We start from the raw sequence: 70,231 nt of genomic DNA on the forward strand, positions 1-70,231 counted from the left end.
AGTTTCCAAACAAGAAAAAGAGAACTTGCTATAATTGTGGCAGCACCGATCATTTTGTTGCCAAGTGTCCTTATGAGAAGAAGGAGAATAACTACAAGAGGGACAACACTAGAGAAGGCAAGCATGAATACAAGAAGAAAAATAAGCAATTGGGAGAAGCACATATTGGACATGAGTGGGATTCAACTAAAGAGTCAAGTGATGAGAATATGAAAGTTGCAACCTTGGCGATTCAAGGATCATCCTCAACACCGAAGCTCTTCTTCAACATGTCCGATGACGATGATCATATCTCCCCTCACATTTGTCTCATGGCAAAGGGTGAGAAGGTAAAAACGAAATCTAAATCCTCTTTAATTCCCAGTGATATATCAAGTAGTGAACTTAGTGAAAGTTCTAGTGATGATGATCTTAGTGACAATGATGAATTCGTTCAAATAACAAGAAAGTTAGATCCTAAGACCAAAGTATTTATCACTAAACTATTGGAGGATTTAGAGAGTGTGCGAGCTGAGCTAGCAACAAGAGATGATGACTTACTTGAGCAAGAAAATATGTACATTGCTTGTAAGGAAGCTCTTGTGTTGGAGAGAAGTGAGGTGGACTCTTTGACCAAGGTCTTGACCGAGGAACAAAGAGAACATGCTCTCACAAAGAAGGCAAATATTGCACTCAACGATAAGTATTGTGTCTTAAAGGAAAAGCACAACAAACTTGAGAAGCAATATTATCTTCTTTTGGAGAGCAACTCACAGCCCTCTAGTACAAAAGACACCTCAAATTCCTCCACTAGCTTAAAATGTGAAACTTGCCATAATGTTGACAAAAATACATATGCTACTAACCTTATGAACATATGTGAAATGAGAAAAGAAATCTCAAGATTAAATGTTGTGATAAGTGAGAAGTACAACAAGGTTAGTAGTGACAAAGAGAGTTCATCAAAGAAAACTCAATACAAGGCTGGAAGACACCCCTATATAAGGGATGGACTTGGTCTAAAGAAAGGGGCCAAGACAAATGGAAGAAAGATAATAAATGGATATGAGTGTGTGAAATTTACTAGCAAAGGAAAAATGGGTACAGAACAGCCTGCACAGAAGGTGACACCATGGCTGCCTCGAGCAGCACTGCCAACCAAGGGCGGCAGTGCCGCTGTGAAGGGCGGCAGTGCCGCCCCCCACTGGAAAGGGAAGGCTACCCATACTTCCTATGCTAGTGACAAGTTCAAAAGGCATGTGTCCCCGCAGGAGAAAAAGAGTCAGAAGCCAAGAGATCCAGTCTGGGGTACATCAAGCAAGTTTAAGTATCAACCCAAGGCACAAGTATTTCAACAAAGCTTGAACTCTAGTTTTGTGGTGAAAAACAACAGCAAAGGGGAAGTGATTGCCAAGTACATTGGCAAGGATAGAAATGTTTATCTTCACACCTCTATTTGGGTTCCTAAGGTTCTTGTGACTAACATGAAAGGCCCCAAGAATGATTGGGGACCTAAACCTAGCAACTAAACTTGTTTTGCAGGCATACTCCTCCGGTGGATCAAGTTGGGTGCTTGATAGTGGCTGTACAAATCATATGACCGGAGAAAGGAGTATGTTCACATCATATTCCCCAACAACAAACTCCAATGACAACATTGTTTTTGGTGATAACTCAAAAGGGGAAGTGATAGGTCTTGGTAAAGTAGCTATATCACTTGATCATTCTATTTCAAATGTTTTACATGTTGATTCGTTGAGTTACAATTTGCTGTCTGTTTCTCAACTATGTGAAATGGGGTACAATTGTCTCTTTACGGATAAGGGTGTGGAAGTCTTCAAGAGGGAGGATGCCTCTATTGTCTTTACAGGTCGGTTGAGAAATAAACTTTACCTTGTTGACTTCAGCAAGAGTGAAACCAAGATTGAGACCTGTTTAGTGGCAAAATCCAGCATGGGTTGGCTGTGGCATCGACGGTTAGCTCATGTTGGGATGAGGAATTTGGCCAAACTCTTGAAAGACAACCACATCCTTGGACTGATAAATGTTAGTTTTGAAAAGGACAGGATTTGCAGCGCTTGCCAGGCCGGAAAACAAGTAGGTGTACCTCACCCACCAAAGAGCATAATGACTACCACTCAACCCCTGGAGTTGATACACATGGATCTCTTTGGACCGGTCGCCTACCTAAGCTTTGGGGGTAACAAATATGGATTGGTAATTGTTGATGATTATTCACGTTTCACTTGGGTGTTCTTTGTCTATGATAAGTGTCAGGTACAAGACAAGGTGAAAACCTTCGTCAGACGAGCGCAAAAGGAATTCGGTCTTCCTATCAAGAAAGTAAGAAGTGACAATGGGACTGAATTCAAAAACACTCAAGTTGAAGAGTTTCTTGATGATGAAGGCATCAAGCATGAATTTTCAACCGCGTACACCCCACAACAAAATGGTGTGGTAGAGAGGAAGAATAGAACACTTATTGACATGGCAAGAACTATGCTTGATGAATACAAGACCTCGGATATATTTTGGTGTGAAGCCATCAACACCGCTTGTCATGCCATCAATCGTCTCTACCTACACAAGAAACTCAAGAAGACTTCCTATGAGCTTCTCACCGGTAACAAACTCAAGGTGTCTTACTTTAGAGTGTTTGGGTGTAAGTGCTTCATACTAAACAAAAGACCTAAAACCTCTAAGTTTGCACCTAAAGTAGATGAAGGTTTTCTTCTTGGTTATGGATCAAATGAGCACGCCTATCGAGTCTTCAACAAAACTCTAGGTAGAGTTGAAGTGTCGATAGATGTGACATTTGATGAATCTAATGGCTCTCAAGTGGAGCAAGTTGATCTAAGTGTTGTAGGAAAGGAAGATCCACCTTGCAAGGCAATCAAGCAAATGTCCATCGGTGACATTAGGCCACTGGAAGGACAAGTCTCAGAAGAGGAGGATCCACCAGCTGTTGCTGCACAAATTTCCGCTGACATACTCGACAAGGATGTGCAACACACACCTGCTGAAAACCAGCAGGGCGGCAGTGCCGCACCTAATGGCGGCAGTGCCGCCCCTTCAACCTCAGCAGCAGACCCTCCTGTTCCTACATCACAAGTTGAAGGGCTCAACCTAGAGCCCATTTTTGAACAAGAAGAAGCTGAAGACTCAGAGGAGCAGACAAAGCTTAATGAGTATCCAAGACTTCGACAAACTATACAACGAGATCATCCCATCGACAACATTCTTGGAAGCATTCGAAAAGGGGTAACAACCAGATCTCATTTGGTTAACTTTTGTCAATTTTACTCGTTTGTCTCCTCTTTGGAACCACTCAAGGTAGAGCAAGCACTTGGAGATTCGGATTGGGTCATGGCAATGCAAGAAGAGCTCAACAACTTTGAGAGAAATCAAGTTTGGACCTTAGTTGAAAGGCCAAATACCAATGTTATTGGAACAAAATGGGTCTTTCGCAACAAGCAAGATGAACATGGTGTAGTGACAAGAAACAAGGCAAGATTGGTAGCTCAAGGTTTTACTCAAGTAGAGGGATTGGATTTTGAAGAAACATATGCACCGGTAGCACGGCTTGAGGCAATTCGAATGCTCTTAGCCTTTGCTGCCCATCATGACTTCAAGTTATATCAAATGGATGTCAAGAGTGCATTCCTCAATGGTCCAATACAAGAATTGGTCTACGTTGAGCAACCACCGGGATTTGAAGACCCCAAGTTTCCAAACCATGTATTCAAACTCCAAAAGGCGCTCTATGGGCTGAAACAAGCACCAAGAGCATGGTATGAATGCCTTAAGGAATTCTTGCTCAAACAAGGCTTTGACATAGGGAAAGCCGACCCTACACTCTTCACTCATAAAGTTCGTAATGATATATTTGTGTGCCAAATATATGTCGATGACATAATATTTGGTAGTACTAATCATTCGTATGTTGTAGAATTTAGTAGGACCATGACAAAGAGGTTTGAGATGTCCATGATGGGTGAACTGAAGTTCTTCCTTGGGTTTCAAATCAAACAAGTGAAGGATGGAACTTTCATAAGTCAAACCAAGTACACTCATGATATGCTCAAGAAGTTTGACATGGTGAATGCAAAGCCTATTAAAACTCCCATGCCAACTAATGGACATCTTGATCTAAATGAAGAAGGGACAGCAGTGGATATTAAGGTATATCGCTCCATGATCGGCTCCCTTCTCTACTTATGTGCTTCTAGGCCGGACATAATGCTTAGTGTGTGCATGTGTGCTAGATTTCAAGCCAACCCGAAAGAGTGTCACTTAGTGGCTGTTAAGAGAATTTTACGATATCTAGTTCACACACCGAATTTTGGCTTGTGGTATCCTAAGGGTTCCAAGTTCAATCTACTTGGCTATTCGGACTCCGATTACGCCGGTTGCAAAGTAGATAGAAAAAGCACTTCGGGGACATGTCAATTCCTTGGACGGTCCTTAGTGTCTTGGAGCTCTAAGAAGCAAAATTGTGTAGCCCTTTCCACTGCGGAGGCTGAGTATGTTGCAGCCGGCGCATGCTGTGCTCAACTACTTTGGATGAAGCAAACCCTTAAAGATTTCGGATGTCACTTCACCAAAATCCCATTATTGTGTGACAATGAAAGCGCCATAAAGCTTGCAAACAATCCCGTAAGCCACTCAAGAACTAAACATATAGACATCCGACATCATTTCTTGAGAGACCACGAAGCTAAAGGAGATATCGAAATTTGCCATGTGAGCACCGAAAAGCAACTAGCCGATATCTTCACTAAACCCCTCGATGAGTCAAGGTTCTGTGAGCTACGTAGTGAACTAAATATCCTTGATTCTCGTAACGTGACTTGAAATCCAGCACACGTGTGTTTGTCAACCTAGCGACATAGGCAAAATCTTGAAAAATTTGATTCACTTGTTTTCAAAAACGTTTTTAAAATATCTCTTAGTATTATGATCATAGTATGTATTGTTGATTGTTTTCTGATCATAATATTTAGAGATTATCATGTCCTTATCTAAAGTAAAGAACAGGAAAAGGTTTTAGCTTTAACCCTGCAAGTTGGGCAGGGCGGCAGTGCCGCCCATTAAGGCCGGCAGTGCCGCCCTTTGAATCCACAGCGGATTCGGGTCCAATTTGACAGAGGCGCGGGGCCTGTCTCTCTCTACCTCTTTTCTCTCTGGCTCCGCCCCTCTTCTTTCCCTTCTCTCTCAGTTGCGCCAGCACCTCCCTTTCTTCCTCTTCTCTCCTCTAGGGTTAGGGCAAGGTGCAAGTGCTCTTGGCCGTGATCTCCACGGCCCTTGGGGAGTTCCCAGCCTCTCCTCTCGTTGCTGGTGACTGCCCCCCCCCCCCCCCCGCTCAAGCCTTGGGCATTGCTCTTCTTTCCTCTTCACTCAACGCATAAGGTAAAAGCCTAACCCTAACTTCTTCGATCCATGGAATATGATGCTCTGACTAGGGATTTGAGTTTCTGGGGTGAGTATGAAGGTTTTGGGAATGGTTTGTGTGAATAAATCGAGTTGATTTGGAAGTTCACGGTTAGGGGGATCTCGGGTAGGGCGGCAGTGCCGCCCCCAGCAGAATGAACCTGCTGACTTGATTTCTCTCTGGCAAAGGACTCTCAAATGGATTGGATTTATTCTTACAAAGTATTTCACAAAATCTCCCATGCTTACCCTACCAAGTCTCTAGTTAGGGTTTCACTTGTTGATTGGATAGAACTATGTTTCTAAAATTGTGATATGTGGTAGAGGTTGTTGAAATAAGGATGTAATTAGAATGAGAAAGATTTGATATGAAGTAGTGAAGCCACTGAGGGCGGCAGTGCCGGCCTCAGAGGGCGGCAGTGCCGCCCCTTCCAAGCTGATTCAAAACAGTTGGCTTCCCACTTCATATCCAATCTTCTTCTTCTAATTAAAACCTGTTGCAGCTATCTTTACAACATACTTAAACAGTTTCTTATCCAGTCCTTTTACCTCTTTGCCTAGATGGATCGAGGAGGAGATGATGCTAGAGGAAAGAGGAAAGTGTTGACAAAGCAATTAGCTCGCAGAGGCAGGGGGAGGACTGTTGGAGGCAGTGGAGCAGCACCACGAACCGCTGATAGAGCAGCACATGATCAATATGTGGCTGAGGAAGAAATGAATCAAAGGATTGGATACATCATCCCAATTATGCATGGTACACCAAATCACCTCACTGAGTTTGATAACAGCTATATGAGGGACAATGGGGATGAGTTTGTTCTCACAGAGCCTCACAACAATGTGAGACATGCAGTAGTTGACTATGGGAGGAGTTGGAAGGCCACTAGTGATGCCAGAGAGATTAATCCCTATGCTGCAGACAAGCTTCTAGGGGTTGATTACAGATTTTGGAATGTCTTCCACTCAAACTTCTATGCCACAGCCATCATGACAAAGCCTAAGGGAAAAATCTGCAAAATGCAATATGTTGATTTCAATGAGTTGCAAGATAGAAGTGAGTTTGCTGCTGCAATAAAAACCTATGATAGATTCCAGTTGACCGATATCATGAGCTTCAGGTATGATTGGAATAGAGAAATCCTTGCACAGTTTCATGCCACATATTTTTGGAACAGGGATGAGGATGAGATTCACTGGATGACAGATGGTAGGCATTATCGCATTGATTTTGTCACCTTTTGTCGTATTCTTGGTTTTGGACAGATTCACAGATCTTTTAGTAGAATCCATGATGTGCGTCGCCTTGAGCCACATGAGGTGAGCTTTATGTGGGAAGATCCTAGCAGGGTTGATGGGAGAAGGACAGGGTTAAAGGCAATTTATTACACCATGAACAACCTGTTTAGAATCACCCTCAATCCTAAGGACAATGCAACTGATCTAAATGGATATATCACTAATGTGTTGTCTAGATTCCCAGATGGTGAGAGATTCAATGTGGGGAGATTTATTTGGGTTGAGTTGGCCTATGCCATGGATGATGGGAGAAGATCGCTGCCATATGCACCCTACCTAATGTTCATGATTGAGAGGGTTTCCGGTCAGAGATTCCCCAAGGACTGCATTCATGGTGTCTACAACATAAAGAAGACACATGGGGGTAAGGATAGCAGCGGGGCAGCAGCTGGTTCACCCATTAGAGGGACTTCCTTTGCTCACAGAGATGTTCCTGAGTCCTCTAGGAGTGGCAAGAAAAAGAAGAGCAAGAAGTTGGGGAAGATGAGTGAATGGATTAAGGCTATTTTTGCTACATGCACCTATGCTGCCAATACTGCTTATGAGGATCGTTTGGAGAACAGAGAGGCAGGTAGGGAAGCTAGGGAGTTGGCTGGTCTTCCTCCTCTTGCACCAGTTAGGCCTCCTCCTCAATTCCCTAACCTACCTAGTCTGTCAGACACATCTTCTGAGGATGAGCAGCCCCATGGAGATACACAGGAGCAGCACTTTGAGCAGCCTGATAGTGATGATAGTGATGATGAGGGAATCCGGGTAGCAGAAGAAGATCCACAGGTTCAGGAGACCTTGCTGCGTGTTTACTCCCGTCGCCCTCGTGTCCCTTCAGAGGCAGCTGGGCCTTCTTCGTCAGCTCCACCCCGCCGCTCAGGACGCTTCACCTCGACCACTCATGTTCAGGGACGGGCTAGAGTTGATTCCAGCAGCGATGACGAGTGATTTCTCTTCTTTTCTCTTCTCTTTTTGGTGCTTGACGCCAAAGGGGGAGAAAATTAGAGGGGTCAATTTTTTTAAAAAAAATCTAGCTGTGTTTCTCGCTTTAGCCTGTGAGAGAGATCAGTTGAAAAACTCTACTTTATGTATTATCGCTACCTTATCTTATTATTTGCTTTGGATATGGACATGTATTTAAAACTCAGCAGTTTCCTTATGGTGTCTTAGTTCATTGTGTTGTTTTTCATCTCTAGTTTCTGCTGTGTTTTTCTGTCTGTGGTCTGACTGTTGGGTGATAGGCCGGCAGTGCCGCCCTGCTAGGCCGGCAGTGCCGCCCTGTGCCTCAACAGTCAAGCAGCTTTGCTGTTTATTTGTCCGTGCTTCACGTCTTGTCTTGTGACACTTTGCACTTCACCCCCACAGCAGGCATGGATGTAGGGGGAGGCCCTTCTATCTGAAGTTGTAAATCCTTGCATCATAAAGCAAGTTCTGAGGATTCAATCCTCATTTACATCTTCAGGGGGAGGCCCCTATTTACCTAGCTCGAAAATCTTAAATTCTTGTTTATATTGTTGGAAGCTCTAATTAGGTTGTCATCAATCACCAAAAAGGGGGAGATTGTAAGTGCAATCAAGCCCTATTGTGGGTTTTGGTGATAATGACAACAAAATTAGAGGACTAACAAGTTTTTATCGAGTTAATGAGCAGGGGATCAAACTATAGAAGTGATGAACAGGTTGCTGGTATTCCGAAAGCATGATTGGAGCTGATCCAAACTCAAGGATGTGTTACTCAGTTTTATATTCTTTATTTGAGTTTAGGAAAAGCCGCACTATAAAGGGGAATTCTAGAATTGTTGATCAAGTGTGCAACCAGATGCTCATCTTTTCAAAACAACTTCCTCTTTCTCAGCCAAAGCAGCTAGGAAAACAATTTATCTCTTAAACTGCTCTGGCCAGGGCGGCAGTGCCGCCCATCATGGGCGGCAGTGCCGCCCTCTTATGACCGTTGGGACCCAAGGGAGGTATATACCCCTGGACGCTCCTCACAACGGTCATCACCAACCTCAGACGACCGACCTCGTGCTCAGACAAAAACAGAGCTCTCTCTCTCTCCTCCATTGTTGCTCCTCCTCCCTCAAGCAATCTTTGATTCCAACCATCAATCCTTGAGAGAAAAGGCAGCAAAACTCGATTGGAGAGTAGATCCTTCGTTCCCCAAAGTCTAAGAGCATTTGGTTCACGTTTGGTCGGCGGTTCTAGGGTTTGTTACTCTTGGAGCTTGCTCCTAGCCGGCTAGGCGTCGCCCATGAGCTTGCCCTCCTGTGTGGCAGCTTTGGGAGGTTTGTAAACTTGATTCTTGCAGCTAAGAAATCACCCCTCACTTCAAGAGTTTACTCTCTTGACTTGAGAACGAGGGTAGGGCAAGCCTTTGTGGCAAGCCTAAGCCTTTGTGGCTTCCTCAACAACGTGGACCTAGGCAAGCCTTTGTGGTGAGCTGAACCACGGGTTAAATCTCTGAGTCTTGTGTGCTCCTTACAGTTCTTTTCTCAAAGCTTTACTTTTCTAGGGTTTGGTAACCCGATCTAGTCTTGTGAGACTTTTCTGTGGCATCCAGTCATCGTACTGGATCTGATCTTTATTTTGCAGGATTGGACTCGTCTTTACCTAAGTTAATTTACTGCAAAATCTTAACACCGTGGGATTTTTATTTGCAGGCCGGCAGTGCCGCCCCAGTAGGCCGGCAGTGCCGCCCTCTGTGCTAACACAGTGTTGAGTTATTTTTAAACAGGCCTATTCATCCCCCCCCTCTAGGCCTCCTTTTCTTCCAGGAGATCCTACACACCAGCCCGACGACGGTCCTCCACGGCCGAGCGTCAATTGTGGTAGATGAATGAGGCGGAAATTGTGGTGTATTGAAAATTTGAATCATGCTTGACGGAGGTGAATTTCCTAAGGAGCGTCAATTGACGGAGGTCTTGGAGGTTGCGGCCTCTTTTAGTATTCACGGAGGTTCTGGAGGTTGCAGCCTTTTTTATTATTCACGGAGGTATTCACGGCTGAGGTTACGGAGGTATTCACGGAGGTTGCTGAGGGTGGGTAAGCGAGTAATTGACGGTGTATTCACGGAGGTTGCTAAGGGTGTGGAGGATGTGTAAGGTTGTGATCATACTTCTAATCTGGGCCGTTAAATCTGTAGGACATGTGTTGTGAGTCGTTGATCTTGCAGGTGGGATTTGCCTGGAGAAGATTTCAATTATAGTAGAGATAAAACTAGATATCGTACACCTGACCTATCAAAACCATTCAATTGGTTTGGAACGATTTTGAAGAGTGGTTTATCACTTTTTAAGTTAAAATATTTGATAAATACTTGATAAGATTTTTGAGAAAAGAATCTAGAGATAAACTAGGATAATATATTTAGAGCTCATAAAAATCTATTTAGATGCTCAAAAATTAGATTTAGCTTCATTAAGATGAAAAAAATAACCAGAAATTCAATAAATTTTCCAAAACATTCGAACTATGTAAATGTGTTTTCAAAATTTTTGGCAACAAGAAACTTAATATGCAACCAGCATCAATGCATAGCATTAATGTATTTGGCATTAATGTATGTTCGCATTCACGATGGTAACATCTCAGATTTTGGTCATGCAAAGTTGTTAAAATAGGTTTATACATTATAATTTTTTGGGAGTTCTCTAGAATCTTCTAGACATTTTCTCCATTTTTTCTAGAGCTAAACCTATTGTTAGTTCGTAAAGATATTTTCATGAGATTTAAATATTTTATTCGATTTACTCATATCCCAATCTATTTATAGAATCTTTTTTGGGATTTTAATCAAAGATCAAACATTTTTTATTAAAAAATCGAATACAAACAGTGCATAAAAAAATAAATCTTTTAGAACAAGCACAAATTTTTTGTTTACACACTGTAAAAGACAACAGGCACCTGGCGTTTTACACATCCTGCTGTTTCAAAAGGCGGTCATCACGTTTTTACCATCCGTTGACTCGGCGGTAATAAAAGAAAAGGTAAACCAACCGATGGCATATGCCTAGATTTGCTTTTTTTTACAGAAAACTTATATATTTTTTGTGGAAAACAAAAAAACACAATGTGAAAATAAAATTTTCCTGCCAGCCAGTTCAGTGTTTACTGACACCCATGACCCTGAAAATGTACATTAGCAAGCTTCTCGATCAGATCAACGACCTTACCAATAGGTTTAATATCGTCGTACCAACCAACGGTAACATCACAACAACATAAAAACTGTGGCACATGGAGCTTGAACAAATGCAATGGTAATTTTTGTGATCATCACATAAAGTTACAGTTTCTCAACGGGCGATGCTGTTGCTATCCTAAAAAAGCTGCATCAGCTCCTTGTAATCTTGAGCCCCAAGTTAAACCCTTGGTACGGGATTCTGCCCACAAGTTGCTTCCAAATTCAGGACTCTGGCAGGTCCTCATCTAGGCTTGCTAACTCTGCAGTTAGGTCGTAGCCTCTCCATTCAGTTCAAAGATATGCTGTCTGTAGATCTGTGACTTAGTTCTCACCTGCTTCAGGCCAACCAAGCAGATCGTTAGGAGATGCAGTTGAATGAATGCAAAGCAAGTAACCTAGAGATAAGACACCTTGAAATCAAGCATTTGTTTTCTAGACAATCCACCAGATGCAATTGAAGGTTTGTCTTAGTTCAGTCTGCTGAGTTTGTGTTATAGATAGCAAAATTTAAATGAAAGCATCCTAATTTGAAACGATCATGACTATTCACAGCAATATCATATATTGAATATGTTAGTTACAAATGGGATAATCAACTTCCACAGTTATGGTCCTTTATGGTTAGGTTGAATATGTTAGTTACAAATGGGATAAAGCAATAGTCTGACTGATTTTTTTTTAGTCCAAATGGTTAGGTTCTTGCATTTCCACCAACCCATCAATTTGATCCAGTTTGCTCTCATGCATCTAACAAAACAATAAACAATAGACTTACTTGCATCAGGATCTACATGGACGAAGAAGCTTGCAGCAACTATGAGGTAGCACAAGATGAGCATAAGGCCTTTAAAATAGTTTGATGTGCCTTCCTGGAAAAAACATATATATAATAAAATGTAAAATATTAGAACTAAAAAAATTGGCAGCAAAACAGCTCGTGGTAGTAACTTCATATACAAAGGGAAATAGGAAGGATGTTGCTTTTTTCTGTACCTGTAGCATGAATGCCACCACTAATACAGTTATAAAGAGAGTCGCTGTCTCAAACAGTTGAAAATTCAAGTCCATTTCTTGCCCCATCATCCAGCCAATTACCACGCAGAATGGAATCTGGAGATCGTGGGAAAAAAATAACAGAGAAAATTATTAAAAAAAGATGATATCTACTGACTGAAAACATGATTTGGCTAATGACAAAAGAATTTATAAAACCAGAGCTGGGTAGTTGTATCTGGTGCAGTAAGTATTATTACCACAAACATGGAGATCTGTGTTGATGACCCTATCGCAACTCCCAATGTAATGTCCTGTCATTATGGGAAAATGAGGATAAAGACGAATTCACATTTTGTCAAAATTGCAAAAGATGAAAAGAAAGGAGTGACAAATACCAATTTGTTTTTCATGGCAAACATAATGGCACTCGCATGTTCAGCAGCATTCCCCACGATAGGAAGCAGAATAACACTGATAAAGGCTACTGGCAAGTTTAATGATTCAGACGCACCCTGTTATGACATGTTGAAGAAGCACAGTTCAAGAAACACAAATTTATATACGGAGTAGAGGTAAAATATAGATATATTTGGTCCTCTCTTCTAGTTATTACTAACAGGGAGACAACAGAGGAATGTAATTGACAGCGAGTTCTTCAGTACCTGAATGGCATCAACCAGGTACCCTGAGAGTATTGAAATCCAAATAGTCAATATAAAAAGCCAGCAGATGGCCTCACATTGTGTTATCTCCTTTTCATCCTCCTCCTCCTCAGCAGCTTCTTCTTCCTGTTGTGGCAAGTAAAAATTCGAATTTGAAGTGTGCATATCACAAAAGTGTAATGAAATATATGAAATGATTATATTTATGTTTGATGTTCTCACTTGCTAGGGTCTAGTTATAAATGTACTAGATAAAGATAACTAAAATGTTTCCGATGATTGCATTTTGTAAATGGATGTGTCCATAGTAAAAGAAAAATCAGGAGAACCAGATATCTTGGTATTCTTTCTTGTTATCTTGTGTCTTGCTTTACAGCTTACCTGCGTCAACCTGACCCAGACTTCTAACAAAAGCATAGCTCCCAACAAATATAATCTTTTTTTTTTACATGAAAGAGAAGTGACCCAGGTTTTTTCGTGCAGTCAATGAACTCATATCCTTATGCATGCATTTTTTGTTTTCCAGTTTCCGATGTTTGCAAAGATTTAGTGTTAAGCTACTTACATCACCGATTGGGCAGTACATACTGCGGTGGCTCTTTAGTTGAAAAAATAGATAGCTAGCATAGGCCACAAGCATGATGCAGCTACTAAACCTTGAAAGAGCCACTTCAGATTTTCCATACTGCGCTTCTGAATGTGTGAAGTGAAGCACTGCTGGGAACATAAGGCCTAAGACAGCCATCAGCAGTAGTCCCGAGTTTACAACAGCTGATGCCTGCAATTTTAAATACAAGTCAATAGAAATTACAGTGAGTCTATCTATAATAGAAAAAGTTGTTTAGGAAAACTTGAATTTGTTAAATAAACTACCTTGTTGAAGACCTGGTCCCTGTTAGAATGTACAAGACCACCAGCAAAGAAAGCACACCCAAGAACCAGCAGCATATTTGACAATATTGAGCCTAGTAATGACTGCTGGACGACTCGAATCATCCCATTTTTCAGTGCATATATTGATATAATCATTTCCGTTGCATTTCCAAATGTAGCATTCAGTAGCCCCCCAACTGCAATTAGATGGAAAGGAAAAGGTTACATGTTTACTAAATAGTAAATACAGTACTAAGTATTCCCTCAAAAAGAAAACTAAATACTAAGTAGATGCTAAAGCTAAGATTTGCGTAGGAAAGATAGCACAGCAACACCATGGGGCCAAAGAACATACCAGTTGGGCCAGTGTAGCAAGCAAGTTGCCTGCACATGAGCAATAAAGTAGCATCCGTTAGCTAGGACATAGAAAACGTATATAGGACGGGAGAATTGTATCTTAATTACTACTTACTAGCATAAGAAGTAAAACTGGGAACTAAAGTTACCATCTTTGTTGACACTTACTCAGTTGCGTATCCCAATCTCTCGGCCAACGGGGTAATGCCGATTAAGCTGAAAAGGAAAACCCATCCTTGCTGCTCCGGTCGCATTTGATGAAGCAAACAGAAAAGGGAAAGGCGTCAGCTTATGAGTACTTTCAACTTAAATGCAGCGGCCAGCGGAAGAAAGATGAACTTGACAGTAAAGATTCGAACGCCGCCGGCCGAAAAGTAGAAAATGTACGTGCACTTCGTGGGCGAAAAGAGGGAAAAAAATATATGCAAGATTTGGAAATTAACAAACGAAGTGCGGGGCCGGGGGCTGCTAGCTCTTACGTGCGTTCCGGAGAGATAGTGGAGCATGATGGCGAGCGGGCCGAAGGGGAGGAGCACGTTGATCTTGGCCTGGAAGATGACGACGCGCACGCTGGTGAGCGCCCTCCGCCACCTGCTCCCGGGCGCGAGCGACTCGGCCACGGCGGCGAGCGAGCCGATGTGCTCGAAGTCCAGCGAGTGCATCTTCCGGGGCGGAAGCGGCGCCGGCGAGCCCGCCGGCGACGCCAGCTCCAGCTCCATCTCGTCCGCCTCCGCGTGCGCCTGCTGCTGGAACCCCAGCGCCGGCTGCTTCTCCGCCACCATCATCTGCGAGCGCCCGCGAATCAAGGACCGCGCCGGCGGATCCGCGCGACAACGCAGAGAGAGAGAGAGAGAGAGAGAGAGAGAGAGAGACGTACGGACGGCCTTCCCTCCGCTGAGCGGAGTACGCGACGAGGAGCACTGGGTGTGGTGAAGAAGAAGGCGAGTTCGATCAGGATCGCCACACACCAAATGCGGAGAGGAGGAGGAGGAGAGGAGAGGCGGCGGATGGGCAGCGCGGTTGGGTTGGGGTTTCGGACGCGCGCGGCGCGGAACTGGTGATCGAATCTTCCGTTCACGGAGAAGAGAAGAAATGCGCTCGGCGAGGCGAGGGAGCGAGGAGAAGAAATGCGCGAGGACGAGGAGACGCCGATGCGCCGGGCGCGGCACGAGCACGAGGAGCACGAAGCTGCCTGGGTGCTTCGGGGGGTGGGCCCGGGCCGTACGCCAGGTGGGCGGGTCCAGATCTTGCTGGGCCCACGTTTCGGTCAGGGCGGAAAGCCGGCCGGCACTGGCCAGCAACAGCAAGCTTCTCGGTTTCCCTTCGTACCCGCGCGGGCCCCCAGTATCTCGATGACGTGGCGAGCGGATCCTGTGGTCGATCGTGTAGTGGGGCTAGCGGGATCAGCCGGTGACAAGAGAAAAATGATGGAGGGGCGCCGCGCCGATGATGAGCGGATCTGACCAGTGACCAGTGATAAAAAATGCTGCTGCTGCTGATGATGATGATGATGATGTATCTCAGTTTCTAAAAAATTTTGCAAAAATTTTCAGATTCCTCGTCACATCGAATATTTATACATATGTATGGAGTATTAAATATAGATGAAAATAAAAACTAATTGCACAGTTTGGTCAGAATTGACGAGACGAATCTTTTGAGACTAGTTGGTCCATAATTGGATAATATTTGTCAAATACAAACGAAAGTGCTACAGTGTGAAGCTGACCAACGAGTAGATTTGTCACCGAGGATACCCACCGTCCACGATGTTGAAAACTTATCAGTTCCACACATATGTTGTATATATATAAAAAAAAAATCGTTAGTGGCCCACACTCAGAGTTATAGATGTCTAAATGATCCATGACTCATGCTGAACAAAGCCATTACTACTTTAGTTATTTAAATTAAGCGAGGATTGATTGATGATGGGCAGGGGTCATCACATGGGGATGTCACACTAGTGCACATGATTGACGATGCTCTCTGCCTTGCCCCCCTGGGGAAAAGTTTGGTGAAATCTACGATCTCTGACGATGGTGACTGACAGACAATGATATAAGTAAAGTACACTAGCAGTACTTGCAACTCGTAACAGTCTATAGTAACAAAGGATAGATCCAATCCAAGCAAGCACATCCCAAGAAAAACAAAAGAGATGGATATATAGATCCAGCCATCCTGGGCCAATGCTCGCGTTCTCTGCATTTGACCGTACCCCCAACAACTCTCAAGTGGTTACTGATCAACTTGTATACTCCCTTCTGTTTTGTCTCAGCAAACTCAGGAGCAAGTTGTACGGCTCCATGCTTCCATCGCGCCGTACCAAGATTCTATTTTTTTCGTCTTCGGCCTTGTTTAGTTCCGAAAAAATTTCGGATTTCGCTACTGTAGCACTTTTGTTTTTATTTGACAAATATTGTCCAATCATGAACTAACTAGCATCAAAAGATTTGTCCCGCGATTTACAGACAAACTGTGTAATTAGTTTTTGTTTTCGTCTATATTTAATGCTTCATGCATGTGCCGTAAGATTCGATGTGACGGAGAATCTTGAAAACTTTTTAGATTTCGGGGTGACTAAACAATTCTTCTTTGTTTTTCCTTTTTTGGCAGATCGAGAAGTACCTGCTAGGGTTCTCTCTCCCTTCCAAAAATAAATGTATTTCTAGCATTCAAAATTTGTCACATAAGCAATCCGATTTTAGGATATAAAGTACTCCTACTACTTTCATCATTTCCAAGGCACGATCAATATAATGTTTTATGTAAATTTTGTTGTGACTCCTATCAATCATAGAAGATTTTCCGTCACATCGAATCTTACGGCACATGCATGAAGCACTAAATATAGATAAAAATATAACTAATTGCATAGTTTATATGTAATTTATAAGATGAATCTTTTGATCCTAGTTAGTCCATAATTAAACAATAATTATTAAGTACAAATAAAAGTGTTACAGTATCCAAATCCAAAAGTTTTTGATCTAAATAAGGCCTTATTTTCAGGAGTGAGTGAGTAATAGTTGAAATCTATAGAACACGGACTCTGATACACTCACTTCATCCTAATAAAAACAAAGTACATTGGTTTCATATAAATTTGATCACCAAAATATGATTAAATACTAACATTTATTATACCTGATAAATATATTATTAGATTAACTATAACATATATTTTTACAACAAAGAGACATAAATATAGTTATTGGATGCCCGAGGCCTTGCACACCTGCATGCATAGGAACATCACCGGTCACTCCTAACGCACCATTCTGATAGCATTAATCTTGTCATGTGAATAAAGAGTTTTGTTCTTCCTCTCGGCTAAACCATTTTGCTACGGTGTGTATTTGGCCAAGAATTCAATGCTTTGCCAATCACAGTATTCATTCAACTCTTCCGTTTCTAAATTTTCGATCCATTATCACTTCTATAACAGTTCCACACATTCATTTCCTCATTTGCCACGCCAGGTTCCCAACAAAAAAACAAGTTCCTAATGAACCGTCTTTTGGTCTCCAGGGACAGAGGAAGTTGTAAATCTCATCGAAATCTACATTTTTTTATATAAAAATCATCTTCATCCAATATCATATGGAAGAATGTCACACTAGCAAAAGTGGCGCGACAAGGTTTTTCCACATCGAAAACACGGTCCAACGTGACATACCTTGCCACAGCTGCATTATTTGGTCACGCCAGTAGAACTGGCGCGACGAAAAGGGTTAGTTTTGTAAAAAGTTTTTAGACACGATTATTATTAGTATACTAAATAAAAAAGGATTAAATATACAAATTCTCCCATGAGTCCGGACCAAAGTTTCTTCAAATAAAAAACAAAACCTTGTGAAAAGTCACTTCGGATATACAGTACTAATAATGTTTTACGGGTAGGTCTTTTAATTACATTACATGGCCAAAAAACAATTTGAATCTTGATGAGATTTGGACTCAAGAAGCGGTGAATACAAATCCTTTGCAAAATAAAATGACACCCAACTTCCTGTAAACCAAACAAATGGCACCACGCTGTGAATCAGATATTATTGCTACCAGCATCTTGATTTCACACCAAAGCATCTTCCCTGGTTATATGACATCTGAACCCTCACATTTAGCATCAGAAATAAACTGTTAATCCCTCCTCCCTTGCCATGACATGGTGATTCAGATCTATCTACAACTACTAACTCCAAAATCACCAGCACAGTTGCTATTTCTTCAGTAAAGCTCCAAAAATTGCAGGTGGATGAGTAAAAGCTACGGCCGCACAATATGGCATGGTCTACTAGGCAACTGATTCAATGTGATTTTCACTGTCCTCCTTGAGACATTCCATAGGTAGCTTGAAGCTTAAACAAAACATAGCCTGCAACAAATGTCAAGCATTAAAGTAAACTCACAAAAAATCAATGCCATCCTACTGAAACTAAAAACAACTCAACTTGCATCAGCCCGTTGGTCATATCCATGTATTTCTCTACTGTCCGCTATGTCAGGACAGGTTAGTTGCAGAAGATTTGCTAGGCCATTTTGCTATTGGCAGCTATTTGGGTAGTACTTCTCCAAAGTAGTATTTGGGCAACAATATAACGGTAATTTTTACAATCTCATACATAAGGATACAAGAAGTTATCAAGGATAACTTGTAGCTCACCTATGCAGCATAAGCCTCCTTTGCTAGGGAACGAAGGAACCTCATAAGTGTTTTCTTTGCTCCAGAAAGCTTCACATTAGAATCTTCCCCATCTTTATTGTGTGTGCTTTCTTGGACCATGTGAGCTCTCTTCACAAGCTTTCGCAGTTCCTATGGACAAAATGTTAGAGCAACCGTAGAACCTCAAACATTGAGCCAGGACAAATGCAGTTAACTACTTAACTTAGTTGTTTTAGTAAGTTTAGGTGTGCAAGAGCATCCCAAATTCCTCAATAGGTATTCATGAGAAAGTTTTGTTTTAGAGTTCAATGCAAACATCAGTCTTACATGTTGGATGCATTAAGCTTCAGCACTAGAAGTGTTCATCTTTGACATACTCAAAGCACAGCCAATAAGAAGGCTCAAGAAGAAAAGAACACAAGCCTATGGTCTCACTTACCACAGCACCAAGAAATATACAACCAGCATTACACGTAGTTTAGTTAATACTACATCGCAACACAGACACTATTATTACTGGATTCATGCAGAACAATGTTAAAGATCACAATGCTACTAACCATGCTTCCCATATGGCCATATGGGATCATAGTAACCATGTTGCATAATCTGAAGGGGTCAGGGGGTGAGCAAAAGGTTTATTTTGTTGCTTTAAGTTCTGAGGACTGAGATGTTACATCAGAATAAGCATCATGTTCTTAAACATCCTGAAAACATAGCAATCATCTACAATATAGTATGACATAACAACATTCATGTTTCCGTAATTTACTTTTTTACAATTAGTATACTTAACCTGAACTAGGATATACACTTGTTCCTTAACTGTTTCTATAGATCTAACATCAGTTTTGCTCAGTGACTGAGGTTGTTAGTCACAATTCATAGTTACACTTGCTACATTGAATCATGCATGACTCTAATACAAATGATAACACACAATGCCAATAATGTCAGTGACATGCACCAACATAATAGAGATGCAACCTTTGGTTAAATTACAAAAGACTTTTATAGATAGCCATACAACAAGGCTCGAAATTTAGATTGCTCATCAAGGTTTGAAATTTGTGGCACGGGTAAGAAATCTAGCATGCATTTACTTATTAGGCTATTTAAGGACAAAACAATCACTCAGGAAATTAAACACGCTTAACATGGATTATTATCGTGGACCCTTATTGGGAAAAACAGTACCAAATGAGGCTTCATGGTTCCAGATTAGCTTTCATGATCGGAGAATATATTACAAGTCTGAGTCCTTTAGGGATTGAGCACTTTATTGTTTAGATCCTTAGTTGAGATCTTTGTGTCGGTTAAGACTTAAGATGAGTCTTCCCTTCAAAGTAACACGCATTATACTTCCATAAAGCAATCAAGAAATAATTAAGTCTCCCACCCCAGTGCAAGTCTACCCCCTCTCTAGAAACATTACTGAAGATCTTTCCATCCATACGAACTGGCAACCTTTTGCGCCAAAATTACCCCAATGTGAACTGGCATTTGAATCACATATTTTCTTTGTTTCAGCAATAGCTTTCTGTTTGGATAAAGGTCAATTTCATTTCAGTTATCAATTTACCGTACATTTTGCGTGAAAGGATGAACAGACCAATATAACTGAGGGCCCGGAGACCTGAACAAAATTCATGAAAGGAATGTAAAACAGGTAAGGACTCCTTAGACTCGTGCTCTTTGAGCCCAAAGAAACTACGTAATTCCTGATTTCCAGAGTGTACTCAATACTTTCTCATTTTTTAACCAGAACCTGCCTGTAATACTATACTTTAGCTCTCTACTTCAACAAGACGACAGTAATTTTACCATTTCATTCAAGGGAAAACGATCAATGGTCTGTTTCTTAAACTGCTTTTGCACAAAAAAAAAGATTGGATTCTGGCTTGTTAAACTAATTTCAGTCAAGTATTTTGGACAAACCATAGTAGACTACCAGCAAACAATGGGTCAATAAGATGCATCGAAAAGTGGCGCTAGGAACAATTAGAGAAACATGTTTGGAAAAATGTTTTATAACTTTAATTTGAGTGGGCCTGCCTATTAGTATTAGGTTATAGCTGTCCTGACCTGGGGCTCAAATAATTTCTTCCAGTAAAGCTTTTCAAAGAAGACAAAATCAAGAAAGGATGACACGAGATCAATTAAGCTGCAGCCCAGAAAAACCTGGTGCTATGAAAAACAAGTCAGCCATTATTATTAATGCATCAATTCGCCCATTATTAATCTCTTCTCTGCCGATTCAATGCATGGATGAACATTGTGATCAAATTTTCAAATCAAATATCAAATGTAAGTGCAGACAATACCTGACGATCAAATTCAACACTATGGACAGAGTAAACTTCATTAGTAACTGAAATGTCTTTGCAAAGGAGGCCATCAAACCATCTATCTGCAATTTTGATATACTCTTGATTGTCCTATTGAAATGCTGAATGGTTAGTTCAGTGTTTGCTAGGTCTTCATTCATCATTCTAGTTATGTTAACCAAAAAAGCTACCTCTTGTTCATCAGGTAGGTCCTCGACTTCCTCCTCTTCCACCAACAATGTACCTTCACTAAGTAAGGCATGTAACTTGCTCTCATCTCCATCCTTGGAAGCCTGTATTAGAGTATCCATCAATTCTGGTTGTGCATTGCGCAGAAGTCTTCCTGGACAAAATGGATATATCATAAAATGAAAAGGTAATATACGACAAATATAGTTACTGGCTCTCTAATTCTGAAAATCTTACTTCTTTACTACTTTTGCATCCATGTATCAACACGTATTAGGTAAATTATGTTATTATATAATTATAAATACCAAAACCATATTGGCATTGAAGAGCTTAAAAACACTTATAAATCAATCTCTAAATGTCAATCAACAAATTTCATTACTGAAACAAGCAACCCCTTGAAGAACACAGTAATTCGGCATAAGAAAATGCTGGTAGTACATGATCGATCAGAGAAACAGACGGACCGATGTAATTGAACTGTCTCCTCTTTCCTTCCCGCACATCCGGCCCAAATTTCTGAGAAGCAACAATTACACGTGAATTGAATGTCCCCAATCCGGTGATCCACCACAATCTCGTCGAGGAAACGAAACGGACGGACGGACGTACGAACCTTGACGAGCATGAGCGCATCGAACACCTCGCGCTCCAGCGACGCGGCGCTGAGGATGCGCTTGATCTGAGGCGGGGAGAAGCTGGCGAGGTCCATCCCCCACTTCACGGCGCGGCGGGCCTCCCGCTTCAGTTCGTTGCGGCTCTTCTTGAAGGACTCGGCGCCGGCACCGGCGTCTGGATCGTCGGTGTCGTCCTCGGCATCGGAGGGCAAGGGGCGGCCTGCGGGTCGGAGGGCGCGCGGGTGGCGGCGGAGGCCAGGTAAGGGCGCCGCGAGTGAGGACAGGAGGCGGGCCTCCTTGAGGAAGAGGAGCGGACGACGTAGCAGCACGGCGGCGGCGGCCGCGTGCGCCATGGCGGAGGGGTTGCTTGGCTCAATTCCAGCGAGACAACGGCGGGGACGGAAGGGTTCGGCGACCAGGGCACCCCAAGGATTTAGGAGCACATGACCGTTCGTTCGCAGCTCCAGCCAGCTGAACGAACTGGATGCTTGGATTGGATAGGGAATCCCGATAATTATAGGGGCGCTCAGTGAATTGGATTCTCTATGGCCGTATGTTTTGTTTGCTGGGAGTTCTGTTTTTTTTTTTTTTTTTTTTTTGCGACATGCTGGGAGTTCTGGTTAATACCTTAAACCCTGAAACTTACGGCAGGTTCCCAACACAGTTAGGCCTTGTTTAGATACGAAAACTTTTTAGATTTCGCTACTATAGCACTTTCATTTGTTTGTGACAAAAATTATCCAATCAAGGACTAACTAGAATTAAAAATTCGTCTCGTGATTTACAGTTAAACTGTATAATTAGTTTTTATTTTTATCTATATTTAATGTTTTCATGCATGTGCCGCAAGATTCGATGTGACAGAAAATCTTAAAAACTTTTTGGTTTTTGAGGTGAAATAAACAAGGCCTTACTTACATTCGAATCATCCTTTTGGCACGCCAAGTTCCCAACAAGTTATGTATAACAGGAAAGGAAATTCCTAATGAACCATCTTTAGTCTCCAGGGACAGGGAATGCTTCACGTGAAGCAAAACCCAGAAATCCTTACCATCATCACACCTCGAAGTTAATTGTACGTTGCAACGATGCCCAGGTTAAATAGAGATACTACACTATAATACTATTTGATTGGTGCCTCAGTAAATTAAAAAGCAACTTTATTTTTTGCATGTGCGGCTATTGTTCATATAGATATCATCAATCAATCTACTGAATTATACTCAAAACCGGCCTAATAGATTCTCACATACATACTTCAACGATCAATCCAATCCTTGAACAGGAGCATCATGTACAGGGGGACATTCAGAGCGGCAATGACAACAATCGACTGAATCACACGGAACAGCCGTTGGAGCACCTTCCTTACTCTCGATTTGCTACCGCGGGCCAACTTCCCTCCATCTTCTGATGTCATCTCAGAACCCACGTCCACAAGAATTGATGATGAATCAGGCTCCAAACGGTGTTTTCCTGCTGTTGCCCTTGCAACAACGCTTCCACTGCAATAAAGACGTTGCAAAAATCATATCATACAATACTACGATGCAAAACCATATCATCCAAGAAGCACATACCGCCCTGTAGGTCTGGAGTCTGAGCTAGCACTTGGGCTCTTTACCGCTGCCTTTTTAACGAGGTGCATGGATCCTTCCGCATCAAAAATCATATCATATTCACCATCTTCCTCGTCATCTTTTTCCTTGGTTCTTGAAAGCAGTTCAGCACCAACCGACCTCATGAAGCTCACCAATGTGTTCATGCAAGGAAGAGAACTGAGACCATTTGTTGGCCAGAAGACTAGAAGAAGGATGGTCACTACAAACTGGCAGATATACCTGTACAAACAGTTCAAGCAACAATGAATCATGTATAGTTCAATTGTAAATCTTGTCACTAAATAAATAAATACAAGTATAGAACAGGCAGAAGGTGTTGTAACCATTACCAGACATAAATATGGGTTTGTTTAGGCAGAAAACAAAGGTTTGTAACAACCTCATGCTCCGGATCAGTTGAATTTTGTGACACCTTGGGTCCAGCAGATAGCAGCATAAAAGATGGATAGAGATTTCCTTGCTGCCAACTTATTGTCCCCAATGTATGCTGTGGCATTAAAAGTTCCATTAGATGCAAAACTTGGAACATGTGGCAACAGAAAGCTGCAATTCTTTTACCTCTGTAACTGGACCAAAAGGAGTGGAGTGGACGACTGTGCATTGGTCATGATCATGGCCTGAGAGCACAAGGACCTACAGAGGGATTAGCTAGATTAAAAGAGATGCAAAATAAGTTAATCTAAATCTCTTCAAAGTTCAAACAGAAGCTTACCGGCTTCAACAAGCTTAGCAAAAGGTCAGAAGTCTCTTTAGTTAGATAATTTTGGTAGCTGCAACAAAACAGTTGCCATGTCAGTCCATATGGCTTTGCTAACAATGGTTTTTGAACTGGTATGACCATTGATCAGAAGTGACTTCACAGAAAATGCATTGGGGAAAACCAGACTGAAAATTTGAGATGCCACTAATCACATAGGCAATTCTTCAAAATAGAACAGGATAGACAAGTTGAGTCCAGACATAGGCAATTCTTCAAAATAGAACAGGATAGACAAGTTGAGTCCAAAATTAAATCACAAGTCAAAGCAACAATCATTATTTTCCAAGTCAAATGATAATTATGTGTAAATAAAAAATTAGTTGAAACATGAATGTAGCAAAGCAGTATAGTGTGAGGAAGAACGTACGTGATTCCTTGGTCTAAGGCAGCATAAGATACCCTCTGGAACAGAACAAAAACAATCAGCAAACTATTCATGTGATTAACTGAATTGTTCATGTCAGTACTTGAAGAATATTATAAACAAATAAAGTGGAGGAATGATTCTACATATCAAAAAAGAATAATTCAGGCCAAAAAAATCATGCTACAGTGTTTGCCCTTATGCCCAAAATGTGCATATGCAAGTTTGACGAATTACTTTTCTTTTCTTTTCGTTTTTTTTTTAGAGTGACGAATTACTTTTCATACACGCTTTTTTGTAACAAGAAAAGAATACCTGATTTATAATAGGTGAAGAACGATGTGGACCACAAGGAGAGTTATCAGGTCGGTATAGTGGAATATGCGTTAGCAGAACCTTTGGGTTCGATGCATTACCTTAAAGAGAAGAAAGAAATTAGTTAAGACTGAGTAAGTGATAGCATCTGTAGATAATGTGTGATCATCTGTATAAGGCCATACCTGGAGATAGAGTTTTAATGAACTCCCAGGAGGAGGATCTTTCTTTGCTTTTTTTAGCTCCTGCTAGAAAGATGGTAGGTTCGTAAGAGTTTTTAGCTGCAGAAAGCAGATGCATCGCAGGAAAATCGTGGACAACTTGAGATCATTAGTCATCAAGAAAAACAATCAAATCTTAGATTCTAAATCTAAAGTATGAATCCAATGTTTGCACTAGGATTGTTTATTTCTTTAAAATGCTGTAATGCACAGGTGGAGGTGAAGAAATATACCATCAAGTGTTTGGGCATCAACAACAACAAAGTCCACCTTCCCAGCAGAAAATTGATAATTTCTTGATCCAAATTCTTTTTCATACCGACTGAGCACCTACATGAAAAATAAATAAATATTATACAATGTAATATGCAAATATTTGTCTTCTGAACACTACATAGTTATAGAAATGCACAAATCATAACTAGAATTTAGATATATGCATTGATTTGGCTAAGGTGTACACTTTATGGTCTGTAAACTTAAATTCGGTAAATTGTTAAACTTCAGATTACAATGAGAAGTTTCTTATATGTCGAAATAGTCTCTTTGTAATATGGCAAAGCCATGAAGGACCAACCAGCTGAGAGAAAAAAACAGCAATAGGGTTCAGCACTCAGCAGGGTGCCACAAACATCTCTTTGCAAAGGTAAAAACACACCAAGAGGGGCCACTTGCAGCAATTAGCAAAGCAATGACCTAGGTTCAAAATACATTGCAAACTCAGTTCTCGCTGTACTTGGTGAAAAAGTACAAATCATGGAAGGGGTGTCACCCAGAGTTTCAGCAACATGGACCAAGTCTAGGTAGTCCTTAGATGAGAAGAAACTACTTAGAATATTAATGTAAAGGAAGAACTTTGTCTAGAAGTGTATGGCTGCTAAAATAAGATACCTTTGAAAATAAATAATCGCATGAGATTACAAAGATAGTAAATGGAAAGCACGCAGGGGAGGGGGGCAACTGTGGTTAATCACCTCAGGATGAACTGAATGAAATGCTGAGTAACCAATATCATGATTTCCTGAAAGGTAGTAGATAGGGATCTGTGGCTTTGTTATTTGTTCATTCAGGCTGAATATATGTTTAAATCGAAACAATGATTCCTGCCACCTGAAAGGTTTGGAACACAGATTAGGGAATGAATACAAAGTTAAATGGCAAACAATTTGATCTTATGTCATGGAATAAGTTTTGAGTAATGTATATCACTGCAAAAACTAATGAACAAAACTAACAAACCAAAAGAAAAATCAAAGAGCAAACACTTAATTGGACCCCTCTCCCCCCCAGAGAGAAAAAAATTGAGCCATTGACAAAGGGCGGGGAGGGGGGTGGGGTGTGACAGGAACAATGGTGGCAAGGAACAGGAAAACTTTCCAGCATTTATTCATGGATGAGAAACAAGGCTGCTAATAGGTAATGTACCATCAGTACTACTACATGACAATAAAACATGTATTATCGTTTTGCTTGAGTAGCTCAAGTGCTCAACCATTGGTGTGCATAGAAAGGTTCATCCCATGATTCATGTGCATTGTATACACATCCTAGTCTGTTGTTGGGTTAAATTATCAAACCACATGACACAGACATCACTAAGCATGCTAATCAGTAATTTAGGTTTTCTAGTGTGTAAAAGGGTTGTTACATAAATACTAGTTATGCCAGTGAATTGTGTGTAGGAAGTTAGGAACACATCTATTTGCTGGTAGGGAAGATATTATGACCTCGAATAGATAGGTGGCTATAAAAATAAAGATAATATAGAACTGTTTTAAGGATAAATTGCATCTGTCAAAAAGGTTGTGTATATGTTTTGCATTCCAATTGATTAAGTACTACACATTCCAGTTCAAATTGTACCATCTTCCTTTCAAGCACACACAATAGTTCCAATCATCACAGGAGAACTTAGTATTACATGGAATGCTGATAAGTGAACTTGGTGTACCAATTAAACGAAGAATTAGAAATCAGTATCCGTGCCTTACTCTTCATCGGACATGTAAGGGCCTCCATCAAAGTGATCACCAAGAAATAAGACCACATCAGGTTTGAATGGCAGTATGGCAGACTGGAAGGACCTTCTCATGTTCAAATCCGTGTAAAACTCAGCAGCTTGGAGACCAACTGAGCTTGATGGAAGACCAAGGGAGGTGCTGTCCATAAGCTGCAAAGGAAAACCCTTTCTCAGGAAGGAGCAACATATTCAAAACAACTTTTGCATGCTATTACTGGTTTAACAGCAAAATTGCCCAAAATAATGTTAGAAGGGGAACTCGCCTGTGGGTCAGCAACAACAGCAACCTTGACATAGTTATTCTGTCCATGACAAAGTTGAAGGGAGAAATACGATTGTGAGATAACAATGACGTCGTGCAAAATCGTTACATGTTAGTCGACTGAAATTCAGTTTTAAGGAAATAGCATGCTCGTGCAAGATAACCAAGTTTTCATGCAGAATTAGTGACTTACTAGTCCACCGAAAACTATCATTCCCAGCCTCTCTTACTACTGACCTACTGTGTCCCAATGAATTGCAGAGGACTAACCATAAAGAGTGCAGCATGATTTGTGACAAAGCCGACAAAACACATGTAAGCAATGCCTTATACTCCGTATCAAATTTAAGGCGCCCACAATTGCTGCACTGCGCAGCCTTAATACATGAGAATTCATTCTAGACGATGTACCAGAGAACCTTTTTTGTCTCAGTGAGATCGAAATGCGTGCCTAAGCAAAGTATGAGCATCTGCTACGCAACCCTAGCTTAATCGACGCAGTGCTAATTTTTGGATCCAGAACAAGGATTTTAGAATCAGCGTAGCCACCGTGCCGAAAACCCCCCGCACGGCCGCACAAATCAGCGGAGCCACGTACTCACCGGCGGCGAGGAGGAGGAGGAGGACGGCGAGGGCCACGAGCATGCGAGGTAGGAGGCCCAGTAGGCGCCCATCTCGCCGTAGAGCAGCGCGGCCGCCCACGCCGCGCACAGCAGCAGCGTCAGCCGCGTGGCGCTCTGCATCCTCGCCCGCTCAACCCCTCCGGCCGGCCGGCACGGCGGGTGGCCGTGTGCAGCGGCTGGATCCCGGCGGTTGTAGTTGGAACGGCGTTGGCGTGTCGCGGGGGAAGTTGAATGCAAGCAAAAAAAGGTTTTGGCGGAGTGGGATCTACTGATCCATTCCAATCTGCCTGCCTGAGACTGACTCGACTGATCGCGCGCGGAGGAGGCGAACCAGGGTCAGGTCGGGCTCGGAGATGGTCAGCGCCGGAGCCGGGCACTTTAAGGGCCGTTTGGGAGTTGCTGAGCTGTTTTTTTAATTCAAACACTTGTTTTTAAAACAATTTTATGGGTGAAACTGCTTTTTTTTTTCCTTCTTACAAAAATATATGAGTGAGATAAAGCTGAAAAAAAGTAGCTTATTGCAGCTCTCTCCCTTATTTCTTTCTCCCATCTATGTAAAAAGTAGTTGGTGAAGCTATTTTATCAAACACTTTTTCCAAAATAGCTTATCTTCATTTAGGAAGTTGTTCATGAAGCTATTTTATATTAAAAAAATAGTTTTACTAGTGAAGTTGAGCTGTGCCAAACAGGGCCTACGTGTGTCTAGGCCGTGTTTAGATCTAAAAACTTTTTGGATTTTTGACACTGTAGCACTTTTGTTTTTATTTGACAAACATTGTCCAAATATAGAGTAACTAGGCTTAAAATATTCGTCTCGTGATTTACAGGTAAATTGTGTAATTAGTTATCTTTTTTATCTATATTTAGTGTTTCATGCATGTGCTACAAGATTCGATGTGATGGAAATTTTATAAAAATTTTGGATTTTTAGATGCATGTAAACAAGGCCTTAGTTCCGCCCATCTAAACAAGGCCTGACCCAACCTATCCCGCTAGGCTCGGCCAAAAGATTTTGTACCTGATTTTTTTTTCTTGGCCTGACCCAAACTCAATGTAGCCTGTGGTTCGTGAGCTTTTTACCTGTATGCCATTACGAAAGATTGACCAAACCATCATGCCACTAAAAAGTTGTTTCGCACCGTTGTGCCCAACTTCATCTTCGCCTATACCTGTGTGCCATTCCGTCCATTTTGAAGCCTAACGGCAGTTAAGTGATCTGGCAAAAGACTTAAATGCCCCTAGGCCACTTGGTCTCCACAACAAAATTTCATTGTCTCCAGTGCCACTGACTGCCAAATATAAATAATAATAATAATAATAAACTTTATACTGCATAAACATAAAAAAATATAGAACATCATAAAGATAATAAGAAAAAATAAAAGAAAGGTAAAATGTATAATAATAATAATAATAATAATAATAATAATAATAATAATAATAATAATAATAATAATAATAATAATAATAATAATAATAATAATAATAATAATAATAATAACCCTTGTCAAACCCACGACCGTTGCCACTGCCACGGTGGTCATCGCTGACTAACCCGGCCGCTGGCACCGGCCAAAGTCCAGGCGTCCACAGCTCATCATTTGATTTCTCGCTGAATTTTTGCACAAAATTTACCAAATCCTTCGCACAGTTGCCAAATCTTCTAAATCTACCTAATTAACGCATAGATTAATCATGTCATCACCAACAACGCCACCAGAAAAAATGGACCCTACTTACACTACCTGCTTATCATCTTAAAATCACTGTCCATGCATGCATAGGAGATTAGCAGTATAGCTTTTTCTTAGTGCCATGCATCTTTTATGCTACCTTTTTTCTTCCCAAAATTTCAATCCATTGTTAAATAAAATGCAAAAAAAAAAGAAAAGAAAAAAATAGTTGGTAATTAATTGACTAATTGGTAAGCTAGCGCGTGATTTGGTGTGGTGGTTGGTGAGCTCTCCGGCCCCATATAACCCCCTACCTCCTCCTCCTTCCTCCTCGCAGCAGCAGCACACGCCAACACTTGCCAAGCTCTCGCGTCGCTCAGCTAGCTCCTAGTATCTTCTTCCACCGGGCACCGGCCGGCCAGCCGTCGTCAGCTAGCTAGCTAGCCATGGGGTCAACGGCGGAGGACGTGGCGGCGGTGGCGGACGAGGAGGCGTGCATGTACGCGATGCAGCTGGCGTCGTCGTCGATCCTCCCCATGACGCTGAAGAACGCGCTGGAGCTGGGCCTGCTGGAGGTGCTGCAGAAGGACGCCGGCAAGGCGCTGGCGGCAGAGGAGGTGGTGGCGCAGCTACCCGTGGCGCCGACCAACCCCGGCGCGGCGGACATGGTGGACCGGATGCTCCGCCTCCTCGCCTCCTACGACGTCGTCAAGTGCCAGATGGAGGACAAGGACGGGAGGCGGAGCGCCAGGTCGGGAGGTTGGGTTCTGTGGATGCGGCGCCCCGGCCGCGGCCACGGCCGCAGGGAACTCGGGGAGTGTGGAGAGGCGGCGGAGGCCGAGCCCAAGCCGGCACAGGACGGCAGCGAACGGAGAGGCGGCGGAGGCCGAGCCCAAGCCGGCACAGGACGGCGGCTGACAGATGCGGGAGCGCTCCAGATGCGGCGTCATGTCGGGGAGGTAGCTGCCGCTCGCCGGCGCTCCCGTGACTATTTAAGGGCAAAAAGGATATTTTTCTACACAGGACCCACGTATCAGACATGTTAAACGTCACAAAACGAACAGAATGGAGACGGAATGGCACACGGGTATAGTCAAAGATGAAGTTGGGCACAGCGGTGCGAAACAACTTTTTAGTGGCATAGTGGTTTGGTCAATCTTTCATAATGGCATACAGATAAAAAGCTCGTGGTTCGATTAGGTCTTGAACTCTAAATAGCAGCAAGCAAAAGAGCAAGGGGGACAAGGTGGGGAGGTACACATTGTGTAGGATAAGCATTGAAAATGCACTGCCACATGATCCGAAGAATGAACAGATAATATTCGATATGGTACCTAGATATATGAATGCCTTGAACTTTAGGTGCCAAAATTATTTTGTTTGCAACTGACAAAGCTGAACACATTTTGACTTTATTATGCAATCCACAAGACAAAATTGGATACCTTTGCCAAAGGCCGACGAGACTCTAAAACTTCACTATTTTTCATTCATTTATATGCTTATGCATACTTAGGGGCTGTTTGGTTTACTGCCACCGTTCGCCATGCCTCACCTGCGGCAGCCACAACACAACACCGAGGCTGCTGTTTGGTTTTCTGGCCATGTGCGCCATGCCATAAAGTGTGGCTGCCATCATCCTGTGGCTGCTGTTTGCTTTTGGTTAATTTTGTGGCTGCCGTAGCTGTTTCCAGTAAAAAACTCGCCACCAGTGTGGCGGCCAAATTCACCGCCACACACGCCACAAGTTTGGCGCTGGTGCTCGTCACCGTAGCATGGCAGCCATGCAAAAGCTGGCAGGGCCATGTGTGGCGTGGCAAGTTTCGGTAGTGAACCAAACAGCCTCTTAGAGACAACTCTACTTTATTCAGTGAAAGGATGATTATTGACATAGCTTAATTAAGATGAAATTATACATTATTTTATAGAAGTATATACTATGCCAGTATATATTTCTGAATAATTTGCTTGTTCTAAATATCAATATTTACGGTGTGTTTGGATGTACGAAACTTTTCAAGGAACACTAGAATATATGCCAAACAGTTTGTTTCCTACATGGAACACTAGAATCTGTACCAAACAGTTTTTGCAGTTCTGTTTCGTGGCCAAAACCGAGAACTGATTCACTAGTTTTGCTTGATTGCTTGCGCAGGTGAAATGCTCAAAACCCAATTTCACGTGATTCTCTTTGTTGCCTTTCCTCTGTACTTAACAATCATATTTTAGTTAACCTTTTTAAAGGTACAACAAGTTATATTTAAGTTCCTTACACACACACACACACACACACACACACAAATGATAATTTTTTGAAACTTATTTTCATTTATATGAATTTCTTTATGCAAAAATATTTTTTATTGAATTGGAATCTAGCCTCCTAGCGAAGTTATTCTGATTTATCATTAAAATGTTTTCATCGAAAATGTTTCTTGAGAGAATCTAGATTACATTTCTATGAGGGTTTAGATCCCTATCAAATGCAAGAGATTATGTACATCATACAAGCATTTGTATGGGAATCGAAACACCCTTCTTTATACAAATCAACGTTAACGATAGATAGATACATATAGTATGTTTTCCATATATTTTCACAGTTTGGCTATTTTGAAGTGTTTTTTTTTTTTGCATTCACCTAGAGATGTCTAACAAGTACCACACTGTCTTCAAATATGTTAGTATAATTATTACAGGGATATGTTCTTAGAGTTAGACCTTGTTTGGATGTCAAATTAGCATCAATCCACATGTCTACCTCAATCCACCCTAACACATGTAGATTAAGGTGAATCCAATAACATCCAAACAAGGCAGAAAATCCGTACAGAAACTTTTCAAGTTGGAACCATGATGCCGTCTCGTTTCTCTCCCCAATTATTACATTTACATGGACGACACATACATACATTTGCACCGCTCACGTACCCGCAGGACCAGATATTTCACAATTACAATCACATCCAAACCAGGAAGCTTTGCTTGTTTATCATAGGGCAAAATTAAACTAACTCCCACGCTTTCGACTGTCTGCCTGTAGCTTTCGTTTCACAGTTTCACTTGCTGAGAATTGAGATAAGCTGAGCTACTTTTGTATGATACCAATGAAGGTTAGGCATTCTCTTGACTCGCCTCTGCCAACAAATTTCTGTTTCATCATGGGCTCAGGGCAAATTGTTAGAATTAGACAACAGTTATTGATCAATTAGCAAATACTGTCTTCACCAAAGGCGAAGGGGCATGTCCTTTGGTGAAAACATCCAAGACCCCTTCATTGTATCCATTGGAGAGGGACATGTCCTAAGTCCTATACTCAAGGTCCCTCCAAAATTGGTCGTGAGTCCTAAGTTCACAAGATGATTTGTATCACCAGTGCCGATGCGCGACTCAACAATCCTGTTCTTCAAAGTATGCTGTTATGGCTTTCAGCTTTCCGTTGAGGAAGTTCTTCTCGACCTGTAGAGAGAGACCATTGTGACATCTATAAGAAAAGTCAGCTTGGCACAAAATCAGCAAAGATGGGCTTACCTCAACCGACCATGGGGGGTCCACAGACAAGGACATGTCAGCCAATTGGTTTAGATCAATGTTGCGAGGAAGAAACATCACTACTCTTGAAGCTATCATAGTACCAAGTTTGAAAAGAGAGTACCTAAAGAGTTCAACAATGAGTAAGTCGATCAACAAAAAAAAAAGTAAGCATCAGTGAGCACAATGCAAACTGAAAGAAATTACTCTATTGAAACTAGAAACAAGGAACTAACCCATCACAAGGCAAAAGCATGCTTTTCATATCATAAACATCAACTTTGGCATAGTCAGGTCCACCCCAAGGAGGCGACATGAAAGCAGTTTCTCCCTACAGAAAATAGTTTGCTTAAGTAAGCATAACCAATTAGCCCCACAAATAAATGACACCAGGAGACCTTCCTCAACCTCCTTCCCATTCATTATGTACACAAAGAAGGTACTACCAAAAGATGGGCATCGTAGAAAAATAGGCAGAACTCCATGGGACCATATAAAATCTCGATGTTCAAATGGAAAAATATGATTAACTTATAACGTAAATTTCTTTTTGTAGGACTTGATGTATCAAGATATTTGTAGTACCAAGCCCCTATCCTAAAATGGGTGAGCAAATTAAACCAAGGTCAACAATAAAAATTCACTCTCTCAAACAGCTACAAAGACATGTAGCTGATAGAAGCGAAATGTTGACAAACTTAAAAGAAATAATTCCAAGAAAAAAGAATTACCTTCAGATGAGGAGCTATATGTATAAAATCACCTACAATGAAATCTATGTGATCATTTACTCCATAAATGGATGCATTATGATGTGCACAATCAATCTTTTGTGGATCAATATCAACTGCAATTACATGCTTGCACCTGGAAAAGGAATTGGCATAGTTAATGTGGAACAACCGAACAATAAAGTTTTAGTACTGTAGAAGAAACATTGATAACATAAAATAAATCCACCTTTAGCTACACTGCAAACAACTAAGGCTAGCTCTACTAACTCAAGTGACGTGATGAGCATGCTCAAATATGTCCATAATAACACCTCCATATTAAGTAATAGTCTATTCCTTCTCCTAAAAGGACACCTCCATATATTAAAAACAGCAAAACTAGGAAGAGCCTTGCCATATTACTCGAAGCAGATGCCTTAGTTAAACTGGACAGTGGACATAGCATACTGCTTAAGGTGATATAGCCACTGCATTCTTGTAACATAAGCAAAATAACAGTTGCTATGCAATAGGAAGCGTTCAAGCAAATGATATACAAGAGAACAGCAACGTACTTTGTGGCAAACTGGATGGCATTTCCACCAACTCCTGTGAAACAATCAATGATTACTCCCGCACCAACACGAGATGCATGATGCTTTGCAATAGGCTCTGGCGTAACTGAAAACCACCCTTCTTCATCCATCTTTATACCTCTATCAAAAAGTGAGAAAAGTGAGTACCGCTGAGTCCAGTACTTGATGATGTCATTGGAGATGTTCCCTGCCATGTCTTGGCATGAATGATCTGTAGAACAATTAAAATAGTTGTTGCCAAATATGTAGAAAGAGCACAAGAACAGAACACAAGAAAATAAATATTAGGCAAGTCTCACTAAGACATAGCTAACAAGGTAGTTTTCTAGAAGACCTCACAAAAAAAAAAGTTACCTAGACATAAGTAGGCAATACGTAGCAGCCATGCAAAGTTGCATTTGCTCAAAGAAACCAAGAAACTATTATGTAAAAGTGCAACCTAAAATTGAAACAGGAACAAACTCCTAGAAAGCAGATGCCATATATTATCGTCTTACACGATTGAGATCTCCTTACTCTCTTTTTCTTTTTGGTGGTAGTAACTTCCTGGTTCATCTCTAACACAATAGTTGTTGAATCGCTGTACTTATTTTCAGTGTGCTGTGCTTTGTCAGAGGTAGTTATCATACTGCATAGATGAACAGAATTAACCAAAAAAAGGAAAAAAAAAAAAACAATAACTTGGTAAACATTGTATAGTTTGATCTTCCCTACCTTTGATATATTGCTTTTTCGACAGGAATGTCAGATAAATCATGAATGCAGTGATCTTGTTCCTGTGCTTCTAAATGATTGTCATCAGTAGCCAGATCTGTGATGATGAGATTAAAGAAATGTGTGACATACTAAACCAACAACAACAAAGCCTTTAGTCCCAAACAAGAAGCTAGCATATGAGTAAATTGGAGACAGAGGTAAATGACAAAAACCCTACAAAATGATCCCAAGAAGTACATTCACGTTCAGGTCTATATATTTGTTTGCACCTACAGGCAGGAAATCAATGGCAATACACAATAAAGGCATTGACAATTATGGTTACTGTGATTCTGAGCACACCAAATTCCCAAAATATATATGGCCTGTTTGGATCACGGCCTTGGAGGCAGCGTGGGTGCCAGGCACCCCAAATTGGATGCACGGGAGCAAGGGCGGCGCCAGGCAAAGCTGTGTGGGGCACAACCAAATAGCCCCATACCGCAGGTATGTAATAAGATATGTCTTTCTCCTTCAGCATTTGTAGTGCAAAACTCAATACAGTGTGTAATGGATTTCACTACCTTATTATTAAATGTTTACAATCCATTGCTACATGCTCAAGTGTTACATATTGTAGAAAGTTATATCACAGTGCATATAGCTATTCGTAAGGTTAACTGCAAAGAACAAGACTCAAAGTGATAATCCAAAAATTCTAAGGTTCTTACTGTTCTCTTGCGGTGCTATGCTTGTACACTGAGATCCCAGTTCAACTAGCTCTTTAGTGGTATCTGGGCTACAATATGATGCAAAATCCTCCAATCCTTCAGGAGGACACCATGTGGACTCTTGTGTCTGGATGTTGTAAAAATAATACCGACTATAGAACGGATCCCAGACAACCCTCCATTCACCATAGTCATAGTAAAAGTTGTTGGCAGAACTTTGTGCATGCTCATCAATAGAAGATGGCTCTGCCAAACTTAGACTAGCTTCTTGGCCAACATCATTATGATCATGGGATACTGACAGAGTTTCTTCAGATGTTTGATCTTCCCTTGTGGACACTCTTTCTTCCTGATAAATGTCGACACATGAATGTGTAGATTCACCATCAACACAGTCATGCCTTGGCATCTCTTCAGAATCTAGCAACACGCTGTCAGAGGCTTGATTTTCTTGAATTGAATAATCTTCTTTTGCTGGGTTGCCCAAGTTATCAGAAAGCTCAAAAGTCCCAAGTTCAGTGAGCAGATTTTTAGCATCACAGCTAGGGGCTTTGTCAGAAGAATAGATGGTGCTACAGCCAGACTCTTCTTGTTCTTCAACACAAGGACTGTCTTCCCTAAGCATCTTGTCAGTGTCATCATGGCAGGGTTCATTGTGACCCAGCGGAGTCCCAGATAAATTGCATGAGTGCATGTGCGCCATAACATCCAATGATTCAACAGCACTTTCTCTATCTTCAGTATTGGCACATATCCTCACAGCATCATTGATTTGAGTCTTTGCTGCTTTGAGCAGTGCTTGTCTTCCTTTTTTCTTTCCCTTGTTGCCTGTGTTCTTGTTCTGCAATGCATAAAGGAATTAAGCAATGGAACCAGTAGGGGAACAGTAACATGGCGTCGCATTATGTGAGCACTGACCACTTTACTTGTGCTGAATGAAACAGGAAGCCCCAAAGAACCCATGAGGTTGGCCAATTCCAAATCTTCAACAAACAAATGGCCTATTGGTAGACAGTTCATATACACAGTAAGAAATCGGTTGAAACATAAGGGAAAAGGAAAAATAACTGCTACTGATTTTACTTTTACAACGTTATGTGTGGGCAATATGACATAAAATGAGGCATGAAGCCATGAACAGATGTTGCAACAATGACTTAAATTGTCAACACCAGCTTTCCCTTCCTACAGTAATCCAGTGGTGATGTGGCCTCCCATTTGATCCACAACATGTCACCAGGAACGTGGAACTGTGCCACGTTCCTTGTCCTGGGGGTGTCATCCCCATTCCAGGAATGCAGAAACAATGTCATTTTGGCCTTTTCGGACCCTTTCACAAGTAGCATACCACGTCCCTAGATCACATTGACAATGGGAGCCTGGTGAATATGATCCACAATCTTAGCCACCACGCCCCATCTCCTATGATCTCACAATCACTAGACAGGGAGGGGTCAGCCCCTGTAATAGTACCAAATGTATATTGTGGTTTTAGTTAAAGATTTTTGGTCCTTCTCTATTAGATGCTGAGTGGTTGCCTGTTCATAAGAGTACATCTACTTCTTTCACTAGAGCCAGTGAACTTATCAACTAAGGCAGACCTGAACTGAAGTCTATCCAGGTCCCACGTCAGGCAACAGAAAACAGGTGACCAATAAAATCTCTTGATTCAATTATAAACAGGACACCCCTTGAAAAGAAGCGTCATTTAATCCAACGAAGTGACAGTGGCCTGAAAACTGGTGGTGTGGAAGCATGCCAAGATTCAGATTCTTAAGATTTTTCAAATGAAATGATTTTTTTTCTCCAATGGGTTGTTTCCACAAGAAAGTAGGGCACAGTGTAACATCCTCTCTATAGAAAATTGACCGAAGAAGGTACTAGAATACAAGGAAAATGCATCTAACCTTTGTCAGTGCCATTGGATGCTTCATTGCATGTTTTATCTGTATGAGAGTCCTGAAAAGTTGAAGGTTGTCAAATTGCTATATACATTATAAACCTCAATACCTCATAGGAATTTGTAGGACACAGCATAGAAGTAACAAACTTGACATAGTCTCTCTAGTCTCTAAACAGCCAAGTTTATTGATTCTTTATTTCTTCACAACAAAATGAATTCCTCAGAAGAGTAAAAATGATTCTGAAATCATTAAATTATTTAAAAAGTGTTTGGTCTATACATGATCTAGTCCACACCTTCATATGTTTTCCTCTCAAAGGAGATCGAAGTGTAAAGCAAACCATCATCAGTTTGATCAACAAATAACTGCCATATCAGAATGAAGAAGAGAACTGCAGCGGATTGATGCTTAGTTCACCCATCATCACTGAAGCCACAATTGTTTAAGACAACTTAATTTTCCAAAAAGATCATCGGAAGTGTTATGTAGCAAGCTTCCATCTCAACAATGTGCTTTCAAGAAAATGATACTCGAAGAACAGTCACTCGAAATGTTTAGTATGGTTCTCTAACCTGACCAGGCTCAAACCTACCTCCCTTCGTTTAAAGTGCATGAGACCATTAACATTTTGTACAGGTTACTGTTTAGGCACAATGCACAAACCACACCACAAAACTAATTCCTTGTGTTAACTAGACTCTTTGGGTAAGCCTGATATTATGCGTGGGGCCTTCTTGCTCAAGCTCAATATGCATACGGTTACAAAGAAACTACAACTAGCCCGACGAAATTAGCCAGACACTAGGGGAAGCACAAGCGCCCTGCAACTGAGAGAGCTACACCAGAGCGGATCAAATACCGTACCACGAGAGCAGCCTCCGCCGAGCGCCAGTTCTTCCGTCCATCGTGAGGTCCAGCGCCATACGAATCGTCCCTGCAGGGAGAGAGCGCAGTTTGAGGAGACGGGACACTCCTCGCGAAATGGCAAACCCTACGCTGAGAAGCGGGTAGGGGAGACAGGAGACTTACCAGAGGTATACTTCGGTCAGCCGGAAGAGCTGCCCCAGCTTCCGTATCGCCGGGGAGTCCTCCGCCGTCGCCGGCATCGCGCGTGCGCCAAACGGCGGCGGCGCCGCCGCCCGAGGAAGCAGGGGTGAGCTGGAACTGGAAGCCTGGAACTGTGAGGGCGGTGGCACGGCCGTTAGGCGTGGGCTTCTTCGTTCCCGGGTAGGCTGTGGAGGAAAGGCTGGGTACTTGGGTAGGCCCACCAGCGTTCATGGGCTGGCATCGCTTAGAAGTGACCCTGGGCCAGGGAAGCAGCGGCCGGCGCAGAAGTCTGGGGTGCAGGACTACTATTCGCTGATATATTATGAGATAAAATATTATTAAATTAATAGGATTGAAGAGCATATGATACTTGAGATTTGAGAGAGACACCGATGAATGGTAAAATTTATTAGAGGTCCCAAAAATAAACAGGATATTGGATGGGGTATTTTCCATAGATATTTTTTGATAAACACGGATGATATAGTAGTTATGAAAACATTTTTAGATAAAAGGATATAAATTCCAGTCTCTATATCCACTTAAGATATATATCGCCAAAAGTTACATAAGTTCTTATAGACTCGAAGGCTCAATGCCGCGAGCGGCGGCGTGCGTGATGGCGGCGCGGATGGCTATGTGAGGACGGTGGTGTGGGCGATGGTGGGCATGGGCGGGCGGATCCAGCGTGCCCAAGCTGGGGACGATGCCGGCACTGTCATCCATGGCAAAGGTGTCAACCAAGGGCGTTGGGCATCTATGCCCTAGCAGTCGGATTTGGTGCCCTAGTACAAGGAGAGGTGCCTGTGGTGGTGGGGCGCCATGGCGGCTGGTAGCAAAGGTCGGTAGTGATTGCGGCGGGTACCCGTCCCACTGAGGGTGGTCAGTGACAACCTCAGCGTGTGCGGTGTTACGTCCACGGCAAAGTGAGGACCGATTTTGTGCAAAGCCTGGTCAGAGGGGGTGGCGACTGACACAGTTGTCCCGCTGCTAGCGTGCAGGCCAGCGATCGATGTGTGTTTGTTACAGCTCACAACAGCTTCATGAGCTGTTGTGAGCTGTTTTTTTTTGCCAAACACTTATTTTCGAAATAGCTTCATGGGTGAAGCTGTTTTTCTCTTCCTCTCACAAAGACATAAGTTGGATGAAGCTGGAAAAAAGTAGCTTATTGCAGCTTCTACCTCATTTCTCTCTCTCAACCATGCATGAAGTAGTTAGTGAAGCTATTTTGCTAAACACTTTTTCCAAAACAGCTCAGCTTCATCTAGAAAGTCACTCATGAAGCTATTTTCTAAAAAAACAGCTTTACTAGTGAAGTTGAGCTGTGTCAAACAAGCCCTAGCAAAGACAACGATGATAGCTGTGGTTGCAGGCATGAGGTTCAATATCTTGGCCTGATGTCACACCCGGATGTAAAAGAGCATTCGGGTGCCAAATCACATGTGCGCCAGGATCTCAAATTCACACACATGGACCGACATCATCAATGGTACAAAACACAGTGTTCAAACGAATTACATAAATGAGAGTAAAAGTACCATTATTACAAGCCAAATGTTTATCAAAGTGCGGAGGGGAAACATAAACTAAACTGTTCCATAAATAAAGGGAAAACTAAACGCCGACGTAGCAGGACCACCTTGCCACAGGAAGGTCGACGGTAGAACCACACGAGCCTAACAACCGGGAGACTCAGGGTAGTCCTCAGGGAAATCACAATTGTACTCCTGATCGTCCGAGCAACCTTTAATGATTATAGCAAGGGTGAGCTCATGTCGAACTCAGCAAGCACAGACGGAAAGTAATGACATGCAAGGCTTAAAACAAGGTAAAGCTGACTTGGTTTGACTGCGGTAGCATTTTAGTTGATCACTTTTAATTATAACAATTACTAGAGCAACCTATTACTAAATATGAGTAGCATAAACCCAACCCTTAATTAGTGTAAGTAGTAATTAGCATCTTTTAAAAGACTATCCTAATTATTATAGTAATCCAGGGATCAACCCCAATTATTACCACAGGATAGCAATCCTGCCATCACGGAATAGCCATTCCGCCAAAACACGAGGTAGCAACCTCGCCCAGGTCCATCTCCAAGTAACCAGTGAATCCAATTTGCTCATCAAGTGAGGGTCTGGGCCGCTCGTGACCGTGAGCACGGCTGATATATCAGTTTTACACTCTGCAGAGGTGTGCACGTTCACTCCAAGTCGTGATTCCCATTTGCCCGGGGTCGCGACTCCCCAAAACACTTCCAAGGTGAGCAGGCAGGGTCTCACTACGAGACCTTTCACAGGGTCCAACTAATAGGATGCCACTCGCAAGTTTTTGCCGGGGCGCTCGGCAGTCGATACCCATAGCCATGGCGTACCGATCAACCGACAACTTAATATTCATTACCCAAGTTACTTCCTCACGCCTACCCGGAAAGTAACACCCTACTAGTGGAGGTCCTGCTAATTAGTCAAGCCAGAGCCATATAGCTTGGAGCTGCACTGTAAGTCCCAGGGGGCCGCTCCCTGACTAAGTCCTTACGGAGAGCAGAGACGGGTACGCCCGGCAATCCGGACCACCAACGGTACCCGCTCCCCCTGTCACCACCATCATCACGATGCTCGCAAGCATCCAACATCGCCATCACCGCAGTGACCAAAGATTCAGCACAGTTTAAGCATCAAGTTAAGTAGAGAGTAATTCTTGTTTAGACATGTGTATAAGATGAGTAGAGCAGCTAAGCAGACCTAGTATAGCCTAGTCTACCCAAATACATAACCCCAGGTGAGCAAGGAATAATAAGTAAAGCTAGTCATGTCCTTAGGGTTTGCATTCATTGGACACATGCATATAAAGTAAATAACATTAATGAGTAGGTTCAAAATGATCAAACGGTGTCTGCACTTGCCTTGATCGACGTCGGGTTGCTCAAACTCCGCGGGATCCTGAACCTCTTCCTTCACGAACGTCTCGTTGGCTAAACGCGACAATCATCAATCATAGGAACAATACATGCAAGCAAACAAACTTAATCAGAAACAGTACACCAAAGCATGCGAAAGCATAAAGCAACTGCACTACTGTATTCTACTCGATGAAACGAAACTATAGCGACCAGAATCACCTAAATCGGAGTTACGATGCAAAAGTTATGGCTAAAACAAGTTGAATGGCATTTCTGTAGATAAACTGAACTATTTTTCGTAATTAAAACTAATTAAAACCGAATTAAAACTCATTTTGGATTAAATACATAAATACCAACGGGTGCAGGGGCTAAACTGTAAAAGCAGGGGCTCAATTTAAATAAATCTATAACTGGGTTGGATCGCGGGTTAATTTTTAAGAAACGCGAGGGCCTTTTCGCAAAAAGGCCAGGGGCGCGCGGGCTGGCCAGCTTGGCTGGCCACGTGGCGGCCGGTGAGTGGCCGGTCTACAGCACTATGCTGTAGACCGGGGCGCGGGGGGGGGAACAGGCCGCGGTCCACGGTGGACCGCGCCTGCGGAGCGGCGGGGCGGCGGCCTCCTGGACCCGGTCCAGTGGACCGGCCGCACGGGGGCGCTGGGCCGCGGTCCACGGTGGACCGCGCGCCGGAGCGGGAGCGGACGCAGGCGGCGGCGCCATGGCCGGCCGCGGCGAGCTTGCAGCGGCGGCGCTGCAGGGCACGGCCAGCCGAGCCGAGGGTACGGGCGGGCGCGGCTCGACGCGACGAACGCGATGGGACTCTCACCTTCGCGAAACGTCGACGGGAAAGAGAAGCTCGACGGCGGCGGCGCGGACTTCGACGAGTTCGGCGGCGGCGCTGCGGAATACGGCGAGCTCGGGCTAGGGTTTCGCGTAGGGGCGCGTGCGGGCGAGGCCGAGCTTAAATAGGGTGGTCCCGGGGTCCTCGTTCCGCGCGCGGCACGGAAGCCGAGAGGCGGCGCTGCGGCTGCCCCGTCCGTTTCGGACGGGAGGTTGGGGGCGGCCCTGACGGGTGGGGCCCACCCGTCAGCGGCAGCGGGCAGCAGGGCAGCAGGGGCGCTGCTGGGCCGCGGCTTGGGCCGCTGCTGGGCCGTGCGGGGAGAAGGGGGGGGGGGCGCGGCTGCTGGGCTGGGGAGAAGCCGGCCCAGAGAGGGCGCTTGCCCCTTTTTTTTTTTTTTTAAACAGATTTCTCCTATTTAATTATTGCTCCAAAATTTAAATAAAGGCACAAACAAACAAATAAAATCAAGCAAAAATTATACTGCAGCATGAATGCAAACTCAAACATGTTTCTACCTTATATTTAATTTTATTTAATTTTGTAAATTATTTAATAATTTCCAAAAATTCAAATTGAGCCAAAATTAAATCAAATTTAAACTAAATTTGAAATTCAAAAATTTGGAGTGTTATAAACCTACCCCCCTTAAAAGAATCTCGTCCTCGAGATTAGGATGAACCAGGGAATAACTGAGGGTATTTGGATATTAGATCATCTTCTCTTTCCCAGGTTGCTTCTTCCTCGGAATGGTGTTTCCATTGTACTTTACACATCCTGATAGTTTTACTCCTGGTAATTCTCTCTGCTGTGTCCAGGACTTTGATAGGGCTCTCTTCATAAGTTAGATCCTCCTGTAAATCCAGTTCCTCTAGTGGCAACTGTTCCTCAGGCACTCTCAAACATTTCTTGAATTGGGAGACATGGAAAACATTGTGCACGTTGGATAAACTAACAGGCAGTTCAAGCTCATAAGCCACTTCTCCTTTCCTTTCCAAAATCTTGAAAGGACCAACATATCTTGGAGCTAGCTTTCCCTTGACATTAAATCTCTTTAGACCTCTCATCGGAGACACTTTCAGGTATACATAATCACCTGCCTGAAATACGAGTTCCCTTCGTCTCACATCAGCATAACTCTTCTGTCTAGACTGAGCTGCCTTCAGAGTCTGTCGGATGAACTGAACTCTTTCTTCGGCTATTCTCAATGAATCAGGGCCGAACACTTGCCTTTCACCAGTCTGGTTCCAGAACAATGGAGTCCTACACTTCCTTCCATACAAGGCTTCAAAAGGAGTCATCTTAAGACTAGTCTGATAACTGTTGTTATAGGAGAACTCAGCGTAGGGCAAGCTAGTATCCCAACTATCTCCATACTGTAAAGCACAAGACCTAAGCATATCTTCTACTATCTGGTTGACTCTCTCTGTCTGACCATCGGACTGAGGGTGATAAGCAGTACTGAATCTGAGCTCGGTTCCCAAAGCATCATGTAACTTCTCCCAAAATTTTGATGTAAACTGTGTACCTCTATCAGACACAATCCTCTTAGGAACTCCATGCAAACACACAATCCGTTCCATATACTTTTCTGCTAACTGATCTCCACGGTAGTTAGTTCTGACCGGTATGAAATGAGCTACCTTGGTCAATCGATCTACTACAACCCATATTGAGTCATAACCTCGTTGAGTTTTCGGCAATCCCACTATGAAGTCCATGCTGATCTCATCCCACTTCCACTCAGGTATCTTCAACGGTTGCAACAACCCTGCTGGCCTCTGATGTTCCGCTTTCACTCTCTGACAGGTGTCACACAATGCCACATATTCACCAATATCTTTCTTCATACCAGGCCACCAATAGTTTTGCTTCAAGTCCTGATACATCTTAGTACCTCCTGGATGAATAGAGTAAGCAGATTCATGGCATTCCTTCAGTATCACATCCTTGATTCTCTGAATATCAGGCACACACAATCGGTCCTTGTGCCAAACAATCCCTTCTTGATCAACTTTGAATCCAGGTGCTCTACCTTCCTCTATCAGCTTAAGTATCTTTTTGATTTCTTCATCCTCTTTCTGACCTTTTCTGATCTCTTGCTCAAGAGTTGGTTCTATGTCCATGGAAGTACCTTGGGTATTAGCAACAAATCCCAAATTGAGATACTCAAATTCTGCCAGTAGTTCTATCGGTAACTCTGTGGCCTCCAACATATTCACTTGACTCTTTCTACTCAGAGCATCAGCAACTACATTAGCCTTGCCAGGGTGGTAATGAATCTCCAGTTCATAGTCCTTGATCAACTCTAACCATCTTCTCTGTCTCAGGTTCAAATCATTCTGAGTGAAGATGTATTTCAGACTCTTGTGATCCGTGTAGATATCACACTTATGACCCAGAATATAGTGTCTCCAGATCTTTAGTGAATGTACCACAGCTGCTAACTCAAGGTCATGAGTTGGATAATTCACCTCATGTTTCTTCAACTGCCTAGATGCATAGGCAATCACCTTTCCCTCTTGCATCAGTACACATCCCAAACCTTGCTTGGAAGCATCACAATAGATAGAAAAGCTTTTAGTCACATCCGGCAAAGTCAAAATTGGTGCAGTAGTCAACCTCTTCTTCAACTCCTCAAAACTAGCCTGACACTGTTCATTCCACTTGAATGGCTTACCCTTCTCTAACAAAGCAGTCATGGGCTTGGCAATACTGGAAAACCCTTCAATGAACCTCCGATAGTAACCAGCCATTCCAAGAAAACTTCTGATCTCTCCAACCGTGTGAGGTGGACTCCACTTAAGAACATCTGCCACATTCTTTGGACTGACAGCAACTCCACCATTTGAAATGACATGACCAAGAAAAGACACTTCCTTCAACCAGAAGTCACACTTACTCAGCTTGGCATAGAGCTGATGTTCCCTCAATTTCTGCAACACAAGTCTCAGGTGTTCCTCATGTTCTTCCTCAGTCTTGGAGTAGATCAAGATATCATCAATAAAGACTACCACAAACTTATCCAAATACTCCATAAAAACTTTATTCATCAGATACATAAAGTAAGCTGGAGCATTAGTCAATCCAAAAGACATAACTGTATATTCATAAAGTCCATATCTGGTGGTGAAAGCAGTCTTTGGAATATCACTAGGTTTAATCCTCAACTGGTGATAACCTGACCTCAGATCTATTTTGGAAAATACACAAGCTCCTTTCAACTGGTCAAACAAGTCCTCTATTCTAGGCAAAGGGTATTTATTCTTAATAGTGACCTCATTCAAAGATCTATAGTCTACACACATTCTCTGTGTCCCATCCTTCTTCTCTACAAAGATAACTGGAGCTCCCCAAGGTGAGGAACTAGGACGGATATACCCCTTAGACTGTAACTCCCTTAGTTGTTTCTTAAGTTCTTCTAACTCATTAACAGCCATTCTATAAGGTCTCTTAGATATGGGTGCAGTACCAGGTAATAAATCAATAACAAATTCAATCTCACGTTCAGGTGGCATACCTGGCAAATCCTCTGGGAACACATCAGGGAACTCTTTCACAACTCGAATATCTTCTACTGACCCACTGCTCAGATGGTAAACTGTTCCTTCACTACTAGGTGACATAGAAACCCTGACCTCAATTCTGTTCCCACTAGGTGAGGTTAGAGCCACTGTCTTCTCAGCACACTGAATAGTACCCTTAAACTTGGACAACCATCTCATTCCCAATATCATATCTAAACCTTCTGAACCCAACACAATAGGATTGACAGGAAAATCTACCCCCCTTATTTTAATGCTCATTCCCGGACACAAAGTATTAGTATGCATCTTTCCCCCAGGTGATTTAACTATCATGGTGTTTTGCATGGTACAGGTGGCTATACTATGTTTCTCAACAAACTGTGCACTTATAAAAGTATGTGATGCTCCAGTATCAAACAAAACAGTAGCTGGGCAAGAGTTGACAAGAAACATACCAACTACCACATCTGGGGCCTCCTCCGCAGTTTCCAACTTCACATGATTCACCCTTCCATTGTTGTTGTTATTCCTCTGCCTCTGGGGGCACGCATTCGCGTAGTGTCCAAGCTGACCACACTTGAAGCAGGTATTTCCAGTGGGGGCGGGGTTGACATTGGGCTTCATTGGGACAGTGTTGGAGTTCTGGCGAGAGCCTGATGGTGCTGGGGCATTCTGGCGAGGCGCCTGGCTAGCGGGGCGCTGCACTTGATTGTTGTTGTAGCGCTGGCTCGTCTGCTGACTCTGATTGCTGTACCTGACATTCTGCTGCTGTCCTTGGTTACCAGACTGATATGCAGGGCGAGACTGAGGGCCCTGCTGATTGTTGTAGCGGGGACGACTGGCACCAGCCTGCTGCTGAGAGGAGTTATACTTCCTCTTCTTGTCCTCCATCTTACGGCGCTTGCTCTCAAGCACCAATGCCCTGTCCACCATCTCCTGGAAACTGGCATACTTGACATTCGACATCATGTAGGACAGACCATCATTCAAACCTTCCAGGAAGTGGTCTTGCTTGTCTTCATCATTCTCCACTTCATTGGGGCAATACCGCGACAACTGAGTGAACTTGTCACGGTACTCACAAACTGTCATGGAGCCCTGCTTCAGAGACAGAAACTCCTTCTTCTTCAACTTCACCAATCCAGCAGGCACATGATGAGTCTTGAAGGCGACCCTGAACTCATCCCAAGTGATAGTATCCGGGTCCTGATGTGCAAAGCAGTATGAATCCCACCAGTCCTGTGCGGCTCCCTGAAGCTGCCCAGAGCCATACAGAACCTTCTCCCTGTCATTGCACTGAGCAATGACCAGCTGCTTCTCCACTGCCTTAAGCCAATCCTCAGCTTGCATAGGATCCGCTGAGTGGGAGAAGAACGGTGGACGTCCCTTCATGAACTCTCCACGCTTGTCCCTAGGTGGGGCAAACGCGTTGTTACCTCCTGGATGTTGATTCTGATTCTGATTTTGGTTCTGCTGCATGTGGTTCATAATATGGGCCATCCCTTGCATCAGTTGAGTCTGCATAGTCATCAACTGCTCTATGGTCATGGGCTGATTCCCAGGAGGAGGAGGGTTGGCATTAGTCCCGCTCTGATCATTGTTGTTGTTGTTGGACTGTCCATTGTTTCCTCCATTGGTGTTGCTCCTGGTGTGGACAGGCATCTGATATATAGAAATAATAAAATCAGATGTAGTTCATATGTGTAAACCTGAGTTGTAATGTAAACTGCAATGTAATAATCTTTCCTCAAAGTATGACCCAGCTGATAGTTACTTTCCTTTCTCAGTTGATAAACACAGTACTCACATCAGATGTAATATATAGATAATGAACTGATCATGATAGTGTAAGACTGACAAGATAAAGCGATATGAAATATGATAAGGCACAAATGAAGGAGACCGATGATAACCCAAACTATCTCAAATAAACTTAATACTTAATCTTATTCTTGATGCGTTGTGGACATAACCCACAACTCATCGCACTCATTACAGAGAACCAAATCACACCATTAACACAATAATAAATCAAGTTCTCACACAGACCAAGCAAAGCACACTAAGCAAACCACTAAACAATAGACTCGCATAACTAAGATCGTGCTAACGTTCTAAGCGTGGCACTATTTATTACTAAGCTGGGAATAGCTCCTATTCTATAGTAGTACGAGCGCTGGCATCCCCATAGGCTGGATCTTCACGAGGCGGAGAGAAAGCAGGCCACTTAGGTGAAGGCGGTGGCACTCCAGTGATCTGAGCCTCCAGCTGTGCTATCCTCTTCCTGGCGTCGTCCAGCTCCTTCCTGACTTGCTTCAGCTCCACTAGTGAACTGTTGAGCTCGGTGTTAGTGACCGCCACCAGCTTGACAGTCCTGTGCACGCGGGGGTCTTGCTCATCAGTGGTGGAAGCAATAGTCATTGCCAACTCTCCACGACGACGGCGAGGGTAGTAGCGACGCTCATCCTGGCTGATCTCCTCGAAGAAGTGATCACGGTATGCGTAGAAAGCCTGGCGAGCAGCATCATTAATGCCCGCCATCTGGGTAGACCTCTCAGCCACAGCCTCATGTATGGACATGATCCTCAGTGCCCTCAACGTCGGGTTAGGCCTGCCGACGTGTGCCCATACCTTCCAGTACGCCGGGTAGTCGGGGTGCCTCCAGTGCTCACTGCGGTACTCCACTGAGAACATGCCATGTCCCAGCTGCTGGTCAAGGAGACGCTTCAGCTCGCTGTGGAAGAAACACTCTCCACCATCCCGGGTGCAGATTGTCACAATCCACCCATCATCAGCAGCAAAAAGTCCATCTTGACCTCCAGGTCCTCCAGGTCCACCGGGTCCTCTGGGTCCTCCAGGTGCATCCTCATCATCATCATCCTCATCATCATCATCCATGTCATCATCACCGAAGGGATCATCTCCTCCAGGTGCCCAGCAAGGCGCCCTTCCATGCACCACCAGAGCTTGAGGTGGTTGCTGTCCTTCATAGGGTTCCGCGTCTTGGAGGTTAGCACCGTCATCAAGATGCTGGTTAGGCTGGAACACGATGTTATCCACGCGACCAGTCAACGAGAACTCCACAGCTTGAACGGGGCGGAAACGGATAACGCTCTTGCGGCAGGTCAGGTGGCGAGTCATCTACTTATGCATAAGATCATAGACATGCAGGAAACGGTTAATAGATCATGACAATGATGGATAAATGAATAACATAAATGAAGGTAAAAGTGTATGTGTAATGAGGATGAACCAAGATTATACAATGGATGGACAATATGAACTTTGGTGGTATTTATGGTAAGATATAAAAGCAAGTAATGAAGGTATAAAGTGAAAACAAGGTAATGAAATTTATTGTCAAGGTAGAAATAAAACATAACTCAAGTAATAAATGAAAAACAAGGAACAAGAAGGTAATATGAGTAGAATGATAATAAATGACAAGGTATAAAAGAAAGGTTCAAATAACAAGTAGTAAAAGTTGAAACAAGAATATAAATGCAATATGAGAAATAGGAAGCAATAAATGATAACAAGGTAATAAATACAAGAAATAAGTGAATAAACCTAGCTGTTAGTAAAAGTAAGTAGATAAGGCCAATAGATAAAGTCTAATGAGACAGGTTAGTAAGGTAGTTAATAGATCCAATGGTGTATTCCACCCAAAAGGGACAATCTAAACGGCTGTTTCTAACTAGGCTGCGTGATCCTACGGTCAACACGGCTTTGATACCACTTCTGTCACACCCGGATGTAAAAGAGCATTCGGGTGCCAAATCACATGTGCGCCAGGATCTCAAATTCACACACATGGACCGACATCATCAATGGTACAAAACACAGTGTTCAAACGAATTACATAAATGAGAGTAAAAGTACCATTATTACAAGCCAAATGTTTATCAAAGTGCGGAGGGGAAACATAAACTAAACTGTTCCATAAATAAAGGGAAAACTAAACGCCGACGTAGCAGGACCACCTTGCCACAGGAAGGTCGATGGTAGAACCACACGAGCCTAACAACCGGGAGACTCAGGGTAGTCCTCAGGGAAATCACAATTGTACTCCTGATCGTCCGAGCAACCTTTAATGATTATAGCAAGGGTGAGCTCATGTCGAACTCAGCAAGCACAGACGGAAAGTAATGACATGCAAGGCTTAAAACAAGGTAAAGCTGACTTGGTTTGACTGCGGTAGCATTTTAGTTGATCACTTTTAATTATAACAATTACTAGAGCAACCTATTACTAAATATGAGTAGCATAAACCCAACCCTTAATTAGTGTAAGTAGTAATTAGCATCTTTTAAAAGACTATCCTAATTATTATAGTAATCCAGGGATCAACCCCAATTATTACCACAGGATAGCAATCCTGCCATCACGGAATAGCCATTCCGCCAAAACACGAGGTAGCAACCTCGCCCAGGTCCATCTCCAAGTAACCAGTGAATCCAATTTGCTCATCAAGTGAGGGTCTGGGCCGCTCGTGACCGTGAGCACGGCTGATATATCAGTTTTACACTCTGCAGAGGTGTGCACGTTCACTCCAAGTCGTGATTCCCATTTGCCCGGGGTCGCGACTCCCCAAAACACTTCCAAGGTGAGCAGGCAGGGTCTCACTACGAGACCTTTCACAGGGTCCAACTAATAGGATGCCACTCGCAAGTTTTTGCCGGGGCGCTCGGCAGTCGATACCCATAGCCATGGCGTACCGATCAACCGACAACTTAATATTCATTACCCAAGTTACTTCCTCACGCCTACCCGGAAAGTAACACCCTACTAGTGGAGGTCCTGCTAATTAGTCAAGCCAGAGCCATATAGCTTGGAGCTGCACTGTAAGTCCCAGGGGGCCGCTCCCTGACTAAGTCCTTACGGAGAGCAGAGACGGGTACGCCCGGCAATCCGGACCACCAACGGTACCCGCTCCCCCTGTCACCACCATCATCACGATGCTCGCAAGCATCCAACATCGCCATCACCGCAGTGACCAAAGATTCAGCACAGTTTAAGCATCAAGTTAAGTAGAGAGTAATTCTTGTTTAGACATGTGTATAAGATGAGTAGAGCAGCTAAGCAGACCTAGTATAGCCTAGTCTACCCAAATACATAACCCCAGGTGAGCAAGGAATAATAAGTAAAGCTAGTCATGTCCTTAGGGTTTGCATTCATTGGACACATGCATATAAAGTAAATAACATTAATGAGTAGGTTCAAAATGATCAAACGGTGTCTGCACTTGCCTTGATCGACGTCGGGTTGCTCAAACTCCGCGGGATCCTGAACCTCTTCCTTCACGAACGTCTCGTTGGCTAAACGCGACAATCATCAATCATAGGAACAATACATGCAAGCAAACAAACTTAATCAGAAACAGTACACCAAAGCATGCGAAAGCATAAAGCAACTGCACTACTGTATTCTACTCGATGAAACGAAACTATAGCGACCAGAATCACCTAAATCGGAGTTACGATGCAAAAGTTATGGCTAAAACAAGTTGAATGGCATTTCTGTAGATAAACTGAACTATTTTTCGTAATTAAAACTAATTAAAACCGAATTAAAACTCATTTTGGATTAAATACATAAATACCAACGGGTGCAGGGGCTAAACTGTAAAAGCAGGGGCTCAATTTAAATAAATCTATAACTGGGTTGGATCGCGGGTTAATTTTTAAGAAACGCGAGGGCCTTTTCGCAAAAAGGCCAGGGGCGCGCGGGCTGGCCAGCTTGGCTGGCCACGTGGCGGCCGGTGAGTGGCCGGTCTACAGCACTATGCTGTAGACCGGGGCGCGGGGGGGGGAACAGGCCGCGGTCCACGGTGGACCGCGCCTGCGGAGCGGCGGGGCGGCGGCCTCCTGGACCCGGTCCAGTGGACCGGCCGCACGGGGGCGCTGGGCCGCGGTCCACGGTGGACCGCGCGCCGGAGCGGGAGCGGACGCAGGCGGCGGCGCCATGGCCGGCCGCGGCGAGCTTGCAGCGGCGGCGCTGCAGGGCACGGCCAGCCGAGCCGAGGGTACGGGCGGGCGCGGCTCGACGCGACGAACGCGATGGGACTCTCACCTTCGCGAAACGTCGACGGGAAAGAGAAGCTCGACGGCGGCGGCGCGGACTTCGACGAGTTCGGCGGCGGCGCTGCGGAATACGGCGAGCTCGGGCTAGGGTTTCGCGTAGGGGCGCGTGCGGGCGAGGCCGAGCTTAAATAGGGTGGTCCCGGGGTCCTCGTTCCGCGCGCGGCACGGAAGCCGAGAGGCGGCGCTGCGGCTGCCCCGTCCGTTTCGGACGGGAGGTTGGGGGCGGCCCTGACGGGTGGGGCCCACCCGTCAGCGGCAGCGGGCAGCAGGGCAGCAGGGGCGCTGCTGGGCCGCGGCTTGGGCCGCTGCTGGGCCGTGCGGGGAGAAGGGGGGGGGGGGCGCGGCTGCTGGGCTGGGGAGAAGCCGGCCCAGAGAGGGCGCTTGCCCCTTTTTTTTTTTTTTTAAACAGATTTCTCCTATTTAATTATTGCTCCAAAATTTAAATAAAGGCACAAACAAACAAATAAAATCAAGCAAAAATTATACTGCAGCATGAATGCAAACTCAAACATGTTTCTACCTTATATTTAATTTTATTTAATTTTGTAAATTATTTAATAATTTCCAAAAATTCAAATTGAGCCAAAATTAAATCAAATTTAAACTAAATTTGAAATTCAAAAATTTGGAGTGTTATACCTGACGATGCTGGGAGGCACCTTGGACGAAAGCTTACGATGATGACGCTAGTGGGCGTCACCTTTTCCTGTTGGGGTGTTGTATTCCTCTTCCAACATGTCTTTCACAGGTGGAAACCTGGTCCATATCTTGGACGAGCGACGACGGTGCCATCGACTTTGCACCCTTCTTAAAAGGCGTCGCCATTGGAATCCGTCTTGGCCATGATGTCTCCTCCGGTTGAATTCAGAGCTGCTGCATTAGGGGATGTGGCTCGGCAACAATGATACAGGTCGAACCCTCCTTCAACGACTAGAATTCTGTTTGGGAGGTCTAGCAAACGCCAGGGTGGGGTGTGGGATCAAGACAGGAATTTGGAGCTGCTCTTCAAGGTTACATGTGAGCTTTGCAATGATGACCCATTGTGACCTCTTGCTTTGGACCCGTCTATCTGGCATCGTTTATTAGTCGTTTATGGTCTGCCATGGAAAATCGGAGTTGCTGGCTGCTATGCAACCATGCTTGGCAACGATGATTCATAGTAGTTTGTGTACTCTGCCATGTCGCGCATGTGAACTGGATGTCCGCTAGTATAGGCACTATGTTTGATTACCCTTTCTTGAAAAGTAAAGCAACCATTGTTAAAAATAAGAGAGAGTTGTCGATCCAGCCTCTGACTAGCGACAAAGATGGCATGGAGCGGGCTGCCAGCAGCGGTGAATGAAATTGTAGCCGCGCCACCACCGACCCGCTGTGGGGAGCCCAGCGAGACCTGCAGGAGTGCCGCTGACGGTGGAGAAGCTAAACGCACGCGAAGGCGTGAACTGAGCGTGGTCTGCTGAACTCACTCTGAAGCACACTCCCAACACAGGAGATTCTCAAAAATTTAGGTCATAAGGCCAGTCTCAATAGCACGGTTTCACGTAACAACACGTCATCAAGATTGAAATGAAATCATCTATGAAATAACCCTAGCAATGAAGCATTTCACTTTGTTGTTTCCAAGGCTAAGCAAAGCATTTAATTACTACAAATGATTGGATCACATGCAAGATGGTGAAACGATTTTGGCCCTCAGTGGGGATTTCATCCTGTTTCACCGCGTGGGAAACGACGCCCGCGGGGTTTCACGTGAAACTACTTTCTTCTCTCTCCTCTTCGTTTCATGCAAAAAGTGCAGTTTTACTGACATAGCGCTCTAATAAATATGCATGACATTCCGGTGAAACCTCCACTGACACTGACCTAATATATCTATTTCATGCAAAGTAGAGCGTGTTCCCCTCTAGCAATGTATGGGCATAAAAAAGATGAGAGGGCACTACACGTGCTTTGCCAGACGTGAAATAAAAATCCACGGAATAATTCTAGCACCGGATCTCGGCTATGACCATGAAATAAAAATATGTCTAGATGAAGTAATTATTTGACAATTAATTATTTTTCTGACTGTTTCATAATGAAACTGCCTGATTAATTAGACACACAAGAGAGATTGCGATCACGATGACCAACTCGATCTGTTTGAAGCTGCTTGGGTAGAGGAGGAGGACTGTCGAGTGGTGGTGAAGGATGCCTGGCAGAAGGCTGTAGCTAGTGGCCCAATGCCGATCCATGACGCTCTGGGAGCAGTGGCGGGCGATCTATCCGCATGGGGGTCAAATGTTCTCGGTTCCATGGAGATCAAGAGAATTAAGGAGCTGCGTAAGGAGTTAGGGATATGCCACCGGGGGGCGTTGAGTGATGATCGGGTGGAAAGGGAAAGTGTGTTGAGATATCGCTTGGATAAAGCAGAAGAACAAAAAGATTTACATTGGAAGCAAAGAGCGAGCACATGTTAAATGGATGACATACTATACGGTGATCGAAATACGGCGTTTTTTCATGCATCGTGCACAAAAAGGAGAAGGAAGAATAAAATTGGGAGTTTGAAGAATGAAGTAGAGAAGAGGAATTTTATATCTAACCATTTTTCACAACTTTTCAGGTCATCCGGCAACCACAAAACTCTGAAAGGTTGCTGATAACTGCTGCTGAAATAGCATATATAACAGCGGCACTGTCAGACAGATTGCGAACAATCAAGACGAAGGGGCTGTTGTCGGATTTTCGTCAGGTTCACTCCTGGAAGAAGCCACAGCGAGGAGAGTTCAAGATAAATTTGGATGATGCTTTCAACCCTTAGGCTCGGGTGGATGGGGGTTTATCATCCGAGATGATCAAGGTTCGCTGGAAGAGAGAGTGCGTTGCTTGATGCATTCCATGCAGAGCTTCTCGGCTGCTGGCCGGACTCAAAGCTGCAGCGCAACTGGGGCTGCACAAGATCGTGATGGAGCTTGATGCTTTCCCTTATCAAGACAGCAGTGGAAGGTGGACGAATATAGGATTTCGACTATGGGTGGTGTCATCACTGAATTGAGATTGCAATTGATGTTTGAATTTGCAGAATCCAGGGTGCAAGTTTGTCCTAGATCCTGTAATAGAGTGGCTGATGCTTTAGCAGCCTTTGGGTCTAAATATCATAGTGATGATTTAGTCACTTGGGAGTCTGTACCTCACTTCGTTGAGGATTTGGTGACCAGCGATTTGGCTGCATCCAATGAGTAATAAAGACCCCGATAAAAAAAGAGAGATTTGTTTCTTACAAGACAATTTATAACGTCTGAGGTTTTTTTCACTTAACACCCAAGAGTGAAATATAATCCGTCTCCAATAACAAGGCTTGGCAGTCTCTTCTCAAGATGGTAATGGTGGCTGCCACTGATGTGGGGAGCCGGAGCGCTCCATGCGCTCGTCTGTGATGAGTAGACGCTCGCGGAGTACGTGCACGTCGTGGCTTGCTGTGCATCGGCGGTACGTGGCGGCGGCGGCGCGCGCCTCCACGAAGACGATGAGGAAGGGACGACAGCCGTCATGGTGGTGGTGGTGGTGGCAGTCGATGTGGTCGCAGGCATCCACGGCGCCGCACAACACGGCGGCAGCCCAGCAGCGGTACGGCGGGTGCGTGTAGGCGGCGGGCATGCTCTCACGCGCTCCTGGTTGCCGTGGACGGGGTCCCAGACGATGAATGCATCCGATTCGTAACCAAGAGTGTGGAGCAGCACGCGCCCATGGCGGCAGTCAAGGGCCCAGCTGCTGCTGGATTTGCTGCTGCGAGCCATCGCCGGCGCCGGTGGTGCCCGCCGTGCCGGTGGGGAGAAGCTAGAGGTTGGGACGAATCGAGGGCCCAAGTCAAAGCCGGCGTTGTGGATGTAGCCCAGCAGGGGTGTCTTGTGGAACCGGCGGTAGCGGCGGTGGAAGGCTAGAAGCCGCCGCCGTCACCGTCGTCGTCAGAGAGGAGGATGCGGCGCCAGGCCTTACATACGACTATACGAGAGCGGCACGTCGTCCGGCGGAACGCGGAGGAAGATCTCTTCCACGAGCTCCGCCGGCAGCGCCGCCGCCATGTCGTCGATTGCCATGTTTGCTTTCTTGCGCTTGATCACAAGTTGCAGGCGATCGATCGACACGGGCGGCGCCGCACGCGGCCGGGTCTTCGTCATAAAAGCTCCCAAGGAGTTTTTTTTTAAACTCAGAGAACTTTATAGACCAATAGCTCCAGGCAAATCGCCGGAGACCAATTCGGTTACAAAGCTTGGTGCCTGGCATCAGAACACATGCCCTCCATCTGGAAAGGCTGTTACACCATAGTTGGCCAAACCATCGGCCACCCTATTACAGGTTCTAGGACATGTCGAGATGGAACAAGAAACGAAATTGTTTGCCATCATCACACGTATCTGTCTAAACAGGGCACCTTCCGGGCTGCTATCAAAACATTCTGTTGTTAAAGCCTTACCAAGATTTGTAGCATCAGTTTCCAGTTCGATCCGAGTCATTCCAAGTTGTGCTGCTCTGTTCAAGCTGTGGAAAGCTGCCAGAGCTTCCGCATGCAGAGGCCTGCAGCTCTTTGGATGAAACCTGCCCCAGCATCGAGCACAAAGCCTGTGCTATCTCTTGCCACACAGCCCCAGCCCCCCTTCCTTGTCAGATTCGAGAATGCCGCATCAACATTCAGTTTATAGTGATCTTCTTGTGGAGGCTTCCACTTTGTTTTCTCACCTTGACTTCGTGTCCTGTTTGACTCCTTCACGTTTGCAAACTCATGTAAGTGATACTGGACAGCATTGCACACCTCTCCAGCAGCTTGTGCCCTTTCTCCCGCATTTGCTTTATTTCTTGCCGCCCACCACCTCCACAGGAACACCACGATCTTCAGTTGGACTTCCGGCTGCATTGCCCACACCTTCCTTGCTACATCCTTTCGTGACCCACAGTTTGCTAAGCTGCAGCGCTCCTCTTCCAAGTGTAGATCACGCCAACACTCCTGAGCCCTTTTACAGTTAAAAAAGAGATGGCCGCAGTCTTCATCAAGCCTATTGCACATCGGACACAAAGTTTTAGTCTTGACTTTCCTTCTTTTTAGATTTTTTTGGACAGCCAGACTATTATGGATTAATCGCCAAAAAAAACATCTGGACTTTATTAGGCACTTTCAACAGCCATATTTTATGCCATGGGAAATAATTGGCTGTTGAACCCCCCTCTGCCGATGTCCCAGCTTCCCGACCAGCCTCAGTATCGCGGGTTTGCACTGCCAGCTTGTACGCCGACTTGACAGAGAAACGACCTTTTGAATCGAAGTGCCATGCTGGCCAGTCCGGTGTGTCCTCGCCAATTGGAATTGTTAAGATAACCTCTGCTTCCTCCTCCCAGAAAGTCTCATAGACCAACTGCTCATCCCAATCACCAGTGCCCGGGTCAATTAGTTCCTCTACTCTTGTTAGTAAGGAGGCCCCTCTAGGGGTGCTCGGTTGTCGATTCCCATCCCGAGGGATCCAAGGGTCAGTCCAAATATTAATATGTCTTCCATCACCCACTCGCCAAATCAGGCCTTTCTTCAAAAGATCAACCCCCTGCAGAATACTCCTCCAGGAATATGAGATCCCCCCTTTTGCTTGACACTCTAGAATGTTGTGATGAGGGAAATATTTAGCTTTCAGCACCCTGCCACATAGACTGTCCGGAATGCTCAGTAGCCTCCACGCCTGTCTTGCCAGCATAGATATGTTGAACAAATGTAAGTCTCTAAACCCCAAACCTCCTTTCTTTTTTGACCGAGTCAGTTTCTCCCAGCTGAGCCAATGAATTTTATTTGTTTTGTCTTGCTGACTCCACCAATATCTGCACACCATAGCACTAATTTGGTCGCACAAGGTCTTTGTTATGTCAAAACAAGACATGGCATAAGTTGGGATAGCCTGAGCCACAGCCTTGACTAAAATTTCTTTACCCGCCTTTGAGAGCATCTTTTCCTGCCATCCCTGTACCCGGCACCAGATTCTCTGTTTGATGTATGCGAAGGTCTTCTTTTTCGACTTTCCGATGGAGACAGGTAGCCCAAGGTACCTTTCTCCCCATTTCTCTTGTGATATTGAGAGGGTGGCTTTCAATTGAACTCTTATTGTTCTTTCTGTATTTGGGCTGAACAGGATTGATGACTTATCTTTGTTGATCATTTGTCCCCACACCCTCTCATACACCTCCAGAATCCTTTTCAGCTCAGAAGCTTCCTCATTTCGCGCGCGCATCAAAATCAGCGAGTCATCTGCAAAAAATAGGTGGTTGACACTTGGGGCTGTACGACACACCTTGATGCCCACAATTTTCCCATCAGTCTCTGCCTTCTCCAGCATGGCAGACAGCCCCTCGGCACACATTATGAAGAGGTGGGGGACAGAGGATCTCCCTGCCTAAGGCCACGCTGTGGGATAATTGGCTCCGTGTAGTCTCCATTGATTTTTATTCTATAATTCACCGATGAGACACACCTCATTACCAATTCCGCCCACTGTTGTCTGAAGCCCAACTTGATCATCATACTATACAAAAAGCCCCACTCAACCCGGTCGTATGCCTTGCTCGTATCTAACTTTATTGCAGCCACTCCATTTGTCCCACTCCTCTTATTTTTCAGGTAGTGTGTGAGCTCATATGCCAGTAACACATTGTCTGTTATCAGCCGCCCCGGAACAAAGGCGCTTTGGGACTGAGAAATAACCTCTGGCAACACAACTTTCAGCCGATTTGCTATCACCTTAGAGATGAGCTTGTATAAAATGGAGCATAAGCTGATCGGTCGAAGCTCTTTTAGTTTTTCCGGTTTATCTACCTTTGGGATAAGGACAATTATAGTGTCATTCCATCCAGATGGCATTTCCCCTCCATTCAGTACGCCTAGCACTTCCTCCTTCACTCAGACACCAATCAGCCCCCAAAATCTCTTGTAAAAAATAGCCGGTATGCCATCCGCACCGGGGGCTTTGAGGTCCCCGATGCTCCCCAACGCCTTCCACACCTCATCGCCTGAATATGGAGCCATTAAAAACTGATTCAGCTCACTTGTGACCCGCTGCTGAACATAGCTGGTCACTACCTCCACACCTCCTCCCGCCTGTGTAAGAAATAGATCTTGGTATTGGTTGGCAATATAAGTTTTCAGCCTGTCTCCCTCCACCACCCCCCTCCCTCATCAACTAGTCTCTTGACTCCATTTTCCCTCCTTCTCTCTGATGCAAAAGCATGGAAAAATCTGGTATTCCGATCACCCTGCAGCAGCCAGGAATTGTGGGCCCGTTGTTTCCAGTACACATGCAGCTGATCCTCCAATCTCCCTAATTTATATCGCAGCACATGTTCCCGATTAACATTCTCTTGGGAAATTCCCCTTCTCCTACACCTATCTAACTCTCTCCTAGCATTCTTCACTCTCTTCTCCAAAGCTCCCAAAACCGAGCGGTCCCACTCCCACAACTCCCCCAACACCCGGCTTTGCAGCTCCAAAATGGTGGTGTTGCCTTCCAGCAGGGCCGAGCCCCAGGCCTCCTCCACCTTAGTTGCACAGTCCTCCTCCTCCAGCCACCGGGCTTCAAAATTCCTCAAAACTTCTCGAGACCCCTCCCACCTCCGTAACTCCCTCTCCCCCACCTCCACAATCACGGGTCTGTGGTCTGAGTGTCGTGGGTCACCATTTATAACCCGAACTAATGGAAATTTACATCTCCAAGCCGTGTTAGCAAGGGCACGATCCAGCCGCTCTCTTGTGTAGCTCCCCACATTGTGATGGTTGTTTCGCCATGTGAACAAGTCCCCAACACAACCCAGATCATGCAGATCACAGTCTTCCAAAACTATCCGAAATTTCTCCATGGCAGCCTCCTCCCTCATCAGCCCCCTTCTTTCTCATGAGCAAAGAGGACCTCATTGAAGTCACCCGCACAAACCCATGGTAGAGATAGACGCCCATGTAGAGACCGGAGCATATCCCAGGTTTTATCCTTCTCTTCCTTCCTTGATTCTCCATAAATTCGTGAGAACCGCCATTCAAAATCATCCTCCTCCTTTATTACCATGTCTATGTGATACTTAGACATGCTTTTGACCGTAAGGTCAAGATCTTTCCTCCAAAAAACTGCGAGGCCACCACTTGCCCCTTCACTGTCTTTCGCCACCATACTAGTCAAACCCAACCTCCACCTCAGCCAATCCAACCATCTGCCATCATGTTTTGTCTCAGATAGAAACAAAACATCGGGGGCCTCCTCCTTCTAGAGCTCCAGAAGGCCACGAATTGCCGGGCCATTCCCCAATCCCCGACAATTCCAAGCTATAAGTCTCATTTGGTCAGGCAGGACTCACCTAGTAGCCCTGCCTTACCATTCACCATATTGTCATTGCCAAATCCCGCTTCTGCCCCCACCACCCTCTTCTTCCTATGGTCTAACTCCTCCCCAGAACTCTCTGGCTCCCGGCTCCTTTTCCTTTCCAAAACTAGTGGTTGCGCCTCACTCAAAGTTCCTGGATCACGCGGCCTCCGTTGAAACGAATCAGGCTTCTTCCCCCCACCACCCAACACCTCTACGCCCTTACTTTCCACCTGTACAGCCAGCGCTACACCTCCTTCCTTCATCCCCTGGACCAGCCCCAACACATTTTGCACCTTCCCTTCTACCCCCGTCCCACCTCCCGCGACACCATCCACATCCATATCCTTCTCCCCAATCATGTGGCTGCCATCTCCTTGCATAACAAAAAACCCAGCATTGTTGGGTACCTCCACTTGTTCAAGGTTTGGCGTTGCACTGTTGTCCTCCAGCTGTACCACGGCCCCCAACGTTTTCCCCCCACCTTCCTGTTGTTGACCCCCCCTCCCATCCTTCTGCAAACTTCCCCCCTCCACCTCCACTTCAAAAACCAGGGCCTTTGGTGTGCCCAGCCTTCCTTCTCCAACCTTATCTGAAGGTTTAATTGGGCTAGTGCCATCATCTTTCAGCTCTGGGTCGCTGTAAGAGTTCATTTTCAGCGAGGATGCTGGCTTCCTACTATGGTCCTGGGCAAAACTCAACTTTCCGCTTTCTCTGCTTCTCCCAAATTTTCCGCTGCCTGAGCTCCCTCCCTCAGACCACCTCTGCCTTTGATCGCCCTGCCCCTTCCACCGAGTTGGTGTCACCCGCAGCCAGTCCCCAAACTGCTTAAAACCCACCTCCTCCTCAACACAAGAATCACACTCCTTTTCCACATGACCCAACAGCCCACATCCATAACAAAAGTTTGGCAAATACTCATAACGGATCGGACACCAGCAATCATCCTCACCCTCAGCCCTCTCCAACAGAATGCCACGCATCAACGGCTTTCGGATGTCAATCTTCACCTTGATCCGCAGGAAACCGCCTACTGCTGATCCATCGTCCTCTGTGTCAACTGCCAGAGCTCTCCCAATCCGATTGCCCAACACCATCCCATTCACCGAATTCATCATGCCCAGCGGGAGGTCAAAAACACGAATCCAGATCGGAATGTAAGTGAACTCTAGGTCCTTCAGACGCTTACTTCCGTCAAAATCCACAACCACCAGGAGGTCCCCCCCCGAACTCCCACGGACCTTCCATGATGGCTCGCCTCTTCCCCCCAGCCTGCAGAAACGTGAGGAGAAAATGGTTGATGTTGGCAAGGCAAAACAATTCACTGTTCACTGTTCACCGCTATCATTGGATCCGGAGTTTCTAAATTTTTTTAAAATTTCTCATCACATCAAATTTCTATTTCTAGACTCATATATATAGAGCATTAAATATAAATAAAAAATAATTAATTGTATAATTTATCTGTAATTTAAGAGATATTTTTTTAAACCTAGTTAGTTTATGATTAAACAATAGGCAACGTATCATATGCAACCCAGCTTCGTGTGCAACATATGCAACCACCAATTAAGGCCACATGATCTAGATCCAACGTCTGAGGTTTTTTCCACTTAAACCCCTCCACCTGTGGGTTTAAATCTAGCCCGTGTGTATCCAGATAGGAGGGTTTAATTGAAAAAGATCTCAGACGTTGGATCTAGATCTTGTGGCCTTAATTGGTGGTTGCATAGGTTGCACACGAAGCTGAATTGCACATGATACGTTCCCTAAACAATAATTACCAAATACAAAGCAGCCAGCGTAAATAATATTTCCAGCGGCTGAGCAAAAAGACTATCAAAACCAAAATCAAAGTTGCCGCGCCCACCAATGCTATCGTCCGCACTCCCGCGCGGCGCCCACGCCGTCCTCGTCACCTCAGGCCACCTCCGCCACCTCGACCCGCAGCTCCAGGTCCCGCCTCTCCTCCTCGCCAACTCCCTCATCGCCGCCTTCTCCCGCGCCGCCCTCCCGCGCCTCGCGCTCCCGCTCCTCCGCCGCCTCCTCGCGGGCGCGCACCCGCTCCGCCCCGACTCCTTCACCTTCCCGCCGCTCGTCCGTGCCGCCCCGGGTCCGGCCTCCGCCGCGCAGTTCCATGCCTGCGCGCTCCGCCTGGGGCTCCTCCACCCCAACGTCTTCGCCTCGGGCTCCCTCGTCCACGCCTACCTGCGGTTCGGCCGCGTCGCTGAGGCCTACAGAGTGTTCGACGAAATGCCCGAGCGGGATGTGCCCGCGTGGAACGCGATGTTGTCCGGGCTGTGCCGCAACGCCCGGGCCGTGGACGCGGTTGCGCTGTTCGGGAGGATGGTCGGCGAGGGGGTCGCGGGGGATGCCGTGACGCTCTCGAGCGTCCTGCCAATGTGCGTTCTGCTCGGGGATCGAGCGCTTGCTCTGGTCATGCACGTGTATGCGGTGAAGCGCGGGCTGTCTGGCGAGCTATTTGTGTGCAATGCCTTGATTGACGTGTACGGGAAGCTGGGGATGCTAGTGGAGGCTCGCTGGGTGTTTGGTGGAATGGCATTACGGGATCTGGTCACGTGGAATTCGATCATTTCAGCGTATGAGCAAGGTGGGAAGGTTGCTGCTGCTGTCGAGCTGTTCCATGGTATGATGAAAAGTGGGGTTTCCCCTGATGTGCTAACACTTGTTAGCCTGGCATCTGCTGTTGCTCAGTGCGGAGATGAGCGCGGTGCAAAGTCAGTGCATTGCTACGTAAGGAGGCGGGGCTGGGATGTGGGTGACATCATTGCCGGAAATGCTGTGGTTGATATGTATGCTAAGCTGTCGAAGATTGATGCTGCCCAGATGGTATTTGATAACTTGCCTGATCGAGATGTTGTGTCCTGGAACACGCTGATTACAGGGTATATGCAGAATGGACTTTCTAATGAGGCAGTCAGGATATACAATGATATGCAGAATCATGAGGGTCTGAAGCCGATTCAAGGGACGTTTGTCAGCATTTTGCCTGCGTACTCGAACCTCGGTGCATTGCAGCAGGGAATGCGAATGCATGCACTGTCAATTAAGACTGGATTAAATCTTGATGTGTATGTCAGTACTTGTCTGATAGACTTGTATGCTAAATGTGGGAAGCTAGTAGAAGCAATGCTTTTGTTTGAGCATATGCCTAGAAGGAGCACAGGTCCTTGGAATGCCATCATAGCTGGTCTTGGGGTTCATGGGCATGGTGCAAAGGCACTCAATCTCTTCTCACAAATGCAACAAGAAGGAATTAAGCCTGATAATGTCACATTTGTTTCATTATTGGCTGCCTGTAGCCATGCTGGCTTAGTTGATCAAGGTCGGAGTTTCTTTGATTTGATGCAAACTGTTTATGGTATTGTGCCCATTGCAAAGCACTATGCATGCATGGTAGATATGCTTGGAAGAGCTGGTCAGTTGGACGAAGCTTTTGAGTTCATACAAGGCATGCCAATTAAGCCTGACTCTGCTGTTTGGGGCGCACTGCTTGGTGCCTGTAGGATTCATGGGAATGTTGAATTGGGTAAATTGGCATCACAGAACCTATTTGAACTTGATCCCAAGAATGTTGGATATTATGTCCTGATGTCAAATATGTATGCAAAGATTGGGAAATGGGATGGAGTTGATGCAGTAAGGTCTTTGGTTAGGCGCCAGAATTTGCAAAAGACCCCTGGATGGAGTTCAATGGAGGTCAAAGGGTCTGTGAGTGTATTTTACAGTGGCACACAGACAGAACCCCACCCTCAGCATGAAGAAATCCAGAGAGAGCTACAGGACCTTTTGGCCAAGATGAAAAGTGCAGGCTATGTTCCTGACTACAGTTTTGTCTTACAAGACGTAGAGGAGGATGAAAAGGAACAGATCTTGAATAATCATAGTGAGAGATTAGCTATTGCCTTTGGCATTATAAATACTCCTCCAAGAACTCCGCTCCATATATACAAGAATTTGCGGGTCTGTGGGGATTGTCACAATGCTACCAAATATATATCAAAAATAACTGAAAGAGATATCATTGTCCGGGATGCAAACCGGTTCCACCACTTTAAAGATGGGCACTGCTCTTGTGGAGACTTTTGGTAACAGTTACACATAATATATTATTTCCTCTGCACAACATTTTCTCTCCCTAAGTTGCCTGGTCATCAAATGTGACTTGATGAGGTTTAGGACTGAACTGAAGTATTTTGCTGATGCCAAAAGATAGAATGGTTTAATTCTTTGTCTTGCAATACAGCTGCCATATATCCTTGATCTAGTAGTGAATGACTTCAGTTGAAAATGTGTTGCAGCTTTTCTTAACAGAGTTAGGCCTTTTTTTTTTATCTTTCATCTTCTGGTGTTGAACCTGAGAAAATGAGTAGTTGTTGTAGAGTCTGATGCTAGTATGCAGTTTTTGCCCTGCTGACTGCCTTGTTCTTTTGGCACTTTGTCATATTTTAATACAACATCCTGGGTGATTTTAGAGGATAAAAGCATCTAACATCTGTAAAATTCGATATGTACTGTGCATACGGTACATTTCTGGTAAAGTATCTTATACAATTTCTGCATACCTAACAAAGTTAATCATGGAATTTACTTGCCAAAATTGAAGACTGCTACTCTTGAAAAAGAGAGACACAAAAGACTTGGAAACACACTTTGGTAAATCTGGTCGCTGTTCCGGAAAGAAACAAATTGTCTCTGAAGTCTGTGAGCTTCGCGCTTAAATCTGTTCTTTCTTTACAGTTTCATGTTTATAAACTGTCACTGTATCATTATTTTGCTCCAGACCGATAAAGGACAAACTAATGACGCTCTCAATCTACAATACATTAGACAGAAAAACCTTTTCCTTTTGCATGACCACCCAGTTCTCTGCAACCAAATTGTGTAGTACGTTTGTACATGTCCAATCACACCCATTGCGAAAGAGGGAAATAAATGGAGTAAATGGAGCTGTCAAACTTGGATGAGGTAACACTAGGTGAAGGTTTGCTACATGGTCAACAAGGGTGCTCGCATTTTCCTAGATTTATTCCACGGTACTATTCTTTTAATGGTGACTTCGTCAATCTCAAGATTTGCTGGTTCAACTTAGTTCTTTGGATGTGCTCATAGGGGTAGGGTGTGTGCATGCGTTCATAGGGGTGAGTGTACGCTCGTGTATGTGAGCGTCTGCATCTGTAACTAGGTCTCGCAAAAACATGGAATGGTTGAGGAATCATTTACTAATGAAGGTACCTTTTGGCTTTTGCATTAATGCCATAAAGTCCTATGAATTATTGCAGGACATCCAAATGGTGAACTGTTGCTGGGGCCCACCTTGCTGCCTTATTATGCACAGTTTGGCAATGTGACCTGGTATAGAGAGCTCTAGCGGTGGCAGAAGACAAACCCAAATGGAGGTGCTTCTTTCTGGGTAGCACTGAGGAACTGTTAACAGTATGGTACACTGCTGCTTGAGCTAGCTGCCACTTTCATCTTTTATGGATCTTAGCCATGATTGTTGGAATTGTGATACATCAGAACCATGTTAGATGTCTGTAGCTTGTATTGTATTTTTTTCAACAGCAGTTTATTCTGCAATACAACATAGCTGCTGGGTCTAAGAATAGACTGCCCAGATAGCAACAGTTTGTTTCATTAGCTGTCTGCAAGTATAGTACTGTCTCCAAGAAAATGCTGGGGTACCACATCCTTGTTACCAAACTGTAAGGCTTTGAAAAGGGATTGCTTTACTACTAGATCTACTAATATATTTTTCTGTTGAGTGAGAATAACAATAACTAGTATGATTTTTTTTTTCTTTTGGACAACTAGAGATGGTCATATCCAACCTTCAATATGCTCTTGTTTACATTTATATCAATTATACCAAGAAAAATAACTTTAGTATCTTTTATCAGGTTATCTGATTAGAATCTTTATGTTTGCAAATTGCAAGTGTGTTTAATAACAAACTTCTCATATGATGTACTTAAAGGATATTGGCTGAGTTCACGTAGCCATAACGTGCAATCGTAATGCCTGATGTATTTTTCATCAATATAAGTTGGTGCATTTTTTTATTTGCAGGAAGTGTTAATGATATGGTAGATCTTTATGTTGGCTGCTCCTATAGCTACCATGTGTTTTTTAGTTGATTTTTTAGGCTCTGATACTATGTTTGACCTGGTTTAGTTACATTAAGCTAGTTCATTGTCTGATTGTAACTATTTGGGAACATGCATATAGTATACAACATAACTTAGTTTGACCTGGTTTAGTGAACAAAACCAGGTCAAACATAACTTAATTCATTGTCTTGTTTAATTACATTAAGCTAGTTAATGAACTAAACCAGGTCAAACATAACTTAAACCATTGTCTGATACAATGTTTGACCTGGTTTAGTTACATTAAATTAATTCATTGTCTAGTTTAGTTGATTTTATAAACTTCCTAACATAACTTATTTGGGAACATGCATATAATATACAACATCTGAAGAACACTGCCTCAACTTATATTGTCTGATTGTGCTGAATTAATTTGCTGTTGCAAACTGAACTGACTGAAGCTTTTGTTTCTGGAAGCGAGCCAGGTGATTGGTGTGGTGTGATTACAGTACTACTCCATACAACTGTTTACAGTGTTGAATTGTCAAGCTTGCAGAGCTGAGGAAGGTCACTGCTGAGCAGTGAGCGGTGTCCGAGGGAACATTAGAAAAAGGCTGGTCAGCTTCGTGTTGGAGATACTCCTACATTCTATGTTTGCACTTTTATGGTTTCAAAGTTCCAGAGCCAGTATTCTTTTCTTTCAGGATGGCATTGTCGGGCGGATCTGTCTCCTGGCCAGGCCGAGATGGAACTGCCCGGCAAGCTGCGATAATCAGTTGGTCATGAGTTCGCGAGAAGACCCTTGGATGACGATCACTTCGTGGTCTCGGATACCCTCCTAATGCCATGTGGTGAGCTGTTCCCTGCAGGTTCCACACGCCGCCTTATCCGCCGCCTGTTGGTGTGACGTTTTCTGAAGGAGCCCTTGCTGCAGCACTTTGGCAACTTCACAACCTGAACGCAGGCGCCTCTCCTGTTGGTGTTGGGTGACAACGTGGTATGGGCACATGGAAGTAGCTCCTTGTGGCTGCATTAAAGTATATAATATATAATTTAGCATGCTCTGGTTCGCCATTACCGGATATACTCGCGGTACGTGCTCCGAAACCATGAATCTTTAGAGATTTGGATGCTGTGGTAGTTGCTAAGCCACCAAGGCTTATTCTTCATTCTAGTTGGGCTTTTCGTTGAGATATACTTCCTTCTTTCCATAAAGATTGTCGTTTTTGCTCTGAATTTAGACAGACATTTGTCTAGATTTATAACAGAAATGATACTCTCTTTTTTTTTAGGACGGAGGAGCATGTGCCCCCATATTACGAGACAGCAGGACAGCCATGTGTAATATAGAGTGTACCTGTGTTTGTCCAGGTGAAGATTACGAGAACCGAATGGTCGAGGGTGCCCCTTCCGTCGTACTCAGGTTTTGCTACGTCGCGGCAGCCCATGTACGCTGCCGGCTGTGGTAGCAGATGCATGCATGCTTGGAATGGCCAGGTACACTGGAACTGTTGGGGGGCACGGCGTTGCCGTCCGGGAGTGGCAGTCGCTTGGGAACGGTTCCCTTGGGAACTGGGCATCTCTGTTGCAAAGTTCAGTGTTGTGCCTGTCGGGAGATCGCCTGGCTGAAAAACTTGTAGCTGACTGAAAGTCTGGATGGAAGCGACTTCTCCCGCCCAGTGTGCCGTCCGATGCTTGAGCTTCGCTCAATGACCTCCTCTTGTCTTGTGGGTATTTCGACGACGCTGGTATTCCTAGCACAAACTTGGCTCGGGTACTGTTTGGAGTGCGTGGATTTTTTATCTGTTTGTAAGTTTCTCATGGCAAATTGGATGGATTTGTAAGAAATTGCTGTACGATTTGTAAAATTCATACATTTCGAATGGGCCCTCAATGGATAAAGTGTAGCATTTTGAATGCTTGTTGAGTTGCTGGGCCGGGACTGACGAAGCAGCAACGTACTGTCAGTCTCTCTCAAAGTGATTTGTAAAGCCTTGTTGTTGAGTAGCTCGATATTAGAGTAGTATTTTTCTTTCACAATAAATCAATAAACATTATTTTTAGTTATGGTTTTTCTGTCAAACGAATATGCTCGTTATTTTTCTAAAAATAAAACATGTACGATTGTAAACAGATTTATAAAATTCATACCTTTCGAATGGGCCCTCAATGGCATTTCTCGTTTTTTGAGAAGCTATAAACAGATTTTTATTTAACTAAATCTGTGTAAAGAAAGTACTAATATTTATTATACTGAATAAGTACCACTAAATTAATCATGTAATATATTTTCATAGCATATATATTTAGATTCATAAATATTAATAATTTTTTTCTACAAAGTTGACATATTTTAAACCTAGAATTATAAATTTATGCGGACTGCAGTGACCACAAGTTTTTAATCCCCGGTTTGCAGATGTAAATCTGATGAGCGTTAAACGTTACCCTCCTTCCACGACTATCCACGTTGTTTTTTTCAATGGGGTCAAGCAGGAGCGGTACATGTCAGCTTCCCAAATTCCTTAGATTTATTTTATTCATTCACCACCCTAGCATATCTAACATGTACATGACAGGTCTACCAAACTCCAAAACCATACAACTTGTACACGACTACTAGTCACGTACATGTACACGCACACGCACGTACTCGGATACAGGGAAAACAGAGATTCTTTTTTTTCCTAGTCCTAGACTAAAAGTTTGGAAACAGAGAATTCTTTTTCCAGCCTTCCTCCCCCGATTTTCAAGATGGCCTCGGAGGTTTCACTTTGGCATGGGACCCGACAGCCCGCGACACGGCCTCGGCGAGCCGCCCCACCCGTGCGGCCACGTCCGGCGGCAGCGCTGCCACCGCCCGCCGCGGCTTCCTCGGCCCCAGCAGCGCCCCCAGCATCTCCACCACCTCCTCCGCGGCCCAGCCTCCCCTCTTCAGGTCGCCGCAGCACCGGTCGACCGTCAACGCCAACGCCGCCACATTCACCTCGCCGACGCCGCTGCCGCTGCCGCTGGGACCTTCTCCAGTCATCATCTCTTCCACCTCGCGGACGCCCCACCCGCCGCGCGTCAGCATGGAGGCCGCCTCCTCAAGGCTAGACCGCAGCCACCCCGGCGCCGCCGCGGCGCTCGTGGCGCTGGCGCCCGTGGGGACCTCCAAGAACCGGTCCCCGGCCGCGGCGGCGTCGGTCCAGAACTCGATCCAGCGCGGGGCCCGGCCGGTGACGGAGTCCAGGCTCCGGCGCGCCGTGGACGACGGCGGCGCGGCGGCGGACGGCGGCGGGACCGGCGCGGAGAGCTGGCGCCGCAGCGGCGCGCCGGGGGGCGGCTCGGCGGCGAAGGCGCGGAGGAGGAAGTCGGCGACGTTGGCGCCCGCGAACGCCACGCCGGAGTCGGACACGTGGAACACCGGGTTGCCCGCGAGGCAGGGCGTCGCCGGCACGTAATGCCGGCCGCAGAGCGGGACGAGGGGCGGCGGCGGCGGCGGCGCGGCCCGTCCCCCCGCGCGCCGCCGGCCCGGGGCGAGGGGCAGCGTCGTGGAGGCGACGGCCGCGGGGACCTCCTGCGCGGCGAAGCGGAGGAGGCGCAGCCCCGCGGGGGAGCGGTAGTCCGGGAAGCCGTCCCCCGACGGCAGGCCCAGCGCGAGGAGGTCGCGGAGGTCGGGCGGGAGCTGGACGCCGCCGAGCGCGGCCTCCGCGAGGGCGAGCTCGGCGTCGGAGAGCCCCGGGAGGACGGTCACACCAGCCGCGGCGAGGTGAG

General features: G+C 44.6%; 6 protein-coding genes across 10 annotated transcripts in view; 1 reads left to right on the forward strand and 5 right to left on the reverse strand.

Moving 5' to 3' along the window:
• On the reverse strand, positions 10,766-14,933 carry LOC8077092 (vacuolar cation/proton exchanger 2). Of its 2 annotated transcripts, none has more exons than XM_021458610.1 (12): positions 14,644-14,933; positions 14,246-14,551; positions 13,935-14,005; positions 13,765-13,793; positions 13,410-13,606; positions 13,102-13,314; positions 12,537-12,662; positions 12,270-12,386; positions 12,132-12,185; positions 11,872-11,988; positions 11,654-11,747; positions 10,766-11,213 (listed from the first exon to the last, which is right to left on the reverse strand). In XM_021458610.1, the coding sequence occupies exons 2-12, from the start codon at positions 14,549-14,551 to the stop codon at positions 11,200-11,202; spliced, it is 1,338 nt and encodes a 445-aa protein (XP_021314285.1). In that variant the 5' UTR covers positions 14,644-14,933; the 3' UTR covers positions 10,766-11,199. The 2 variants fall into 2 exon arrangements, with proteins under 2 accessions (XP_021314285.1, XP_002467738.1); XM_002467693.2 differs by having other exon boundaries at positions 10,766-11,210; positions 14,644-14,932.
• Positions 17,583-22,052, reverse strand: LOC8077093 (UPF0307 protein PMI3641). Its single transcript, XM_002467694.2, has 6 exons — positions 21,571-22,052; positions 21,422-21,473; positions 20,954-21,105; positions 20,760-20,873; positions 18,436-18,585; positions 17,583-18,147 (listed from the first exon to the last, which is right to left on the reverse strand). Exons 1-5 carry the CDS (start codon positions 21,922-21,924, stop codon positions 18,436-18,438), a joined length of 822 nt encoding a protein of 273 aa, XP_002467739.1. The 5' UTR covers positions 21,925-22,052; the 3' UTR covers positions 17,583-18,147.
• Positions 22,698-28,116, reverse strand: LOC8077094 (uncharacterized protein C630.12). 3 transcript variants are annotated; one of them, XM_021451855.1, is made up of 13 exons: positions 27,738-28,116; positions 27,137-27,175; positions 26,845-27,023; positions 25,828-25,963; positions 25,087-25,183; positions 24,818-24,913; positions 24,633-24,733; positions 24,321-24,355; positions 23,906-23,963; positions 23,752-23,826; positions 23,523-23,680; positions 23,152-23,412; positions 22,698-23,076 (listed from the first exon to the last, which is right to left on the reverse strand). In XM_021451855.1, the coding sequence occupies exons 1-13, from the start codon at positions 27,876-27,878 to the stop codon at positions 22,830-22,832; spliced, it is 1,623 nt and encodes a 540-aa protein (XP_021307530.1). In that variant the 5' UTR covers positions 27,879-28,116; the 3' UTR covers positions 22,698-22,829. The 3 variants fall into 3 exon arrangements, with proteins under 3 accessions (XP_021307530.1, XP_002467740.1, XP_021307531.1); XM_002467695.2 differs by having other exon boundaries at positions 24,818-24,877; positions 27,738-28,115; XM_021451856.1 differs by having other exon boundaries at positions 24,818-24,880; positions 27,738-28,115.
• On the reverse strand, positions 32,099-38,812 carry LOC8080440. The gene is made up of 12 exons (XM_021451234.1): positions 38,632-38,812; positions 38,467-38,536; positions 37,606-37,657; positions 36,617-36,699; positions 35,699-36,539; positions 34,986-35,082; positions 34,769-34,899; positions 34,251-34,482; positions 33,694-33,829; positions 33,199-33,293; positions 32,963-33,086; positions 32,099-32,890 (listed from the first exon to the last, which is right to left on the reverse strand). Exons 1-12 carry the CDS (start codon positions 38,706-38,708, stop codon positions 32,822-32,824), a joined length of 2,007 nt encoding a protein of 668 aa, XP_021306909.1. The 5' UTR covers positions 38,709-38,812; the 3' UTR covers positions 32,099-32,821.
• On the forward strand, positions 62,218-68,457 carry LOC8077098 (pentatricopeptide repeat-containing protein At4g33990). Of its 2 annotated transcripts, none has more exons than XM_021457482.1 (2): positions 62,218-67,564; positions 67,765-68,457. In XM_021457482.1, the coding sequence occupies exon 1, from the start codon at positions 62,232-62,234 to the stop codon at positions 64,470-64,472; it is 2,241 nt and encodes a 746-aa protein (XP_021313157.1). In that variant the 5' UTR covers positions 62,218-62,231; the 3' UTR covers positions 64,473-67,564; positions 67,765-68,457. The 2 variants fall into 2 exon arrangements, with proteins under 2 accessions (XP_021313157.1, XP_021313163.1); XM_021457488.1 differs by having other exon boundaries at positions 62,218-67,469.
• LOC8077099 (large proline-rich protein BAG6) overlaps positions 68,986-70,231 on the reverse strand; it is a 1,704-nt gene continuing 458 nt past the window's right edge. The window contains exon 1 of the mRNA XM_021451673.1: positions 68,986-70,231. This exon is cut by the window's right edge and continues 458 nt beyond it. Coding sequence (XP_021307348.1) covers positions 69,222-70,231 — 1,010 coding nt within the window. The 3' untranslated portion in view covers positions 68,986-69,221.

This window comes from Sorghum bicolor, chromosome 1, assembly GCF_000003195.3.
Source record: "Sorghum bicolor cultivar BTx623 chromosome 1, Sorghum_bicolor_NCBIv3, whole genome shotgun sequence".
NCBI classification, from domain to species: Eukaryota; Viridiplantae; Streptophyta; class Magnoliopsida; order Poales; family Poaceae; genus Sorghum; species Sorghum bicolor.

Bases quoted from the DNA above. Each gene is read 5' to 3' on its own strand.
- LOC8077092 (XM_021458610.1), bottom strand. From the start codon at position 14,551: ATGATGGTGGCGGAGAAGCAGCCGGCGCTGGGGTTCCAGCAGCAGGCG. The intron at 12,663-13,101 runs GTAAGTAGCTTA...TTGCCACAACAG, and splicing joins TGTACTGCCCAATCGGTGAT to GAAGAAGAAGCTGCTGAGGA. The intron at 11,989-12,131 runs GTAATAATACTT...CACGATCTCCAG, and splicing joins CACAGATCTCCATGTTTGTG to ATTCCATTCTGCGTGGTAAT.
- LOC8077093 (XM_002467694.2), bottom strand. From the start codon at position 21,924: ATGGCGCACGCGGCCGCCGCCGCCGTGCTGCTACGTCGTCCGCTCCTC. The intron at 21,474-21,570 runs GTTCGTACGTCC...GTTGCTTCTCAG, and splicing joins ATGCGCTCATGCTCGTCAAG to AAATTTGGGCCGGATGTGCG. The intron at 18,586-20,759 runs GTATTGTCTGCA...TTTTGTCCATAG, and splicing joins GTGTTGAATTTGATCGTCAG to GAACTGCGAAAGCTTGTGAA.
- LOC8077094 (XM_021451855.1), bottom strand. From the start codon at position 27,878: ATGCAGAGCGCCACGCGGCTGACGCTGCTGCTGTGCGCGGCGTGGGCG. The intron at 23,681-23,751 runs GTAAAAGAATTG...TTAATGCCACAG, and splicing joins CTTTTGGTCCAGTTACAGAG to CATACATTGGGGACAATAAG. The intron at 23,413-23,522 runs GTAATGGTTACA...CTGTTTGTACAG, and splicing joins CAAACCCATATTTATGTCTG to GTATATCTGCCAGTTTGTAG.
- LOC8080440 (XM_021451234.1), bottom strand. From the start codon at position 38,708: ATGCCGGCGACGGCGGAGGACTCCCCGGCGATACGGAAGCTGGGGCAG. The intron at 36,540-36,616 runs GTCAGTGCTCAC...TATGCATTGCAG, and splicing joins CATTCAGCACAAGTAAAGTG to AACAAGAACACAGGCAACAA. The intron at 33,087-33,198 runs GTTAGTTCCTTG...TGAACTCTTTAG, and splicing joins ATGCTTTTGCCTTGTGATGG to GTACTCTCTTTTCAAACTTG.
- LOC8077098 (XM_021457482.1), top strand. From the start codon at position 62,232: ATGCTATCGTCCGCACTCCCGCGCGGCGCCCACGCCGTCCTCGTCACC.